At 41.7% G+C, this 72089-nt stretch overlaps 3 protein-coding genes and 1 pseudogene across 4 annotated transcripts in view; all 4 read right to left on the bottom strand.

Annotated features, from left to right (window-relative positions):
• Positions 1 to 13494, bottom strand: part of LOC139370642 (casein kinase II subunit alpha-like) — a 15303-nt gene extending 1809 nt beyond the window's left edge. Inside the window, exons 1-13 of one of the 2 annotated variants that reach the window (XR_011627153.1) lie at positions 13386 to 13481; positions 9248 to 9522; positions 8945 to 9056; positions 8704 to 8805; positions 8561 to 8611; positions 7660 to 7719; positions 7261 to 7344; positions 6888 to 6998; positions 6587 to 6688; positions 6209 to 6309; positions 4276 to 4424; positions 2938 to 3729; positions 1 to 1212 (exon numbers count right to left, since the gene is read on the bottom strand). The exon at positions 1 to 1212 is cut by the window's left edge and continues 1809 nt beyond it. Coding sequence is in view for 1 of the 2 variants with exons in the window: in XM_071110240.1 (XP_070966341.1) it covers positions 1094 to 1212; positions 2938 to 3027; positions 4276 to 4424; positions 6209 to 6309; positions 6587 to 6688; positions 6888 to 6998; positions 7261 to 7344; positions 7660 to 7719; positions 8561 to 8611; positions 8704 to 8805; positions 8945 to 9056; positions 9248 to 9348 (1182 nt within the window). In the remaining variant the exon portion in view is untranslated. Of the gene's footprint in view, positions 1213 to 2937; positions 3730 to 4275; positions 4425 to 6208; positions 6310 to 6586; positions 6689 to 6887; positions 6999 to 7260; positions 7345 to 7659; positions 7720 to 8560; positions 8612 to 8703; positions 8806 to 8944; positions 9057 to 9247; positions 9523 to 13385 lie in introns of both variants that reach the window. The other variant, XM_071110240.1, reaches the window with a different exon arrangement.
• LOC139371735 (small nucleolar RNA SNORA57) lies at positions 8103 to 8247 on the bottom strand (annotated as a pseudogene).
• A 16470-nt stretch (positions 13495 to 29964) lies between the features above and the next one.
• On the bottom strand, positions 29965 to 35501 carry LOC139370641 (transcription factor 15-like). The gene is made up of 2 exons (XM_071110239.1): positions 34826 to 35501; positions 29965 to 32375 (listed from the first exon to the last, which is right to left on the bottom strand). The coding sequence occupies exons 1-2, from the start codon at positions 35321 to 35323 to the stop codon at positions 32310 to 32312; spliced, it is 564 nt and encodes a 187-aa protein (XP_070966340.1). The 5' UTR covers positions 35324 to 35501; the 3' UTR covers positions 29965 to 32309.
• A 14294-nt stretch (positions 35502 to 49795) lies between these two features.
• On the bottom strand, positions 49796 to 53802 carry LOC139369692 (transcriptional repressor scratch 2-like). The gene is made up of 2 exons (XM_071108950.1): positions 53352 to 53802; positions 49796 to 51446 (listed from the first exon to the last, which is right to left on the bottom strand). The coding sequence occupies exons 1-2, from the start codon at positions 53497 to 53499 to the stop codon at positions 50614 to 50616; spliced, it is 981 nt and encodes a 326-aa protein (XP_070965051.1). The 5' UTR covers positions 53500 to 53802; the 3' UTR covers positions 49796 to 50613.
• Positions 53803 to 72089: the final 18287 nt, after the last annotated feature.

Genomic DNA, 72089 nt, shown 5'->3' with positions numbered 1-72089 from the left:
AAACGTATCCCCGAAACAAACTAAATACAAAAAGAAAACCACTCTCCTCAGGTACCAACAGCAGATAAATACCAACACATTTCAAGCCAACTTAACCAGGACTCTGGTGCCTTCATATTCAGTTGTGATCTTATATCTAACACCATCCATATTTTCTCCACATATAACTAACTCTCCCCGAGAAAACAAATAGGTTCAGTCGGTCTCCTCTTTCTCAAGCGATTGAGTGAACATAGTTTCTCACGACTTGAATTAAATGAAGGAACTGCAAAGCAGCACGTTTGAGAGAAACTTTTCAAAATAACAGAACGGATAGTTTTGCCTGGCTTTCGAAGGGATCAAATGACAATACTGCCATCAAACCATTGCCACAGTAAATTAAAACCATCCAGCACACCACGGCATTTCAGTAAAAAAAAATGGAAAACTGTCAGGGAATCCTTACATCAAAAACTAGGTATCCAGTACAGGAGAAAGGCAAGACATACTATTCAGGCTGAAGTGTCATTAGGATACGTTGAGTGAGGCAGCTTCAGTGTTTCAACTCACCACTGGAGCACAGAACAGCACCAAACACTTCCAAATACTATCGGGAAGTCTTTCATAATGGTGGTATAGAGTAGTAGACTGGACTAAATATGGGAATTGCTTAAGGTGTGCTCGCCAGCGCTCGTTTGACAAGGTTGCATTAATAAATTGCAGACTGCTCCTTTTGGTCTAAATGCTAATGTCTCTTTCCTGTTACCTTCCGATGAACTACTTGTCAGTAATGTACAAAAACAAAACGTGTTCGGGGGGAGAAACCCCCATCACCCTTGTATTCGTGACTCATTCTCAGATTGTGGACATAGCCACACACACAGCCATCAAGATTAAATAAATACCTGCATGTGTCGATTACACAGAACATTCATTTCATGTCTGGTTAACTCAAGTTCATTCAAGGAGAAACAAATAAACATTGTTCAGGCGAGATAGCCTTCAGAGGTTGGCATTCCTGGATCTCAGGGCAGTCGGACTGACTGAGTAAGTACAGATGTTGGTGCGTGCCTGCATGAGTGGCACCCATAGGTTTGCTCTCCTGGGGGTGCCATCACTGGGGGGCACTAACGGAGGCAGGCACAGGGGTGCTCAGGGCGTTGGTGGCAGCAGAGAGGACGGGCGAGCCGGTGAGGGTGCCCAGGGCAGTAGCAGCTGGCAAGGCAGATATACCTTGAGAGGAAAAGGGGGGGGGGGGGTATTTAGCTTAACCACCGTACACCTCAGAGATAACCACGGGGTTACTTAGAAAACACTCTCCCAAGGGAGTTCTGATGATGCAGTGAGCTACAGTATAACCAGACCTGCCAACCTGGTCCAACTTTAGACGTGCGTGGCAAATTGGAGATTTGTGTGCTTAGACAAACATTATGGATCACACACTGGTTCAGTTCAGTCCTCTAAAAAGGTATGTACAAAACATAAATAAAAGATTCATACTGATAAGTACAGAACATAAAATAAATATATGTTTTGTGTAATTAGCACAGATTGTATGTTTACTACATGCAGTGTAGAATGGAGTTAATTATCTATAACGTTTTTCTTTGCACACGCCCCCAAGTTTAGTCTCTATAGTAGAGGAACGCTTGTCACCTCTCAAACAGGGCCAGCTCACAAGTATGGGCTTTTTAGACACGGTTCCTAATCAACACTAAAATATAAATAATTTTGAAAAGATAAAAACAAATGATCGTGTCCACACAGACCGCAAATTGGCTACACAAAACTTAAGTAGGCTACCGCAAAGGGAATCTGCCCGCTGTTTGCTAGAAGAGCCCGGTGTTTCAGCCTACGTGAAGGTCCCGATTGTGTTTCTTTGCAGTGCATACATGATTTCAGATTTTCAAACTTGATCAAATCTACTGCAAAGGCATTTTAGAAGCATTGCTTCTATAGCTAATACCGAACGCTCATTCATTATTCACAGAGCAGTCTTCTAAACTCCCAACTCCCATTTAATGCCAAGAAGTTAGATTTCTGTCAGGTTGCGTGATCCTCGTAATGTTACGTGGAAAATACAACTAATGGTACGCAGAATTAAAATGTATATCACACTCGAACAAATGCGACCAGTTATTTTTCGCATATGCACTTAATTTCTTTCACTAGTAAATGCGAGTGAACTGCTGGCACTTTAGAGCCCACTGAATGTCCATCTTGTGTTCGCAAACGTTAGCTTGAAACAATGTGTTTACATTTCCACAACACACAGAGTCGAGAACGGGATTTGTCCATTTGTTTACGTACAGCTGACAGTCGGCGAACTTAGCATCACAACAAACAGGAGGACGTCCAATAATAGCTACGTAAAATAATGATGTATTCATCTCCATGTCCGTTGACACAAACTTCGTACATGTCCGTGTGTTGCAGCTCAAGAATCGGGATGTTAGATTCACTCAGTGGATTTAGTTTTTATTATTGAAATGTAAAAAAATATATATATATTTTTTTTAATCAGGCTGTATTTATTTCTGTGTACTTTTAACTCGGATCTCGTACATGGACAGAGAATTGTGTAGTTGGTAGCAAAATGCATGCATGTTGGCAGGTCTGTATAACCTATGAGTTACATAAGAAAGATGACAAGGGATGCACTGGCATACTGTGAGTTTAGCTCTTAGGAAATGTATTGGATTGAATTACAGTATGTCAATTATGACAATGTGGTAACCCTTGATAGAAGATTGTCCAATTTGTGTGGACCAATATAGCCGCTTAATTCAATCTTAACACAGACCAAGTCGGCTGCTTGATTTGGTTTAATTTCCAAACTTGGCCTCCCGCAGACAAAACATCCTCCTTAACACTGAGTGATGGGAGTCTCGGGGAGTTCAGATGAGGATGCATGGGTGGGAGGGTTAGGATGATTAGGGTGTGTGTGTTTGCACTCACCAGTGACCGTGTTGGCTGTGCTTACAGCTGTATTTCCGCCGGGCGGGTTAGCCGACCCCGGCATGCGACCCTGGTCTTTGACAACGGTATCTTTGTGGACAAAAGAACTCATTAAAAACACTGAACAACCTCTAGTCTCGAGTCCCTAGTCACTGCAAGTAGATGGTCATAAGGAACTGCAGATAACCAGTGAACTGGATCGTGTTCATTACACACAAAATTAAGGAAAGCAGAGTAAACCGAGGCGGCGCTACCTGAACGTTTCCAACATGACACGCTTGTTTTTGTTTGCCGTTGTAAAACGTTTTGCTAGTGTGCCCGAATGAACAAGACCCCGATTAGAACAAACAAAATAATCTTCTTATAGCATGACATACAGCCTACAAATGACAAACTTCCTGCTCCTTCATTACATGAAAATAACATACCTTTTAGCTGCGAGGTGCATTCAACAGAGACATTTGTTTGAGATGCCAAGTAACCACCCCAGTCATAACAAGCCTTTGATTTGTGTCAAAATACATTTGCGGGGCAGAAAAACAGCAGTTAATATTCAGGTAACTGACTAAATCAAGGAAACACCAACAAAGTGTCTTAGAGTGTGGGGCCACCACGAGCCAGAACAGCTTCAATGCTCCTTGGCGTAGATTCTACAAGTGTCTGGAACTCTATTGGTGGGATGTGACACCACTCCTCCACGGAGAAATTCAATCATTTGGTGTTTTGTTGATGGAAAAAGCTGTCTCAGGCACCGCTTCAGAATCTCCCATAAGTGTTCAATTGGGTTGAGATCTGATGACAGCATATGGTTTACATCGTTTTCATGTTCATCAAACCATTCAGTGACCACTGTGGAAGGGGGCATGGCCATGGTAGCCAAAATAATGGCCTGTCCAGCATTTTCACACATGACCCAAAGCATGATAGGATGTTAATTGCTTAATTAACTCAGGAACCACACCCACTTTCAATTTACTTTGTAACCCTCATTTACTTAAGTGTTTCCATTATTTTGTCAGTTACCTGTAGGTCCATTGTTAATTTTACATCATTTTCTATTGAGTTTTAGACATTCAATTGTGCTCTGGAGTTTTCTAAACCAAAATAAAACATTTCCACCCTACTGAGAAAACTAAATCCACCGAGGGCCAAAAAAAAACATCTGCAGTATTTTGCCCACCCCTGCGATAAACCACAGGTCCCTTCCAATCTCATCAATATGGGTCCATGGTCTAATTAACCATACCCCTAACCGTAATTTTTTTTTCACGATATAGACAATTTTGACTTTGCATTTCAGCTAAATGTACTGGCAACTGGATCCCTCCTCGCACTTACAGTAGTAAGGGTGAGCCATGGCCTCGTGGGCGGTCAGCCGGGCCTGATGGTCATAGCGCAGCAGCTTGTCCAGGAAGTCTAGGGCCTCGGGGCTGACCAGGTGCTGGTTCTCACTGTGGACGAAGCGCTCCCACCGCTTACGAGAGTGTCTGGAAGGGGAGAGCAGGTTAGCAGCAGTGCAAAAAAAAAACCAAAAACACCTATGCACAGCAGGGTCTAGATTCAGGTGTTTTTTAAGGCAGGAACAACTAAAATCCCTTTCAAACTAAGACGAAACCCTTTAGCGAGGGGGGGGGGGGCTATTTCCAGCAACAAAGCCTGTACTTTTATTTTTCTCGCCAACCGACCTAGTCATGATTGCTGCAATGTGTTTAAAAGCCTCACCAACCCCTCAGTATAAAAGTCCCCTTTCATCTTACAGTCTTTGGCATGCATTAAATCATGAACATTCTATTGTTGTTGTCCGACATCAAACTTGTTCTTGCCATTATGAAAAATGTTAAACACAAAAATGGCAGTAATGCTGAAGCGGCATTGGCGCACACTACACTGACAGGCATGTATCACATTGTTGCGCACCGAAACTCCAAGTTATCCAATCGTTCTAATACATTTGAAGCGATATCTGCATGTGGTCAACTATATGATCATTTCAACACTGTTTTGACTGGGACAGCATCAATGTCAGGTGTTTGTTTTCGCTGAATCTGTTTGGATATTTGGTTACAATTATGCTGGAGAAATGTTAGCTAGGTTGAGGTGAGTGCTGCTCGTGATCATTTTTAGTCTAGTTGGCTGTATTAGCACTAATCAGAACATGTTGCTAGCAAGTTATGTAGCTTAACACGTTTATTATTTTGCTATTCACTCACACAGTAGCCTACTCCCAACCAAAAGCTTGTGACTTGCCTGATAATCAAGCAATGTGATTTTGATTCACATAATATTTTTGTAAATTTGGTTAATTGGTCCCTGGCTGGGCAAATAAATACGTGGAGGTGGTAGCTCATCTAGTCATCCATCACTGATCAGAAACATTTAGCATGCAACAATGAAGCCTAAAATCAAGTGTAGGCCGATTGTGTCGCTCGATCGGGTACAGGCAACTCCAAAAGCCTGCAGAGGTTATGAAATCTGAACACGAGACTCGCATGTTTTTCAAAATATAGATTGCTATTTATTTTTTTAATCACTCCCTAACAATGCAGAGTGAGGATAGGAAAAAATGAAACCTGGATCAAAAGTGACTTTCAAATTACACAGAGGTTCATTCGGGACCGATTTTCATTTTAGTTACATGATCGGAAAGAGCAGATTAAGGTTTCTCAAGCACATACAAATTCTCAAAAAGGTGTTGGCTTGGGCTCCCTTTAAAAATATCACTTTTTTTTATATGACCACGGTTCAACACGATCCCGTATTTTATTGTTATATTCCATTCTATTCTTACTATAAAATATATGAGTGTTGACGTATCAGGGCAGGGGAATGTGAGTGTGTATTGTCTGCTTTAATCAACAAAATAAACTGGTGATTTAATTTGCATGGTGCTGCCATGTAGCCTATAGGCTGCGCAGACCAGTAGCAATTCCAATCCAAATATACTATTCTTTTAAAAACACATTTTATTCGTCTTAACTAATGAATAATGACCTGCCTAAACTAATTAATTTCTTTGTGATGGTGTATATTCATTGGACTTATTAAAATAGACGCCCCACCCACATCTGCACACTCGTCACCGGCATGCGCACAACGGGTATAAAAAAGTGTATTCAGGCGAGAATATGGAGAAAAAAAAAAGAAAAAAAAAATGGGCCTGCTTGCATTTCTTTTTTACAGGCAACATACCGTAAACCCTATGAGAAAGGAAGTATAAGTTTACAAACCCAGTGTAAAAAAAACACACACTAGTGAAGACAGACAAACGTACCTCCCCAGAATGTCATTGAACCGAGGCTCCAGCTCAATGTTGTACTTGTCGATGTAGTCATACAGGTCTTCCGTTCCCAACACCTTGGCTATTCTTACCAACTACAAAGTCAGAAACAACATCAGGTAATTCATCTCACCTGGGGCGTATCCAGTGATGTGAAACGCTCTGAACGTTGCAGATAGAAATGGAATGAATAGAGCCGACAGGATTCCCTATTGTCCCCAACAGAATCATATCTGTTCTACACAGTCTATTTCTATCTGTTTGTTCTGTAACCTTACACCCTCCTGAACAGGCCCACGGTTATGTTCTTCACTGGTAATGAGTGTGACCTTTGAGACATGGTGGACAAAGTATCGGAGAGAGTGTGTTTACCTGGTCGTAGTTGTCGTGGCCGTGGAAGAAAGGCTCCTTCCTGAAGATCATGCTGGCCAACATGCAGCCCAAGCTCCACATGTCCAGACTGTAGTCATACATCTGGACGAAGACAGTGGGGGGGGAAAAAAAGTGAAGATATTTTGTTTTCACATTGCCCTGTAACTATGGTGGATGAGTAACCAGCACAGCTCAGTATTGTGAAAAGGTTATCTATATGCATATATATGGGATGTACACAACAGCAAATAATATAGGCTGAGCTGGTCACACAATTCATAACAGTAGCAGGAAAACATACCTGATAGTCGACCAGAAGCTCGGGTCCTTTGAAGTAGCGAGAAGCCACTCGGACGTTGTACTCCTGTCCCGGGTGGTAGAACTCAGCCAGACCCCAGTCAATAAGGCGCAACTGGAAGAATACACAAAACAGAGGCAAGTCAATACTGAGAGAAATACAACAGGGTTGTGCTCATTAGGGCACCAAACAGAGTGAAACTGGGAGAGACTACTTGGACTTTGGGGTATTGTATTGAGGATTGTCGTGGTACAATATCCAATTTCTATTTAAACTAACCTACATATTGTAGTCACATTCAATGGATGACAAAGGTCTTGACTAGGGCGAATCAGGTAGTTATTGTGTCTCAGCCGCATTAGTTGTAAACACTCACCTTTCGGTGTTCGTGATCAATCATCACGTTGTGGGGTTTCACATCCCTGTGCATGATTCCCATGCTGTGGCAGTAGTCCAGGGCCTGCGCACAGAGCCAAGAGCCAAAATGGCCGCTGGTTAGCAACGATGAGGCTGGGGATTTACTCAACACAGTAATGCAATAAAGGCAGAAATTACAAAACAGATGTTGTCTACCCGTCTTGGTGCACAAACATGTTGATGGGAAAGAGCTGGTATGTAACCATTGGACAAAGACAAACAAGGGGCCTATACTCTAAGCACCTGAATGTTCTTGTTTTGAGAGGGGGAAATGCTGACTCATGTCTGGCAAAGCCTCTGGGCTTCTTACACAAATTAATGGGATAGTTCACCCAAATTACAACATTACGAGACTAACCTTGAGGATTTCGAACATGTAGAACCGGATGTCATAGTCTGTCAGGGTCTGGTATAATTGCTGCAAGTAAAAACAGACGCAGTGAATCAATACAGTGATTTAACTACACCCCGAACATTACATGCAGATAGATAATGGACCTAGTGGGCCAGTAACCGAAAGGTTTGGTAGATCGAATCCCCGAGCTGACAAGGTAAAAATCTGTCGTTTTGCCCCTGAACAAGGCAGTTAACCCACCGTTCCTAGGCTGTCATTGTAAATGGCCCTAAACTGGTTTGCCTAGTGAAATAAAAAATAAAAATAACACGCGTATAGGTCTTTGCAACCTGAACACATTATCCAATTCAAAGAATTCACATATTCAAATCAAAAGCTATCAACTTGGGCATCTGACTAGTAACATTTAAGTCTATTATTAAGTAATTCAACACCAAAGTTGCTCATAGTGTACCAGCGACTGAGAATAGAACCAGAAGACAAGAAACATCCTGGCACTGAAGACATAGCACTGCACCTTTTTGTGCCTCAACACACACACACACACACACACACAAGACTGGGGAAACAGCATGCATGCCAAGAACAAAGTTTTCACAGGACTTTGTTTCAGAATAGAGATGTTGTACACGGTTAAGAATTAGGGTGGTATTCATTAAGTACCAAACGGAAGAAAACAGACTAAACCGGAGAGGGACTACCTGGGGTGTAATCATTAGTCCAAACAGTTGAAAATTAGAGTTTACTGGATAAATTCAGGTAGTTCCCTCCCCGTTTAGTTTGCTTCCATTTGGATCCTAGTGAATACACCCCAGAACTTGTCCAATAAGAATTTTCCGTTGCAAAACATTTTGCTGCGATGTGCATAAGACTCAGGTGTAAAAAAACAGATGCTCTGGCTTACCTTGAAGTCAGTGTTGTTGACATGTTCAAAGACCAAGGCGGGTGTCCGAGACTGAAAGAAGAGAAAGGGTTGTTGCATCAAAGTCATGCCATGCTATAAAAGAACAACAGCGTTTTCACACCTTTCCCGCCATTCCTACTCACCACTGGGTCTTTGACGATGTCTTTGAGGGAGATGATGTTAGGGCCCCCGCGGAGGTTCTCCAGGATCTTAATTTCACGCTTGATTTTCTTCTTCTTGACGGGCTATGAACACAAATAAAGACCAATTGTATTGATCGTCTGGGTGATTTTAATTCAATATGAATCCAATGCGAGTCTGCATCGAATGGCAATCTATGAATCTATGATCTGAATTATGTTGATTTCTCATCGTGGCCCTTACCTTGAGTATTTTCACCACAACCTTCTCGTTGTTGGTGATGTTGATTGCTTCAAACACTTCACTGTACTTCCCGCGTCCAAGCTTCCGCACCAACTGGAAGTCATCTTGATTTCTGCGGGAATAATTGTTTTGTCAATTACACCATTCAAGGTAATTCAAATTAAACTGCAAATGACAGAAAGGGAGCAGACCTTGATCTGGCCTTGAGATTTAACATGGAATGAAGAGAAATAGTAATTTCAGACTCCTCATAATAGTTTAGCAAGCACCAATGTCGCTGTGACTTGAGAGACTGGTATGTACCCCCATTCCACCACATGGGACTCGTAGTCCCAGTACTCCCTGGGCCGTTGTGTGTTGACATCGGTGTACACACGGGCCCGACTCTGCACGGGTCCTGGCATGTCCAACAGCTTGGCAGAGAAGGGGGAGGGGCCACTTACTGCAGAGAAGGACAAGGAGGGAAGAGGGAGAGGAGGGGAGGTGGGGTGGGGCCTCTTCGTGACAGGACAGGGGGTAAGGGGGGTGGGGGGCTTTGGCTGTAAGCAAGGGAAGCCACCAGGGGAACCTCTGGACAGCTGAGACAACAGGGGGGGAGAGAGGGGACAAAATAAACAATGTCAGTTATATTCGTGGACCTCTATAGCTCAGTTGGTAGTGCATGGCTCTTGCAATGCCAGGATAGTGGGTTTGATTCCTGGGACCACCCATGCGTAAAATGTATGCAAGCATGAATGTAAGTCTCTTTAGATAAAAGCATCTGCTAAATGGCATATATTATTATGATTTATATTATTTGAGACCATCACCAAGGCCAGATCAAATAAGCATAATTTACATGTGCGGGGAAAAAAAAAACTTCCCGAAGAACTGTATTTGATACACTGCCCATTTTGCAGGTTTTCCTACTTACAAAGCATGTCTGTAATTTGTTTTATCATAGGTACACTTCAACTGTGAAAGACGGAATCTAAAACAAAAATCCAGAAAATCACATTGTATGTTTTCTAAGTAATTAATTTGCATTTTATTGCATGACATAAGTATTTGATCACCTACCAACCTGTAAGAATTCCGGCTCTCACAGACCTGTTAGCTTTTCTTTAAGAAGCCTCCTGTTCTCCACTCATTACCTGTATTAACTGCACCTGTTTCAACTCGTTACCTGTATAAATAGCTTCCAACACTCTACTCAGCAAACTGGATGCAGTTTATTACAGTGCCATCCGTTTTGTCACTAAAGCACCTTATACCACCCACCACTGCGACTTGTATGCTCTAGTCGGCTGGCCCTCGCTACATATTCGTCGCCAGACCCACTGGCTCCAGGTCATCTACAAGTCCATGCTAGGTAAAGCTCCGCCTTATCTCAGTTCACTGGTCACGATGGCAACACCCATCCGTAGCACGCGCTCCAGCAGGTGTATCTCACTGATCATCCCTAAAGCCAACACCTCATTTGGCCGCCTTTCGTTCCAGTTCTCTGCTGCCTGTGACTGGAACAAATTTTAAAAATTGCTGAAGTTGGAGACTTATCTCCCTCACCAACTTCAAACATCTGCTATCTGAGCAGCTAACCGAGCGCTGCAGCTGTACATAGTCTATCGGTAAACAGCCCACCCATTTTTACCTACCTCATCCCCATACTGTTTTTATTTATTTACTTTTCTGCTCTTTTGCACACCAATATCTCTACCTGTACATGACCATCTGATCATTTATCACTCCAGTGTTGTTAATCTGCAAAATTGTAATTATTCGCCTACCTCCTCATGCCTTTTGCACACAATGTATATAGACTCCCCTTTTTTTTCTACTGTGTTACTGACTTGTTAATTGTTTACTCCATGTGTAACTCTGTGTTGTCTGTTCACACTGCTATGCTTTATCTTGGCCAGGTCGCAGAGTCAAATGAGAACTTGTTCTCAACTAGCCTACCTGGTTAAATAAAGGTGAAATAAAAAATAAAAAATAATTATTTTACCTTTATTTAACTAGGCAAGTCAGTTAAGAACAAATTCTTATTTTCAATGACGGCCTAGGAACAGTGGGTTAACTGCCTTGTTCAGGGGCAGAATGACAGATTTGTATCTTGTCAGCTCGGGGATTCGGACTTGCAACCTTTCAGTTACTAGTCCAACACTCTAACCACTAGGCTACCTGCCACCCTGCAGGATAATGGACCTATATATTTTTTAATAAGAGCATCTTTGAGAACAAACAATCAACAAAGGAAATGCTGCACAGGAAGAATTAAAAAGTCCAAGAATGATGCATTCAGGAGTATTTTTGTCATGGCATGAATTTGTTATAATGTTTGATCAATTCAGATTGCATAAGTCAAAGCAAAATGTGTAGAATTGCAGGAAATTAGCTTTAAAACTGAAAAATGTTGTCACTGCGGCCAACACGAGACCTCAAATGTTTGGTCACCCGACCGCACCAATGGCCATGCCCAGCACCGATACCCCATTTTTTGTCCAGAAAAAAACTCTGCATCTCTTACATCCATGATCATGAATATGTTTGATGGAATTCCTCATTAACGCTGCAACTTCTTTTTTAACACAAATAATATAGCATTTGGCTTTTTATTCTATTTTTAACTGAAAAAAATCCTTTTGTTGAGCAAAAAGTTCATAATACTCATACAGGCATGTATTGCTAAATTAAGATATCCATCCATATTTCTTGCCAATAGACCAATTTCATCTGCAATATAGTCAGTCAAGCCTTCGCTTATCTTTGCCAGCAATGGACAAACGGTCATAACTGTGGTGCCTGTCATAGATCGTGGTTCCTGTCATAGATATCCTCACTTGAGCCAACTTAACAAAGCAGTCAATGCATTTATGGTTCAACAGTTTTACCCAGAGGCTCCTTTTACCTAGCTTTGAGATATGTGCCTGGTACATGAGCCTACACCTAGCTCTTACACCTCAGATTCGACTAGGTTTTAAGAACTGAAGTACCATCTTCTGGGATAGGCAAGAATATAAGATCTGCAACATTCACTGCACAATACTCTCACTGACTAGTGTTCATAATGTTACAACTTGTCAGCTATGTAGGACAAGGATCTCAGCTAGCTGCAGTAACTTCAATTTGTCCTCATGTCATTACAACAGAGCGCATTTTGTTCTGCCAGGAGCTGGATGTGAACCACCAAACTTCTGCACCATCAACACATGGATCTTAAAGGCAACCGTCATAGCCAACAGAGTAACGCGGGTGTCCACTACTAAGCACTTGACACAGTACCTCACCTAGCCCTGCTAGCTTCACCTAGAGTGTCTCCTTATGTGGGTGCTAGCAAGCCAACAGCATGCTAGGTAGTGCTAGGGATCAAAAGTCAATCCAGTAGGGTCTGGAAGCCATAAATGAGCTTCGATTGGTCAATCGCCCCCTGATATGGCAGAGTATTTGCACAACGTTCCGCTTTCCAACTTTAGTCCCGGCCTGTTCACGCTCCCGTGACAAATCAAATTTGATATTCCATTTAAACTGAATGGCTTGTTTCATCGCCCCCAACAGGCTAGTCTCTCCATGAGCGACAGTTGGCTTTAGATCGCAGGGAAGGTGTGATATCACCAATGTACTCCAGCAACCAGTCGAGTTTCACACCCATCCCATTTGACCCCTTCCTACACCTCCGAACACCAGCAGCCGGGCAGAGCCCAACTGTAGATCCGGGTCACCGCACCATTTGGGTGTGAATGTGAAAAATCGCCTGGAGTACATCACACCTTCCCTGAGGTCTAAAATCAACTGTTGCTCAATAAGTGATGGGGAGAGAACCAGTTACCACAATGTGAGCAACAGTTGCCTTTAGAATTCAGGGACGGTGTGATATTAATAGAGTGTATTCATTTCGCGGATTACGTTGCAAAACGTTAAACGAAAACCTGAGTTTCTATTGGACAAATTCTGTTTGGTTCAGAGTAAACATGCCACATGCGAGTTTCACATGAAGTTACACTAGCTAGTTTAATTGAAAAATGTGGCTATTATTAGTCCCCTTCTGTAATGGATGCAATCTCTTGGGGGAAAGTGGTGTTGCTGCCCTCTGGCTAAAATAGTTAACTAATGCCATGTTTAATAAGAAACGCGTCTCGTTGTATTGAGGAATAACAAAAGTGTGTTAGCCCAGTGCCCCAGATTTCAAGTAGAGCTACGAAAGTTCGCTAACGTTAATTGGCAAAAGTTTGCGAATTGAACGTGTCAGCTGTAAATTGTTATCCAATTGGATAGATACCGGTAGTCTCCCTACTCCACCATCAACCTCTCGCCCCAACTTACATGCGTAACGTTAGTAGGTAGCTAACTAGTCACCGGGTCCCACTGCTGGCTTTGCTAGCTAAATCGGTTAGCATGTCTAACTAACTGCTTATTTCATAAAATAAATTAAACCAGAGGACAAACTTCCATTGTATATAGCTACCTCTTTGATAAAATATGGGATCCAAGTGAAGGCAGGTTCGCTTTCTTTCCTCTCGCCGATGTACTTCTGTATGATTTCTGCTGTCTCAGAGACAATATGGCGGACTACCGCGAAGGGTGTAATTGCAGACAGCATTTCGGGGCGTTTTCTGATAGGGGCGTTTCATGATATCAAGTTCTACCCATTAATGGGTATAAGGCCTTTTCTTTTAAGTGCTTAAAAAAAAATCTATGAATAAATCTGGCCAAGGCTAGCCAGTGTGAGAGAGGGCTTGACAATGCGCTCGGGATGGAAATGGAGAAAACGTTGGAGAAGCAACAGCTGTGCTGGAATGCAAACAATATATGGCCCTCAGTTCTAAAGCCATGGAGGTGGAGGATGAGGGTAGAGGACCTGAATGGTCTGCAGTGGAACTATTGTACATAGGGAGAAGAGAGCTCATGATACTGAAAGCAGTGGCACATCTCGTAAAGAAAGCATAAAGAGGTATGAAGCAAGAGTAATAATGTGTTGGGGTGGAAAATGGTGATGGTGTTTGATGAGGAGTGGAAAGTGGTGATGGTGTTTGACGAGACCACAGGGTGTAAATGAGGCCCTATCTGACTAACCAATGGCTTAGAGAATGATAGGTGAAGTCAAACTAGCCCGGTTGATTGGAAAATATAGATTGCTCATATGTTATGGTAGTCAGACTCAGCAAGGGAAGATTATGCAAATTAAGAGCTTAATGGGAAGAAGATTAAAAGCATGTCTCTGGTGCTAGGTTTAGGGGAGTCATCACTGGGGCCTAAATATCTATGTCCATAGATGATATTAAAGAAAATGTGAAAGGAGGAAGAGTGATTGAAGCCTAAAGTTTGATCAGTAGGAAAGAGCGTCAAAGAAGTGGAAGGGTGTCGGTGCTGCTGAAGTTTGAGAAGGTTTTGTCTGGAAAAGTACAGATAGGATACCTTAGTTTCGATGTCAGAGAATTTGTCCCATTCCCACTGCAGTGTTTTGAATGCCAAATAATGGAATATATAGTTGTTCAGTGTAAAGCACATATGTCAGAGTCAAGGCCCGCGGGCCACATCCGGCCCGCAAGAAGGTTTTTTACGGCCCCTGGGATGATCTTGATTTATTATTAGAACCGGCCCGCAGCAAGCCGGCAGCCCGCAGATCTTTTACACGCACCAATACTACATTTCCCACAATGCAAAGGTGACGCACCGAGCAGTAGGCTGCTTCATTTCAATATTTATTGGCACAGCAGTCGTCAGCATCACAGTAAAATTAACTTTCAGATACCCATCAAAAATGGCAAAACGGAAGGTGGATACTGAGAACCGGGGGTTTCAAACAAGGTGGGAGTCGGAGTATATGTTCACGAAGGTAGCTGGAAAACCTGTGTGTCTTCTGTGTGGAGAAAGTGTGGCGGTACTGAAAGAGTATAATCTGAGACGACATTATGAAACGAAACACGCGGACAAAAACAAGAATATGGACATGGAACAAAGGCTACAAAAGGCAGAGGAATTAAAACGAGGCCTCAAATCTCGACAGGCTCTGTTCAAAAAAGCCAAATCACAAGGCCAGGCTGCTGTCAAGGCCAGTTTTATTTTGGCAGAAGAGATCGCTAAATCAGCCCGGCCATTTACGGAGGGGGATTTCATCAAAAACTGCATGATTAAAGTTTGTGACGAAGTTTGCCCAGAAAAAAGGCAACTCTTTTTAAATGTGAGTCTGAGCAGAAACACCATTGCCGAGAGAGTAGACCAGTTGTCCATCAATCTAAAAGAGCAGCTTGTGAAAAAGGGAAAAGATTTTATTGCATATTCCTTGGCTGTGGATGAGAGCACCGACATTTCTGACATTGCCCAGTTGTCAATTTTCATCCGCGGAGTGGACTCCAACCTAAGCGTGACAGAGGAGTTTTTGGCTTTACGTCCTATGCATGGCACAACTACGGGGCATGATTTGTATGAAGAGGTGTCAAGATGTGTAAATGAGATGGAGCTGCCTTGGGAAAAACTCGTGGGTTTGACAACCGACGGAGCACCTGCGATGTGTGGACACAGGAGCGGACTGGTGGCGAAGATACGGGAAAAGATGCAAGAGGAAAACGCGACAGGTGAGCTGACAGCTTATCATTGTATCATACACCAGGAAGCGTTGTGCGGTAAAGCCTTGAAAATGGAGCATGTAATGAGCATCATCACGCGCACAGTTAACTTTATCAGAGCCAAAGGTTTGAATCACCGCCAGTTCAAGGCATTTCTGACGGAGTTAGAAACGGAGCATGGTGATTTGCCTTATCACACAGAGGTGCGATGGCTAAGCCAGGGAAAGGTGCTTCAAAGATGTTTCGAGCTTCGTGAGGAGATTTGTCTGTTCTTGGACAGCAAAGGGAAAGACACAACACAACTCCGAGACGAAATGTTTCTGTGTGAAATGGCTTTTCTGTGTGACATTACGAGTCATCTGAATGCAATAAACTTGCAGCTGCAGGGTCGGGATCGTGTCATCTCTGATATGTACAGTACAGTGAAGGCATTTAAAACCAAACTGACTCTGTGGGAGACGCAGATGCGGAAAGAAAATTTGAGCCACTTTCCCAGCTGCCAGACCATGAAAGAGAAGCTCTCTACCAGTGCGTTCCCGAGCACACAGTTGGCTGATAAAATAGGTATGCTTGCCGCTGACTTTCGACGCCGATTTGCTGACTTTGAAGCACAAAAAAGCAGGTTGGAACTGCTCGGTAACCCATTTGCTGTTGACGTGGAAAGCTCACCACCAAACCTCCAAATGGAGTTGATTGACCTCCAATGCAATGATGCACTGAGGGCAAAATATGCGGCAGTGGGTGCTGCGGAGTTCGCCCGTTTCCTCCCCGGCACAATGCCCCAGCTGCGCATCCAGGCTGCTCAAACGTTGTCTATGTTTGGCAGCACATACCTGTGTGAACAACTGTTTTCTTTGATGAACCTGAACAAAACATCACACAGAAGTCGACTTACTGCTGAACACCTCCACTCAATTCTGAGGATTTCTTCAGCTCAGAGCCTTACCCCGAACATTGATGAACTTGTGGAAAAGATGGGACACCACCAAGTATCACCCTCAACCTCAAACAAGTGAACATTACTGTGCAATCACATATTTAGAGTTTTTACTCAGTTCAAGTTTAAAAGTTAAAATGTAATATTTGTTTTCACTGCATGTTACTTCTCCTTAAACAAAGTGTTGTTTTTGATTAATAGATTTTTGCACTTTATTTTTTTGTATTTCAATCCAATTATATTTTAAAAATATTTCAGTTGAGTGGATGATAGAAAATTGCTATTATTGTTTTTTCTTTGAAGTAAATTTAGCCCACTTTTGCTAAAATAGAAAATATAGTCTACTGATGGTGCCTTGAATACCGGTTTCTTTCATTTAATGTTCATGTTATGGGGATATTTATATAAAGGAAATTTGTCTTTTGTGTCTGTTGAAAATTAAAGATTACTGACAGAGCCATAAGAAAATATTGCTTTATTTATCTGATCATATTGTAATATATTTGTTAGGTTTTCAGTAGGTTCAATTAGGTTCACTAGACTATATGCGTCATTTAAAAAATTTTCAATGAACATTCGAACAGTCCGGCCCTCGTCTTGTAGCTGATTTTTTTATTTGGCCCTCCGTCCATTTGACTTTGACACCCCTGGTGTAAAGGAAAGAAAAAATGTGCCAAGTGTGGAGGGGAACACGACTATGGTGAATGTGGGAGAAATGGGAAGGTTAAGTGTTGTAAATGTGTGTGTGTGTGTGTGTGGGGGGAGCATTTGGTGGATACCAGGTGCAGAGAGAGGCTCAACGATATACACTGAACAAAACAATAAATGCAACATGTGAAGTGTTGGTCCCATGTTTCATGAGCTGAAATATAAATGTGGCGATCTGTCATTCAGGGCAGGTGGGGCAGAACCCCACCTGTTTTGACTCCCACCTGTTAAGCTTTAAAAAATAAATAATAATAATTAAAGGGTTGGTAATGTTCTCTAGCTGCACCGTGATTGGCTCAGTGTTCTGACACTTCATGGGTACACTACGTCACCACAAAATCTACTGGGAAAGCTCGAAAATTCAAGCCTCTAGAGTTACATTAGAAGTGTCCATCCAATAATGATCAAGGTCATTGTCCACTGATAAAATAACGTCAAATCATGTTATATCTACGGTAGCTTTGATAGGACTGTACATGTCAACATCATACTTTCAAAATCTTAGCTAGCAAGCTAGCAGTCATCATCATCATGAATCAACTTGACTATCTACTGGCAAATCCATTTAAATCCTTGTCATATGAAGAGAAATTATAGATAAAACGTATAGGTGCTCATCGGCCATTGTACATAAACATTACACAACAAGTTGGAAATCGCGAATTCAACAATGCGTGGTTTGGAAGGAATTAGTGGCTAACTGCAAGCATTGCAAAGCAATCACTAGCCTGCTATTCGGTGGAGTGTGTGTGGTCCAAGTCAGGGTTGAAGGGTCTCTTTTCCAAGCTTGGCCATGCTGTCAATCCAGCATGATTTCTGCCGCATTCAAAACAACTGGAAACTCAGAACTGGGAAATCTCAGACTTCAGTGAGTTCAAGACAACTGGAAACTCTGGGAAAAAAACAAGCTCCGACTGGGAAAATACGTTTTGAACGGTCATCAAGTTCGGTGTTCCAAGTCGGGAACTCGGGGCTCTTTCTAGAGCTCCGACCTGTAGATCACTAACGTCATGATTCAACCTAGTTTTTTTCCAAGTTCCCATTTGTCTTTAAATCCAGAGAATGCCAGACTTTGACAAAAGTTGCCCACGAAGGACTGCTGCACCACCTTCCTGTTCAAGCGAGTCCAAAAATGTATTGTATGCTGATGCATAAAGGATGTAATATGCCAGGGAGATGTGTATACTGTAGCTAAGAAAGTAATAGTACGTGTATGTTGTATAGTAAGCTGTTAGTAGCCCATGTGCATGACCCTAATAATTTGGTCCCTTTTCCTCTCATAACTTAGCCTACTGTTCTGACTTGGTGGTGCACATGTAGCCTGTAGCCTGATTTAGAGAAATATCATCATTGAATATTTTAAGAGCTTATATGCCCCTTTTATTTATCCTACGGTTCTGACTTAGTGTACAGGGAGAATACTTAATGAATGGCCCATGTTCTGAATTCTGTCGCTGTACAGTTTAAAAGTGCTGAACAAATAATCAGTGGTGTAAAGTACTTAAGTAAAAAATACTTTAAAGTACTACTTAAGTAGTTTTTTTGGTTATCTTTACTTTATTTTATTGATTTTTTTGACTACTTTTACTTTTATTTCACTACATTCCTAAAGAAAATATTGTACTTTTTACTTCATACATTTTCCCTGACAACCAAAAGTCCTTGTTACATTTTGAATGCTTAGCAGGACAGGAAAATAGTCAAATTCACACACTTATCAAGAGAACACGTGGTCATCCCTACTGCCTCTGGCTTGGCGGACTCACTAAGCACAAATGCATCTTTTGTAAATAATCTCTGAGTGTTGGAGTGTCCCCCTGGCTATCCATAAATTTAAAAAACAAAAAAATGGTGCCATCTGGTTTGCTTAAGATAAGGAATTAAGGGATTTATACTTTTACTTTTGATACTTAAGTATATTTTAGCAACTACATGTACCTTTGATACTTAAGTATATTTAAAACCAAATACTTTGACTTTTACTGAAGTAGTATTTTACTGGCTGACTTTTACTTGACTAACTTTCTATTAAGGTATCTATACTTTTACTCAAGTATGACAATTGGGTACACTTTTCCACCACTGCAAATAATTATTTGACTACGCCCGTCCTAGCTCGCTCATTAATGTCTTCATCTAAATTGCCTCTATCATGACATAAGGCGAGACCCAGATGCAGACACAGGAGGCAGATGGTTTGAGTCTTACAATGTTTATTAATCCAAAAGGAGTAGTCAAGAGAATGGTCGTGGACAGGCAAAAGGTCAAAACCAGATCAGAGTCCAGGAAGTACAGAGTGGCAGACAGGCGGGTACAGAGTCCAGAAATAGGCAAGGGTCATAACCGGGAGGACTAGAAAAAAGAGAATAACAAAAAGCAGGAGAACTGGAAAACCGCTGGTTGACTTAGAAAAACATACAAGACGAACTGGCAGAGAGAGACCGGAAACACAGGGATAAATACACTGGGGAAAATCAGCGACACCTGGAGGGGGTGGAGACAATCACAAGGACAGGTGAAACAGATCAGGGTGTGATAGCCTCTCTTAAGCCATAGTTTGTACATCTCAATTATCAGTAGAAACCACATTTGTTTTAGCAAGTCAGCCATATCAGCAGTTTTTTTTAAAGGTGGTAAATGAGGCTGAATGAACTGTTTCACTGCCAGACAAGGCTCTGCTGATAGCCAGGTGTAGCAGTGGTAAGGTGTTGGGACAGCTTTATATAGGCAGATTGTAGGCAGCATTTGTCACTGTTATAGTGCAATTGATCTATTGTTTAGCGTTGTGATATGTAGTGGCTTTGCTGGCATGCGTCCCCAAAAATGTTTGGGGTTTGCCCCACTAAGATTTACAATGCTGAAATCGTCACTGTTCCATACACACAAAAAGCTTATTTCTCTCAAATGTTGTGCACAAATTTGTTTACATCCTTGTTCGTGACCATTTCTCCTTTGCCAAGATAATCCATCCTCCTGACATGTGTGGCATATCAAGAAGATGATTAAACAGCATAATCATTACACAGGTGCACTTTGTGCTGGGGACAATAGAAGGCCACTTTAAAATATGCAGTTTTGTCATAACACATTGCTACAGATGTCTCAAGTTTTGAGGGAGCGTGCAATTGCTTGTCCACCAGAGCTGTTGCCAGAGAATTTAATATTCTACCATAAACTGCTTCCAACGTCATTTTAGAGAAGTTTGCAGTATGTCCAACCGGCCTCACAACCGCAGACCACCACTCAGCCCACATGAGGAGTAATTTCTGTCTGTAATAAAGCACTTTTGTGGGGCAAAACTTATTCTGATTGGCTGGGCCTGGCTGCCAAGTGGGTGGGCCTATGCCCTCCAAGGCCCACCCATGGTTGCACTCCTGCCCAGTCATGTGAAATTTATAGATTAGGGCCTAATGAATTTATTTCAATTCACTGATTTCCTTCTATGAACTGTAACTCAGTAAAATCTTTGAAATTGTTGCATGTTGCGTTTCATTTTGTTCAGTATAGAATCAGTCATGATGTATCATATGCAGAGGTTGTAAGATAGATTGGTGGAACTACAGTGCGGACTGATGGAGCTTCCATGGCTTTTCCTGTACTAAGTGGACCTGGTGCTTCTGCTGATTCTGGCATGGTTTCGAGACTTGTTCGGGAATCTGGCGATCATGAATGTGCTATGTCAAAGGACCCTGATAGTCAATAAAGTTAACTTCATAGCTTTCATTGGTAAGGTTATCAACATGACTCGGGTTGTGGTAGGCAGAAGTGCCAGGTTGAAGGTGATAGTGGATATGGCAAAACAGTTATTGGGGGTAACAGATGTTACTGTCAATGGTTGTTGACATGTTGAATAATCCTACGGATGGATTGTTTCAGCATGAAAAAGATAAAGTTTAATGGATTGGGGGGCTTGGGAGTTTTTTTGGGGGGGTGGGGGTAGAAGTTAGTAGGGATTTATTTTATTTATTTTCTTTTCTTAGTACTATAGAATTAGGCAGACATTGATCGCACACTCCAGAATAATAGGTGGCAGCATGCACCTTCAAAGTGATATCATAGAAGACAAAAAAGACAAAAGAAAGCTGCAGTCATTAGATTTTGACAATGTCAGTAAGTTCTTCCACATAAGCAACTTCTATGTCTTTGCTACTTCAAAAAACGTGTTCAATTTGACACATCATTATTTATTTAAAGGCGACATAATCTGATAGCTAGATACTGATCGGAGCTCCGGTATCAATCGTTGATAAACAAACAATCCAATTTTACTCTGTGTGGCGGCGGTTTGGCACGGCTGCGCTGTGACTAGGTCAGAGATGGTACGAGATAGTGATGGAGAAGAGTGAAGCAAGTATGGAGCATAGTGGTACAAATCAAAGGGGGAGTAAGAAAGCGGGAGAGAAAGGGAGTAGGGGTTTCAAATCTAATTTTATTAGTCACATGCGCCGAATCCACCTTTCAGTTGAAAAATTCAAGGAGAGCCGCACACTAGGAGCTCAGATGCAATAATTTAATAACCTAATATCCAATGTTTCGACTGCTTGTCTGGTTATTAGGTTATTACTCCGCTAGCCAGCACCTCTCCTAAATAGGTGTGTGTTTCTTCCGCCTCTAGAGTAGACCTTACAATGGAATGCTTACTTTAAAAAATGTGTATAACAATAAGAAATAAAAGTAACAAGTAATTAAAGAGCAGCAGTAAAATAACAATATTGAGACTATATACAGGGTCTACTGGTACAGAGTCAATGTGCAGGGGCACCGATTAGTTGAGGTAATATGTACATGTAGGTAGAGTTATTAAAGTGACTATGCATAGATGATAACAACAGAGAGTAGCAGCGGTGTGTAATTTGATTAGATGTTCAGGAGTCTTATGGCCTGGGGGTAAAAGCTGTTTAGAAGCCTCTTGTACGTAGACTTGGCACTCTGGTATCGCTTGCCGTGCGGTAGTAGAGAGAACAGTCTATGACTAGGGTGGCTGGAGTCTTTGACCATTTTTAGGGCCTTCCTCTGACACAGCCTGGTATAGAGGTCCTGGATGGCAGGAAGCTTGGCCCCAGTAATTTACTGGGCCGTTCGCACTACCCTCTGTAGTGCCTTGCGGTCGGAGGCCGAGCAGTTGCCATACCAGGCAGTGATGCAACCATGCTCTCGATGGTGCAGCTGTAGAACTTTTTGAGGATCTGAGGACTCATGCCAAATCTTTTCAGTCTCCTGAGGGGGAATAGGTTTTGTCGTGTCCTCTTCACGACTGTCTTGGTGTGCTTGGACCATGTTAGTGTGTTGGTGATGTGGACACCAAGGAATTTGAAGCTGTCAACCTGCTCCACTGCAGCCACATCGATGAGGATGGAGGCGTGCTCGGTCCTCTTTTTCCTGTTGTCCACAATCATCTCCTTTGCCTTGATCACATTGAGGGAGAGGTTGTTGTCCTTGCAGTCACACGGTCAGGTTTCTGACCTCCCTACATACTGACTTTTCATCTGATATACAACACAAGAGTCAATCTCTCCCTACTAGTATCTGGATGAAAAGGAACCACACACACGCCACTCCATTTTGTCCTGCCTACATCGCTATTTGTGTATAAGGTATTTTGCTACACAATTCACATGGACTGAATTCAACAGTAAGGCCTAGTTTTTTCTTAGATTCCTCGCACAGGGCTCCAATATGTCATGATGTAAAAGCCTTGGTTTCATGCATGTTAACATTAGAAGCCTCCTCCCTAAGTTTGTTTTATTCACTGCTTTAGCACACTCTGCCAACCCGGATGTCCTAGCCGTGTCTGAATCCTGGCTTAGGAAGACCACAAAAAAAACTGAAATTTCCATCTCTAACTATAACATTTTCCGACAAGATAGAACTGCAAAAGGGGGTGGTGTTGCAATCTACTGCAGAGATAACCTGCAGAGTTCTGTCTTACTATCCAGGTCTGTACCCAAACAATTCAAGCTTCTATTTAAAAAAATCCACCTTTCCAGAAACAAGTCTCTCACCGTTTCCGCTTGCTATAGACCACCCTCTGCCCCCAGCTGTTTCCTGGACACCATATATGAATTGATTGCCCCCCATCTATCTTCAGAGATCGTGCCGCTAGGTGACCTAAACTGGGACATGCTTAACACCCCGGCCATCCTACAATCTAAGCTTGATGCCCTCAATCTCACACAAATGACCAATGAACCCACCAGGTACAACCCCAAATCCGTAAAAACGGGCACCCTCATAGATATCATCCTGATCAACTTGCCCTCCAAATACACCTCTGATGTTTTCAACCAAGATCTCAGCGATCACTGCCTCATTGCCTGCATCCGTAATGGGTCTGCGGTCAAACGACTACCCCTCATCCCTGTCAAACGCTCCCTAAAACACTTCAGCGAGCAGGCCTTTCTAATCGACCTGGCCCGGGTATCCTGGAAGGATATTGACCTCATCCCGTCAGTAGAGGATGCCTGGGTATTCTTTAAAAGTGCCTTCATCACCATTTTAAATAAGCATGCCCCATTCAAAAAATGTAGAACTAAGAACAGATATATCCCTTGGTTCTCTCCAGACCTGCTGCCATTGACAGGCACAAAAACACCCTGTGGCGTTCTGCATTAGCATTGAATAGCCCCCGTGATATGCAACTTTTCAGGGAAGTTAGGAATCAATATACACTGGCAGTTAGGAAAGCAAAGGCTAGCTTTTTCAAGCAGAAATTTGCATCCTGTAGAACAAACTCCAAAACGTTCTGGGACACTGTAAAGTCCATTGAGAATAAGAGCCCCTCCTCCCAGCTGCCCACTGCACTGAGGCTAGGAAACACGGTCACCACCTATAAATCCACGATAATTGAGAATTTCAATAAGCATTTTTCTATGGCTGGCCATGCTTTCCACCTGGCTACCCCTACCCCGATTAACAGCCCTTCACTCCCCACAACAACTCGCCCAAGCCTCCCCATTTCTCCTGCACCCAAATCCAGATAGCTGATGTTCTGAAAGAGCTGCAAAATCTGGACCCCTACAAATCAGCTGGGCTAGACAATCTGGACCCTCTCTTTCTAAAATGATCTGCCGAAATTGTTGCAACCCCTATCACTAGCCTGTTCAACCTCTCTTTCGTATCGTCTGAAATTCCCAAAGATTGGAAAGCTGCCGATGTCATCCCCCTCTTCAAAGGGGGAGACACTCTAGACCCAAACTGCTACAGACCTACAGTATATCTATCCTACCCTGCCTTTCCAAGGTCTTCGAAAGCCAAGTTAACAAACAGATCACCGACCATTTCAAATCCAACCGTACCGTACCTTCTCTGTTATGCAATCTGGTTTCAGAGCTGGTCATGGGTGCACCTCAGCCACGCTCAAGGTCCTAAACGATATCATAACTGCCATCGATAAGAGACATTACTGTTACTGTGTAGCCGTATTCATCGACCTTGCCAAGGCTTTCGACTCTGTCAATCACCACATTCTTATCGGCAGACTCAACAGCCTTGGTTCACCAACTACTTATCTGACAGAGTTCAGTGTGTCAAATCAGAGGGCCTCTGGCAGTCTCTATGGGTACTGATCACCCCCAAAGCCAATTCTTCCTTTTGCCGCCTTTCCTTCCAGTTCTCTGCTGCCAAGTACGTCTCTCTGTTTTTAAGGTTTATAACTGTTTGTATGTATTACATTCCTCTGACCCAGATTCTATTGTTGCACTTTGATTAGATAAACTTAAGAGACACCATAGTGCAGGTAATAACGTCATCATCGGAAAAAGGAACAACATTGATAGACTATTTGTCTCTCATGCTCTCTTCCCCTACTTCTCCTTCATAGACTTCCTCTCTCTGTGAGGAGAGGATAATACTGATACAGGCACAAACTGAAGCGTCTGTGTCAACTGAAAGACTGAAAGATTGAAATACAGTTTGACTGAAGCAATAAAGTTGGCTGAGACTGTGGGTGTCCTGAAAAGCGTATTATGTATTATTTATTATTATGAATGTGTTTGCTGTTTGTTTCTGATGACACTGGAGGTCTGTGCATGAGTGCTAATAATGTATCGTGCCAGGTAGGTGAGTGTATTTTCCTGCTACCTGTGTCCGCACGAATCTCAGTACTAACTACCCATAACTAGTGCTTATAACTAGTGTTTTATTTACAGTAGAAATGTGTGGTGCTGTGGAGGGTAAACGTAGTTCACGCACCTTTTTATTTAGCAATTTTGTTTAAAAAATGCATTGAAATTATAGGGAGAGTTACTTTATTCACAAAGTCCTACGGGGTGACGCCAATAAATTAAAGGAAAAAAAGTGTTGTCTTGGACAGTATGAGACAGGTAACATTATAATAATACACAAGTAAGATAATTGCTTTTTTGTCTAGGTTTTGTGAAAATACTGTGAATCTTATCCAAAATGTAATAGACACTTGGTTATCGTCATTAAACAAGGAAATATGAATATGATTATTGATTTAAAGACAGAAGTAAGACAGAAGTATCTAAATAACAAATACAAATGTTCTTGTCTATTTTGGCATAATTAAACCTTTCTATATATATATATATATATATATATATATATATATATATATATATATATATATATATATATATATATAAACATTCATTGTACTTTCTATATATATATATATATATATATATATATATATATATAAACATTCATTGTAATGTCATACCAGAGGCCAAATACAAGGTACTAATGCATTATATGGTTCATTTAAATAGGATATGAACAAAAAAATGTAAGATGGCCACATAACATTTTGAACTGATTAGACATAGTTTATTGTAACTATGTTTTGACTATCATTTTGGAGGAAATTATTTTTTCACTTTTGTTTTGGCCACATGGCAACTACCCAGATACGGTTGAAGTCGGAAGTTTACATACACTTAGGTTGGAGTCATTAAAACTCGGTTTTAACCATTCCACAAATTTCTTGTTAACAAACTATAGTTTTGGCAAGTCGGTTAGGACATCTACTTTGTGCATGACACAAGTCATTTTTCCAACAACTGTTTACAGACAGATTATTTCACTTATAATTCACTGTATCACAATTCCAGTGGGTCAGAAGTTTACATACACTAAATTAACTCTGGCTTTAAACAGCTTGGAAAATTCCAGAAAATGATGTCATGGCTTTAGAAGCTTCTGATAGGCTAATTGACATCAGTTGAGTCAATTGGAGGTGTACCTGTGGATGTATTTCAAGGCCTACCTTCATACTCAGTGCCTCTTTGCTTGACATCATGGGAAAATCAAAAGAAATCAGCCAAGAAATCAGCAAAAAAATTGAAGACCTCCACAAGTCTCGCAAATGGGCCTCCCAAATGGACAATGACCCCAAGCATACTTCCAAAGTTGTGGCAAAATGGCTTAAGGACAACAAAGTCAAGGTATTGGAGTGGCCATCACAAAGCCCTGACCTCAACCCTATAGAACATTTGTATGCAGAACTGAAAAAGCGTGTGCGAGCAAGGAGGCCTACAAATCTGACTCAGTTACACCAGCTCTGTCAGGAGAAATGGGCCAAAATTCACCCAACTTATTGTGGGAAGCTTGTGGAAGGCTACTCAAAACGTTTGACCCAAGTTAAACAGTTCAAAGGCAATGCTACCAAATAGTAATTGAGTGTATGTAAACTTCTGACCCACTGGGAATGTGATGAAAGAAATAAAAGCTGAAATAAGTCACTCCCTCTACTATTATTCTGACATTTCACATTCTTAAAATAAAGTGCTGATCCTAACGGACCTAAGACAGGGGATTTTTACTAGGATTAAATGTCAGGAATTGTGAAAAACTGAGTTTAAATGTATTTGGCTAAGGTGTATGTAAACTTCCGACTTCAACTGTATTTTAAGAGGCATCTGGACTTCTAACAGACAACAGTCAAATGTTAATTAATTTAAAGAGAAATGAATAAAAGCATAAAACAAATACACCCCACTCCATATATATTTTTCAACCCAAGGGGGCGATATGTAACTGTGTAACTGCATCTGTGAAAGTTCTCACTGTGAGTTACAGAAAGGCTATAGTACGCCTACTGAAATGGTTAGGCTAGACTGGATCCATATGAAATGTCACCCAGGCCTTGCAGATGTTTCAGATATGCATCTAGGGGTTTGACTGGATACGGTAAAATGACAATTTTTACAAACAACAAACAGAAAGTATCCCAGATTATGTGTTTTTTTATTATAGGGAGGAGCTCCTCTCTATCCAATGTAGGTAGCCTAACGTTTACATGTCGGTCCCAGAGGTTATGGGTCAGTGTGCTTCTGTTAGTGAGGCTATTCATTGCGCTCTGTGGGTCCTTGATTGAGGATATCCTCCTAACAATTGCTCCTGGTTTCGAAATGAAATATGGGCCACCTTTTAAGTTTCAGACATCTAGTCGTCTACACTCAGTTCGCCAGAAGAGTTTCCAATCTACTGTAAAAACAAAAATAAAATGCACACACTCACAAACATTGGAGAAAGGTGTGAAAGTGTCAGCCGTCTTGAGTGAAAACAAAATAGACTTAGACCGCAACTTACATATTGAGAACTCATTCCTTTAAGTCATTTAGATCATCTCATGTCGAAATTAGGATATCGAGAAAATAGTTGGTCATTGAGGGTATGGCAAGTAGTTTAATACATTTCTAGAGTGGGTGATTTACATACTGTAAGCTTTTGCCTCAACAAGCACAGAGTTACACATTTGTGGTGATGAAACCATTAAATAGGTACAAGTAATGTTTACAAGAGAGAGAGAGAGCGAGAGAATGCTAAACAAGACAAGCATTCCATGCCCTGAGTTATTAATTTAACTTACAGAGGACTCATAGGATTGTGTTTATGGTCGATGGACGTCAAGGCCGTATCCATAAAGCTCCTAAAAGTGCTGATCTAGGATATATATATATATATGATCTAGGATATATATATATTATATATCATAATGAATAAGATGACATGGACAGAGAGGACCTGATCCTAGATCTGCAGTGCTACTCTGAGAGTGTTTTGAGCATACAGTTTCTGATATTATACAAGCACTTGACCCCCAGTGACCCCATGCTCCTGCTCAAAACAATAATGAACTATTACGCCCTGATGGATGGTTACTAAGGATGGAAGCCTCTTTCCTCCTGAAGGGCTGCTTGCGCACTCATATTGTTTTATTATTTTGATGGGAGAAATCGGGCTCGAAATTAGCCGCCTTTTCACCTCAGCATTAAGGACCCCGCCCAGCGGCAGGAGCGGGAGCCAGGGAAACACAGCAATCAAGGCCCGGCCCTGGCCCCAGCAGACTGACATTGTCTCTAGGCTAATGTCTCAGGGCATTCCTTCACTTCCTCCCTTTGCGTACTGTAGGGAAACAATAGCCCCCAGTGTGTCCACCGGGTGGAGAGTGTGTCAACAGTATCGCTCCTACAGTACACGCACACCCACGCTGGCGCACACACACACCCACCCATGCAGGCACGCGCACACACACACACACACACACACAGACACACACACACACACACTGTTTCCCTCCCTTTGTCTGGCTCTGGTTAGGCCCGCTTGGCTGGATTCAGTTGCTCCCCACACTCCCATCCCTCTTCCACGGAAAAGAAGGATCATGACATCATAAAAAATCAGAAGCATTGTATCCAAGGCCCTGTCTCATGAAAGGGCTGCAGTGCGTGTCTGAAGGTGATTAGCTCTTCTGACATGCAGGTTGGACAGGAAGCTTTAGGTTGAACGGGGGGGGATTGTGGATTGTGTGAGATAAGGCACAAAAAGGGTTTGTTTTGGTCGAAGCATGGTGGAGGGAACTGTATCACAATATTAGCCCTATTTGTTCCATGGTTCCCTCAGCAAATGTCTAGCATGTGGCTGGACAGGAATTGAGTAAGTGCTGCACGGGGACTCCTTTGACAAGACAATTTACTTTAAAGTGTATATCTTCCTTTTATTCCGTCTCAACTCAATGGCAGTCAAATGTTCGGTTCTCAACAACATACATACAGGCTGTTGCTGTAAATTCTCTCAGTCAACTTAATAATAAAGGTAAGTAACAACAGCATCCTCCATACCAGGCGGTGTTACAGTAGCCTGCAGGTTGTTGTACTGTAACAGTGTAACACATTTTCTCTCATAACCTTACCAGCTGTTAGGGACTTTGTGAAACAGTACATTCCTCTGGACTATAATACATGATGGAATGCCAGGCTTTCCCACCCATGAATTAAAATTAGAAGCTGGACATCTGGACCCCAGCTCTGCAGGCTGATGTCAGGACTGGCACTGACCCAGGTCCTGCTGGCCCCACTTTTGCCGGGTCGGCTGTTCCTGCTTTTCCTTCCTGTTCCTCCGTGACATCTTCCTGCCTCGTAGGCCTCTGGGAGCCATTTGAAGGGGCCCCAGTGGGCCCCAAGACCCAGAGTTACAGAATAAGCTCAGTCAAACAGCAGTTTCTAATTAGTCCCGTTTTGACAGTGTTTTGAAATGTTTAATATTCTTTAAAGCATTTGCTTTAGTCTGCCTGGAGTGCCAGGTGGACGGGGTTTGCACCTTTGCGACTATTCTATTGATTAATTTGCGCCAGGCAAGCTCAATCAAGCCCAGTTAAAGTATGTCAAATGATTTTGAATAGTTTTTGAACCCAGGTCTGTTGGACAGCAGGTGGAGAAGGGACTGGGGGTGCTTTTTATGCAAGTGGACAATTAATTGTACATTATTGATGGGTTGTGGCTGTAACTACAACAATGACACTTTGTAACACTTGCCATTTACAGTAACGTAGTAATTGTGGAGACATGACAACATTCCAAATCTGGTAATGGGAGCTGTGATATTGTAGCCTGATTGCCAGTCTGTTTAGCTAGCATTCCACTCCACGGTACATAACATGGAGTACAAGGAGTGGAATGTTGCTTAACAGACAGACAACCAGGCTACTGATATTCTTTTATTGGCCTTATATTATCAGAGTTGAGGTAACCAACCACTCAAACAATGTCACAGCATGTGTGTTAAGAGGAAAATGCATCATATAAGACTATTTGAAATTACAAGTTGGCTTTATGACAGAGGACTTAAAGAAATGACTAAATCTCATCTTACACAGGTTTAGAGGTGCTTAACAAAACAATAACTCACCTCTTATAAACTCTCTTTCTCTCTCTCTCTCACTGACACACTCAGACATACAAAGGCATGCACACACACACACACGCACCCACACACATACACACAGCTCTCTGACCCCTCCATACCTCTCCAGCTCCGGAGAGTTGTGATTTACGCCATTAACATATCAGCAGCTGTGTTTTGCTCAACACAGGCTGCTAGGTGATATTAGGTGTGACTAATTAATAGCACATGTGCATTAAAACCAGCAAGATTTACTCAAACACACCAGTGTTAAAGCCCTGCAGCTTACTGCTTCCTGGGATCCTCTGCAGCTGTTGAAATACAGCTTCAATAAGCCAAAACCATTGAATGGTTTATACTCTAAGTGCACTTTACTGCAGACTTGCGAATTGCTAGACATGGATCTGAAACTCAAACACTGAATTTGTTCAATTGGTAACACTTTACTTTAAGCCAACAGAGACCATGCATTATGTGATAATCATTGTAAACCTTGTCTTGAAAATGCATGACTGACCCCTTTATAATGTATTTTAATCATCTCATAATGAGTTTGAGTCAGTGGAAATGTTGATACATATATAGTAGTGCTGAGCAATTAAAACAACATATTTTCCGGTTCTTAAACAAATAATTGACCGACGTTGGTTCAATTTAAACTTGTGCGGCGCAGACACGGAGACAGAAGAGAGAACGCGCGATCGAGAGGGAAGTGAAGCAGTTGCTTCATGAGCCTGAAAATGCATGATCTAAGCGATTGATAGTTATTCAGCAGTCATAAAAGTATGCCTTATTTACTTTGAAGAACTACTAAAATCGTGATTTTGTCAGATTGCAGAGGCAGCTGCTCAATAGAGATAAGATGATGACTGAAATAATAAAGGCATCAAATAAAACAATTATTTTATGAAATTCATCTGAATAAATGATGGTCAATTAAGTGATAAGCAGTAATGGGCAGTCACAACCATCCAAAGACTTGTATTAAATGTGTTATTCTGTGTTACAGCATTCAACCCACATAATGCATAGTGCATTTAATGTAACACTTAATATTAGAAACTGAAATCGAAAACCATGATTAAAAAAAATGTTATAATCGATCTGAAACTGAACCAACCTAAAAAATAACTCATAGATACATGACATTTTTAAGCCTTATTATAAGACATTAATAGAGGCTCCTATATGTGTTTACAGAAACAGGTTATAAAGCATTAACTAAAGTGCAGGATTTAACTAAAGTGTTACCAATTGTTCAACTCACTACCTTCGGCTTATACCATCTTTTCCTGATATTGGGCATCGGTCCAGCAATGTGCCATACGTTTTGATAGTTTCCATGAGTAATCATTAGTCTTGACAAAAGATCTACCGACACTATTCATGTTGCCTTTCCTGTTTTCCCTTTAACTTTTTAGAGCAAATTCAGAGCGTGATGTTTCAGAGTGATTCATGTTTTTCCTCACACACTGACATGTCCTATCCTTATTAGGCTCAAAAGGCCTTTGGTTGGCCAATCTCAGAAATTTTGGAAAGGCCCTATCTCGCGCACTTCCTTAGCAAAGATTCCTTAGCATTGCTGAAGGATAATGTAAACTGTATTGGAAATTCCCAGACATACTTTATCTTTAAAAAAATCTGTTTGTTGGTAGACATTTTGTAAGTTATATCAAAATAACACCACAATATTGTTGGTATTGAGGGGCTGAAATAAAGACTAGGGACAACTATGTAAAAATAGAATTTTAAAGCAAAATTCAAAATGATGTTGAAAAGGCAACCAAATAAAGTGTAATTTATGACAATGTTCCTCCAAAATCACATGTTCCATAACCAGCATTGCGGCAGAGAGGAGTAGCCTTTTCTCACACAAACAAATTCCTGAAACGCGTCTTTTTGACAGTCTTTTCCCAAAGTTGGAGGGCATTCTAGCCTATGTGTCGGTATATGTACAGTGGGTGTGTTAGCTAGAGTTTTTTTCCCTGAGGTGCTGACTTGAATTCAACAATCCTTGAAGTCTGAGAGCCGTCTATTTTCGGCTCATTCGTAGTGCACTGGCTCCACGCATTTTCAGACAACCCCGACCATCTTTCCCCTGCAAAAACAAATATCATGTTAGGCCAAAAAGTTGCAATAACATCAGAATTGATTTCTGTACTGAAAATTCTGTGGTTGGAAACATCTGCGACCAAAACATGAATACTACATGCATATTTGTCTTTGGCTTAAGAAGAGCCTATAAAAAATGATTTGATGAAACATTGAATTTGGCCTTACTGCTATTAGCCCATAGAAATGCATTGAATAACATGGAAAAACAGATATTCAAAAAACAATTCTAAAGGAAGTTTGTTTTGAAGTGTTTGGACTTTATCTGAGCAATACAGTATAAGAAAGATGAGGAAACTCCCCTCCAAAAATGTTTAACACATATTTAACCACTTTTTTTAGACAAAAAATGACTTCTATGACATTGACTGACCAGGTGAATCCAGGTGAAAGCTATGATCCCTTATTGATGTCACTTGATAAATCCACTTCAATCAGGGTAGATAAAGGGGAGGAGACAGGTTGAAGAAGGATTTTTAACCACTGAGACTGTGTATGTGTAATTGATATCAACAACCCCTCGGCCCCTCCTCAGTTTTTCATTTAAAGGATATCTTAGCAAACTGAAAATGAAATGAATAAATACATGACGTCCCAAACGGGATAATTTGCCATTCGGTTGTTTTCTCTCAAGAAGATGTTTGACAGATTGAAGCTGAACTGATGGATACCTATTATGAAGAATCTTCATGTGACCTGGCAAGAAAGTATTTTGTTATCGTCCTAGTAATGTTTTTATGCCATATTATCATTGTGACATTAACTATGTTTGACATTTATTTCTTTGGATATACTGGAATAACTAGACTACAAACCTAATACTAATTTTAAGTGGCCAATCAAAACAAGTCTAGGGTTAATTAAACATGATACTATTAGTAGAGGATATTGAATGCAACAAAAGTAGACTATAATTAAGCAATAATTCCTGAGGGGGTGTGGTATATTGCCAATATACCATGGCTAAGAGCTGTTCTTAGGCATGACGCAACAAGGAGTGCTAGGAAACAGCCCTTAGCCGTGGTATATTGGCCATATATCACAAACCTCTAAGGTGCCTTATTGCTATTATAAACTGGTTACCAATGTAATCATAACAGTAAAAAATACATGTTTTGTCATACCCATGGTATACGGTCTGATATACCACGGCTTTCAGCCAATCAAAATTCGGGGCTCAAACCACCCAGTTTATAATAACATATATATATTTTTTAAAGGAGATCCCTTTGACCATGTTGAAGTTATGAATTACACTTTGGATGGTGTATCATTACACCTAGTCACTACAAAGATATAGCTGTCCTTCCTAACTCAGTTGCCGGTGAGGATGGAAACCCCTCTGGGATTTTACCATGAGGCCAATGGTGACTTTAAAACAGTTACAGAGTTTAATGGCTGTGATAGGAGAAAACTGAGGATACAACAACATTGTAGTTACTCCACAATACTAACATAAATGTCAGAGTCAAAAGAAGGAGGCCTGTACAGAATAAAATATTCTAAAACATGCACCCTGTTTGCAATAAGGTCACTAAAGTAAAACTGCAAAACATTTGGCAAAGAAATCAACTTTATGTCCTGAATACAAAGTACTATGTCTGGGGCAAATTTCAACACAACACATCACTGAGTACCACTCTTCATATTTTCAAGCATGTTGGTGGCTGTATCATGTTATGTATGCTTGTCATCAGCAAGGACTTGGTATTTTTTTTTAGGATAAAAAGCAATGGAATAGAGCTAAGCACAGGCAAAATCCTAGAGGAAAACCTGGTTCAGTCTGCTTTCCAATAGACACTGGAAGACAAATTAATATTTCAGCAGGACAATAACCTAAAACACATTCACTGGAGTTTCTTACCAAGACGAAATTGAATGTTCCTGAGTGGCCTAGTTACAGTTTTTACTTAAATTGGCATGAAAAATCTATGGCAAGACTTGAAAATGGCTGTCTAGCAATGATCGACAACCAACTTGACAGATCATGAATCATTTTAAAAAGAATAATGTGCAAATATTGTACAATCCAGATGTGCAAAGCTCTAAAATACTTACCCAGAAGACAGCTATAATCGCTGCCAAATGTGATTCTAACATTGACTGAGTCAATACTGAGTGAATACTTATTTAAATGAGATATTTTTGTATTTCATTTTTTAATAAGATTGTAAACATTTCGAAAAACATGTGTTCACTTTGTCATTATGGGGTATTGTATGTAGATGGGTGAGAATAGTTTGTTTGTGTAATCCATTTTGAATTCAGGCTGTAATACAACAAACTGGAATACGTTAAGGGGTATGAAGACTTTCTGAAGGCACTGTACACTACTAGGCTGTCAAGGGTGCCATGCTGCCTGTCTAGTCTACTATGTAAAATAGTATAAATATCTTTGGAATTCATACTTGACATTGCACTGTCATGCACGCTTACCCCTTTTCGCTGGTTGCTCAAGCAAAAGGTACAGATAGTTCTGGGTTGCTTCCTCTCTCCATGTCCTTGCGCGCGGTACACTGCACTCAGGCACGGCTGCCCATCCTCACGCCCGTCACCAAGCACCAGAACGTTGGCCAAGTGTGAGATGTAGCTGGACGCCAACCGGAGCGTTTCAATTTTGGAGAGCTTTCTGTCCACTGGCTCCGTCGGTATGAGTGTCCGGAGCGCGGTGAATGCGGTGTTGACGCTCTGGGTCCGGTCTCGCTCCCTGGCGTTGGCCGTGTTGCGCTGTTTGACCACAACAACCCCACCGACTCCCACCATGCGGGAAAGCTGCCGACAAGTCTTATCTGAAGAGGCACAGCATTCATAGCTCTGGTCAGAGCTGCCGTCGCTCTCGCTGCGGTTCTCCTCATCGTCCGAGATCATGTTGAGATCAGGAGGGTAGGAGGAGAAGGGGTGAGTTGCCACCGGCCGAAGCATTGTAAAAGCCATTATAAACTAAAGTATAACCCAATTACAATGAATTTAGTATTCCTTAGATAATAAGCCTACAGTTTAATATGTGCTCATGGACAGCCGTTGAGGTCAGAACTTGCATAGGAATACCCCCTCGAATAGGAAAAAAGTGTTTTGACATATCCTCATAGTTTGGTGTTGCCGGATGGTTAACAGTGAGTGCTTGAGTAAGCTCTTATAGCCAGCCCACTGTAGCTCAGCAGAAGGGGATGGGTTGTTTGGGACATGGAAACCAATCTGTCCAAAAGGACCAATTAAACTACAGTCCAACAGGGACCATAGCCCTCCAAAATTATATTATAGACTATAAACAACTTGAATTATTTTAATAGGGCAGTATCATTTTAATAAATTGAAGCATTATTTGCATGATATGGTGAAGCCAAGTACCTTAACTCCTCCATGGAGTTGAGCGCAGACTAGAGTTTAAAAAAAAATTAACCTCAGACTCCTCGGAGTCGATATGCTTTGACTCTTCAAACATGTAAGTTCTTAAACCCTTACCGTGTACATATGTTTGTCCTCTGTTGCTGTGTGCCTGTCTTTGTTTGCTGAAATCCATACTTTTTAATAAAACAACCACCGACTTTTCCTTGTTGAGATTCAATTGGCACATGCACCTTCTTGCTGAGCTGCCATCTTGATCAGCAGCAATGAGGAAACAGTCTGTGTCTGTATTTGGTTCACGTTTTATTAAAAAGGTTTAAAAATGAACATGTTTTAAGTATTGACGCCTAGTGACTCAAAGGAGTCAGAGGTTCATTAAAAAAAACTCTAGTCTGTGATAAACTCTGTGGAGGAGTTGAAGAACTTGGCTAGATAATAATTTATTTAATCCCCATTTGTATTTGTATTTATTAGGGATCCCCTGGCAGCAGCTACTCTTCCTGGGATCCAAACACATTAAGGCACTTACATTACACATAAAACAAAAGATAAAACAGTACATCATATAACATTGTTACATCATCTGCAACACAAAATGTATGATACCACCATACAACAATATTACAATGTACGTGTGTAGAGTGCGTGTGCTAGTGCATGTGTGCGTATGCGTGTGTCTGCACCTGTGTGTCTCTTCACAGTCCCCACTGTTCCTTAAGGTGTATTTTGATCTGTTTTTTTTTCAATCAGATTCTACTGCTTGCATCGGTTACCTGATGTGGAATAGAGTTCCAAGTAGTTGTGGCTCTATGTAGTACTATGCGCCTCCCATAGTCTGTTCTTGATTTGGGGATTATGAAGAGATCTCTGGTGTCATGACTTGTGGGGTATGCATGAGTGTCCGAGCTGTGTGCTGGTAGGTTAAACAGACAGCTCAGTGCATTCAGCTTGTCAACACTTCTTACAAAAACAAGTAATGATGAAGTCAATCTCTCCTCCACTTTGAGCCATGAGAGATTGACATGCATATCATTAATGTTAGCTCTCCGTGTACATTTAAGGGCCAGCCGTGCTGCCCTGTTCTGAGCCAATTGTAATTTTCCGAAGTCAATCTTTGTGGCACCTGACCACACGACTGAACAGTATTCCAGGTGCGACCAAACTAGGGCCTGTAGGACCTGCTTTGTTGATAGTATTGTTAAGAAGGCAGAGTAGCGCTTTATTATGGGCAGACTTCTCCCCATCTTAGCTACTATCAACATGTTTTGACCATGACAGTTTACAGTCCAGGGTTACTCCAAGCAGTTTAGTCACCTCAACTTGCTCAATTTCCACATTGTTCAATACAAGATTTAGTTGAGTTTAAGGTTTTAGTGAATGATTTGTCCCAAATACAATGCTTTTAGTTTTCAAAATATTTAAGGCTTACTTATTCCTTGCCACCCATTCTGAAACTAACTGCAGCTCTTTGTTAAGTGTTGCAGTCATTTCTGTCGCTGTAGTAGCTGACATGTAAAGTGTTGAGTCATCCGCATACATAGACACACTGGCTTAACTCGTTAGTAAAGATTGAAAAAAGATTTTAAAAAACAAGGGGCCTAGACAGTTGCCCTGGGAAAATCCTGATTCTACCTGGATTATGTTGGAGAGGCTTCCATTAAACAGTGTTTGATACTGGAGGCTGCTATTGCCAATTTATTATGTACTACAATTACATCATATATCTTTACCAGCATTGTACTTATTTAAATAGGCCTATTGCCATTTTTGTATATACAAAAGATTACATTCGTGTGATTATGCATAGGAATGTGAAGCGTGAAACTCTTACCACATACTATAAAGTGAGATTAAAAACGTAATGATGTTCTGTTGTTTGTGCAGCACATGAAAAGCTGCTGCAATGCAAAACAACTAAAACCACAGCTCTGACGGCCTATTAGAGTTCCTTATCATGTAATCCAATTAAAGTACACCTACAGAGAAACATTTTATAGGTGTTGTCTATGCTCCTCTCAGAGATAATAACACTTGACTTAAACCATCAAAGTATGATGCTTTATAACTTGTTGAAAGATTTCTAACCTTAATAATATCGTATAACAAGGCTTATGATATGTTACGTCTTTCTATGTTTGGTATTTTCAACTGTTACAGTCTAAAGCCCCTGTGACAGATCCTGTCCTCAGAGGCCAATCTAACAGTGGCGCAACGGTGAGCCCTGGTTAGTTTGTATAATGGGTTAAGTGAGCTGGGTAAATAAACAGGCAGCAGATGCTGGAGGGGATCAAGCCCTCCACTTTCTCTAAATACGTCCCAAATGGCACCCTATTCCCTGTATAGTGCACTACTTGTGATGGGCCTTGGTCATTTGGGATGCAATCACTGACTGTGGAAAAGCAAATGGCTTCCAGATTTGCTGGTGTGTGACATCAAAGGGCCTCTTTGGCCTGTTTTTACAATCACAACCTCTGACACATCAAGCCACCAGCAGGCCCTGCTGGCTCTGGTCCTAACTCAGCTGCACCAACAATGGCGACCTGCAGAAGACCCGGTCTCCGCTTGTAAACCGTGACACAGCAAGATTATTTTTACTGCTCCTCAGCCGCGACCAACTCGACCCCTTGCTCACTTTCCCCAACCTCACAGTTTGGAACCGTAAATACTTTGGCCCCCCGCACCAAGGAATGCCTTTAAAAACCTGTTGAGGCGATTAACTAAGTGATATTGAGTTTGCAGTCACGGTGTGTCGTACTCTATGGCAAGACACATCATTCACCCGAGTTTCGTCACAATCAGGGGAATGGTGTCTGACATATCGAGTGTGACTAACGTACGTACAGTTGATGACTATAGCCCCCCCCCCCCCCCCTTGGACCAATCAGTGTAATTTTGTAATCTCAATCACTCAAGTTTCATAACAAATGTGCCAGTGGTGTCTGAGATATCACATGGGTTAGCCAGACTCATGTCCCTGAGCATGTGTGCCAAATTTCATCACTCTGAGTCAAACAGATCAAGAAATATAAACATGTGCCCGTTATAGTGCCACCATGTGGTCAATATGAATGTTCTTGCATATGTTAAGTCTTCAGTGTTTGCAATATGTGTATGAAATTTCATTACAATATGAATACCCTTGACTGATTTCTATGCATTTGTGTGCCAGACCACGCCCATGTGAATGTTTATTGGTCAATAATGGCCATGTTGTTTTAGGTACTAGTCTGGAAAGTATTGCGTTGCGAGACCTTAGTCCATAGATGCCACATATCAAGTTTCGTGCAGATCGGTAGCGTTTTTAAAATGCTTTTCACAAAATTCGAAATGGTGAGAAGTCCATCATGTTGGACCTTATGTGACCTGAGACAAATGTGTTACTTGTGATGAGAGGAACCTATGTACCAAATCTTATGACTTTTGATCAAACGGGGTTAAGTGCGTGACCTCTCAAAATGTACATTTTCAATCGCTTGCCACCATCTGGCCAATCAGTTTTGTAAATGCTGAATCTCTATGGCAGGACGCATCATTCACCCAAGTTTCACCAAATCGTCCCAGTGCGGTCTGAGATATCATCTGAGATATCACGTGTGACGAACTAACGTACTAACGGACAGAGACAGATCCACAGTCCCCTCCCCAATTTCATCGTGGGGGACAATGAAAAATTAGAGACATGTTTTAAGTAATGTCTGCTGCATAAGCAGGCAGCTGAACAGTGTATCACAACAGGCCTGATAAACTTCCCTTTTAGGACAATTCACCATCGCCTCCCCCACACCTCCAGTCCATTTTCTTTCTTGGACAACTCCTGCGCTGTCTTGAGTGATGACACGGTGACCACATTGCGAGTCAGCCCCAATATTGTGTTAATGCCAGCAGTGCGGCCATGATGGCCTGCTGGGTTAGATACTCTCTGTGGTCAGACGTGTTGACTCATGGACGCAGCTGCACAGGGGAGTGCAGAGGCCCAGACTCAGACCCAGAGCAGTTTTAGCCTGGTCCCGGATCTGTTTGTGCTATCTTGTCAACTCCTGTGGTTATGAAACCAAAGGAGTTGTCAAGACAGCACAAACCATTCTGGAACTAGGCTAGAGTAGCTACTCCACATCTCCTGGAATATTGGGGCATACAATTCATTTTAATATTGACAATACATTCAACATGGGGTTTTTCTGTGGAAAAATGTATGCATATGTTAGGATATGAGAAGTCAGGAATAACATTTCAGGTGCCCGTATTGCTGATTTAAAGTGACTGCCTTAAGAAGTGGGTAATGCTACAAACATCCCTTCGATTTTGGGGAGGAAAAGCATGATTAAGGCATTTCGTCCTGAAACACATCCGTTGTCATTATTGTTATATAACTTGTTAATTATAAGAACAAAACATATTTTATTCTACTTCAATTTCCCTTTTCCTTTTGTACAGTATATCCAGTTTGTTTCTCAATTCATGCAACTTGGCAGGGCTGTGAAGTAGCAACAGAAGCCTATACTTTTTTTTACCCTCAAAAGATGAGCCTAGGCCTCAGATCTAACTCTCCCTCCTCTCTTTTTCCTTCTTTCTTTCTTTCTTTCTTTCTTTCTTTCTTTCTTTCTTTCTTTCTTTCTTTCTTTCTTTCTTTCTTTCTTTCTTTCTTTCTTTCTTTCTTTCTTTCTTCCTTCCCTCCCAAAGATACTGGTCGGCTTACACAGCTTTCTACATGTTGAGTTATCAGGTGGGACTGCTAGTTAAATTCAGCATTAAATACTATACTTCAGTAGCCTGACTATACTCCAATGTATTTTCACTTTATTTGAGGATTACTTGAAAAAAGTTTTTTTGAGTCTGTAGAGCCATAAATAACCCATATGTCAGCATAAATTACATGTTACTACAATGGTATATGTCAACATTCTGACATACTTCTAATGAGATCTGGTCTGGTTTGTGATAAGACTTACACTGAGTGTACAAAACATTAGGAACACCTTCCTACTGTTGAGTTGCAACCCCATTTGCTCTCAGAACAGCCTTAAATCAGGAACTATAGCGTTTCACAGGGATGTTGGCCCATGTTGACTCCAATGCTTCCCACAGTTGGATGTCCTTTGGGTGGTGCACCATTCTTGATAGACACAGGAAACTGTTGAGCGTGAAAAACCCAGCAGCGTTGCAGTTTTTCACACTCAAACCAGTGCACCTAGCACCTACTACCATATACCATTCAAAGGCACTTAAACATTTTATCCAATCCAATGTATCAATTGTCTAAAGACTTAAAAATCCTTCTTTAACCGGTCTCCTCCCCATCATCAATACTGATTGAAGTGGATTTAACAGGTGACATCAATCACCTCGATTCATCTGGTCAGTCTATGTCATGGAAAGAGCAGGTGTTCCTCATGTTTTGTACACTTCCTATATAATAATAACAATGTATTGTATTTTGTTACATTGTTAGTTTAAATAAAATGTAAATCAATGTTTCAAATGCTTCGTAAATAACAGGTGTAGAATAACAGTGAAATGCTTACGTACGGGTTCTTTTTCAACAATGCAGAGTTAAAGATAAAACAGACAAAATAAATAAATAGTGACACAAGGAATAAATACACAATGAATAACGAATAACAATGATGAGTAAAAATAACATGGCTATATACAGGGAGTACCAATACAGAGTGCATGGGTACGAGATAATTGAGGTAGCTAAGTACATATAGGTAAGGTGACTAGGCAACAGGATAGATATTAGACTGTAGCTGCAGCAGGTAGACATTTGATTAGCTATTTAGCAGTTGCAGCCTTGTTTAGCTGTCTTATGGCTTGTGGGTAGAAGCTGTTCAGGGTCCTATTGGTAACAGACTTAGTGCACTGGTACCGCTTGCTGTGCGGTAGCAGAGAGAACAGTCTATGGCTTGGGTGGCTGGAGTCTTTGACCATTTTTTGGAACTTGGATGGCATGGAGGTCCTGGATGACAGGGAGCTTGTCCCCAGTGATGTACTGGGCCATACTCACCACCCTCCGTAGCACCTTGTGGTTGGGTGCCTTGCAGTTGCCATACCAAGAGGTGATGCACCCAGTCAAGATGCTCTCAATGGTACAGCTGTAGAACCTTTGGAGGATCTGAGGGCCCATGCCAAGTCTTTTCAGCCTCTTGAAGGGGAAGAGGCGCTGTCATGCCCTCTTAATAATTGTGTGGGTGTGTGTGGACCATGTTAATTCCTTAGTGATGGGGACACTGAAGAACTTGAAGATCTCGACCATCGATGTGGATGGGGCTGTAGTGGAGTGGGTTGAGAGCTTCAAGTTAAAAGCATTTCATTGTTATAGATGTGAGTACTAAGGGGCTATAGTCATTTAGGCAAGTTACAGTACCTTGGCGTTCTTGGGCACGGGGACTATGGTTGTCTACTTGAAACAAGTTGGTATTATAGACCAGATCATGGATAGGTTTAAAATGTCAGCGAAGACACTTGCCAGCTAGTCAGCTCTTGCTCTGAATACACACCCTGTTATTCCGTCTAGCCCGCGGTCTTGCAAATGTTAACCTGTTTAAATGTCTCACTCACATTGACTATGGAGAGCGAGATCAGCTGGTGCTCTCATGCATGGCTAAGGGATGCTTGCCTCGAAGCATGGTTGGTGTATGGTCACTATGGGGACGAAGTTGTCGATGCACTTATTAATGAAGCCGGTGACTGATGTGGTAAACTCCTCAATGTTATCGGATGAATCCCGGGACATATCTTTTTAAAATATTTTTTTTCCAAGATGGCGTAGCAGTGCAGACGTGGTTTGTCATCCTCTTGTTTACTTTTTGTATTTTTTGTATTTTTTTGTATATATTCCAATTAATTTTTAAATCTCTTTTTCCATTTTTTAAATTAAATATACCTTCTGGTAACCTGCCTCACTAAATGTGACACAGATCTGCTATTTATTTTAGACTTTATAGCCAAAACTTTCATCAGAACCTAGCCAGCTAATTAGCTACTGCTAGTTGTTAGCCACTGCTAGCGGTGTCACGCCCTGACCTTAGAGAGACATTTTATTTCTCTATTTGGTTAGGTCAGGGTGTGATGTGGGGTGGGCATTCTATGTTCTATGTTTTGTATTTCTTTGTTTTGGCCGGGTATGGTTCTCAATCAGGGACAGCTGTCTATCGTTGTCTCTGATTGGGAACCATACTTAGGCAGACCTTTTTCCCACCTGTCTTTGTGGGTAGTTAACTTTGTTTGAGGCATCATAGCCCTGTAAGCTTCATGGTTGTTGTTCATTTTGTTGGCGTCATTCCAAAATAACAAGGAAAATGTACGCTCACAACGCTGCACTTTGGTCTACTTCCAACAACACCCGTGACAAGCGGCCTTTACTCTCTGCTCAGGCACCAGCCATTTTTTAGCCTGGATAATACCTGCCAGCCTCGGACTGTTTTTCTCCACTACAACGCCGGATTCCTACCGTAAACCCTGGACCATTGATCATCACAGCTAGCTAGCTGCCACTGAGCGACCCAGCCCGAAGCTAGCCCTGAGCCAGGCGCATCTCCCAGCTAGCAAACGAAATAACCACAACTACAATACCTCTTTCGCCATCTGGCCTGGTCCCTTCGTCGACACGGCGCCCCGCCGTACTACCAGACGTAATTCCATCAGCTGTGCCTTCAACCGGCCGTTGCCGCATAGCTGACTAATCACTTAGCACTATTGTAAGCAGGAAGCAGGAGGATAGAGTTATGGTCTGATTTGCCAAAGGCAGGGTGATGGAGGGCTTTGTATCTAGAGTTGGATCTAGAGTTTTGTCACCTCTAGTTGCACATGTGACATGCTTGTAAAAATTACAGGCCACGAGAAACGCCACCTCTGAATGTGCATTTTCTTGTTTGCTTATGGCCTTATACAGTTAGTTGAATACGTTCTTAGTGCCAGCATCAGTTTGTGGTGGTAAATAGACAGCTGCGAAAGATACAGATGAAAACTCTCTTGGTAGATTGTATGGTTTGCAGCTTATCATGAGGTATTCTAACTCAGGCGTGCAAAACCGAGAGACTTCCTGAACATTAGAGATTTTGCATCAGCTGTTGTTAACAAAGAGACACACCCTCCTCCCTTCATCTTATCCGAGTCCGCCATCCGGTCTTGACGATGCATAGAAAAACCAACAAGATATATCCAGTTCCTCGTTCAGCCACGACTCTGAGAAATGAAGGATATCAGCTCCCATTTATAGGATTGTTTCGAATGGAGCTCATCCAGTTTGTTCTTAAGTGATTGCACGTTTGTCCAATAGAACAGAGGGCATTGTCGGTCTATTTGCTTGCTGACTTAGTCTCGTCATGGTACCGGGTCGCCTGCCTCTCTTTCGTCACCACTTCCTCTTTCTAGTCCCGGGGATTAGGGCCTGGTCCAGAGTAAGCTGAACGTCCAGAGATGACGACTCGTTGAAGTAGAAATTGTTGTCCAAATCGAAGTTCTAAATGGCAAACGTTATCTATACTCTTTTATAGGTGACAGTTTCTGAGGTTACACTTTCATGGCCACATAATGACATGGGGACATTTTGGTGGTATTTTTGCTGGGACTGACGGATATCCAAACAGAGGAGCCTTGTCTCTTTCAGACAGTTTAAATGTCACCCTCTTGATCACAACAGGATGTCTTCTCACACGCGACAATTATTTGGAGAAGCCAACTAACAGGCCTTAATGGTCGCCCGGCCGTTCCTGCGGTTCCTCTGAGCAGCAATATACAGCTTTCTCTCGGGTCGTTAGGGACCTTGGGACCCTTGTCTCAACTCTAACGTGTTCACGGGCCAGCGAGTTTATCAGGCCAGAGAATCTACAAGAACCTCCTCTTTTATGATCCTATGATTTGATAAGATTTGATAAAGGTAGGCTATAAAAGGCCCTTCTGCTTTATCCCTCTGATGACCCTACATGCTCTTGATTTGGGGGCGGTTGAATCCTCCGTCGTGATTGGCTGAGGAAAGACTTGGAGTGGGGATACCACGGATTGACTTTTTTGTTCATGTTTTTTTTATGTAAAGTGTGTGGGGTTCAGCTGTTTTTAATGGCTACATCCTTTTCACGGACTGTGGTTCAGACAAGCGTGTGTGTGTGTATGTGTTTGGGTGTGTGTACGGACCGCATTGTGTCTCAAAATAGTCAGCTGGAGTGCACTGAGAGTCTGAAACAGATAGCTGGACTTTCCCATGGGGGGGCCAGTGGCTGGGGGCCGAGAAGGGAGGTCTCAGGGCCCCGTCTGGGACAGAGTGGGGGAAAGGGGCCTGGTTCTCACGACACCTGACCCAGTCCACATCCTGTCCTCAGCCCCACAGTGTGGTGTGGTCAGGGAGCCGAGCTGGGCCAGTGGAGAGCCTCTGACCCAAAGGAGATCTGGGTGGCTCTCTGGCTGGACCTAAGGGCTGGACCTAAAGACAGCATGCACAAGCATAGAGGGGGGAAACACATTGATCTCACACCCTATTCAAGAGCAGCATTGGGGGTTTTCCCTTTCATGTTTGTGTTCTGATTTCTCAGGATAGACACATCTACTTTGAGCACTCCTTATAATGTACTGTATCCTTTTGTATTATACTAAGTACCGAATGGTTGTACAAACCTTGTGTTTAGTTGATGGATCCTGTTTCATAAAAGTTGTAGCCCCCTCTACTGGCCAGGGGAAGAGTACTGTTAGAGTAAATCATTTTGATGGTTGTCTGCTATTAGTGTCCCCCCAGGATGAAATTGGATACAGTGGCAAGAAAAAGTATGCGAACACTTTTGAATTACCTGGATTCCTGCATAAATTGGTCATAACATTTCATCTGATCTTCATCTAACTCACAACAATACACAAACACAGTGTGCTTACACTAATAACACACAAATTATTGTATTTTGCTAAATTGAATAGATCATTTAAACATTCACAGTGTAGGGTGGAAAAAGTATGTGAATCCCTAGGCTAATGACTTCTCCAAAAGCTAATTAGAGTCAGGAGTCAGCTAACCTGGAGTCCAATCAATGAGACGAGATTGGAGATGTTGGTTAGAGCTGCCCTGCCCTAATTGGAGTTTGCTATTCACAAGAAGCATTGCCTGATGTGAACCATGCCTCGAACAAAAGAGATCTCAGAAGACCTAAGATTAAGAATTGTTCACTTGCAGGTTACAAGGTTACAAAAGTATCTCTAAAAGCCTTGATGTTCATCAGTCCACGGTAAGACAATTTGTCTATTAATGGAGAAAGTTCAGCACTGTTGCTATTCTCCTTACTAGTGGTCATCCTACAAAGATGACTGCAAGAGCACAGTGTAGAATGCTCAATGTTAAGAAGAATGTCAGCTAAAGAGTTAAAGAAATCTCTGGAACATGCTAACATCTCTTTTGACGAGGCTACGATACATAAAACACTAAACAAGAATGGTGTTCATGGGAGGACACCACGGAAGAAGCCACTGCTGTCCAAAAAAACCCATTGCTGCATGTCTTTAGTTTACAAAAGAGCACCTGGATGTTCCACAGCGCTACTTTCAAAATATTCTGTGAACAGATGAAACTAAAGTTGAGTTGTTTGGAAGAAACACACAACACTATGTGTGGAGAACAAAAGGCACAGCCCACCAACATCAAAACCTCATCCCAACTGTAAAGTACGGTGGAGGGAGCATCATGGTTTGGGGCTGCTTTTTTATTTTATCCTTAATTTAACTAGACAAGTCAGTTAAGAACAAATTCGTATTTACAATGACGGCCTACCCCGGGCCAATTGTGCGCCGCCTATGAAAGGGACTCTCAATCATGATCAGATGTGATGCAGCCTGGATTTGAATTAGGGACTGCAGTGACCCCTTTTGCACTGAGATGCAGTGCCTTAGACTGCTGTGCCACTCAAGAGCTAACATTTGCTGCCTCAGGGCCTGGACAGCTTGCTATCATCGACGGAAAAATGAATTCCCAAGTTTATCAAGACATTTTGCAGAAGAATTTAAGGCTATCTGTCCGCCAATTGAAGCTCAACAGAAGTTGGGTGATGCAACACGTCAACAACCCAAAACACAGAAGTAAATCAACAACAGAATGGCTTCAACAGAAGAAAATATGCCTTCTTGAGTGGCACAGTCAGAGTCCTGACTTCAACCTGATTGAGATGCTGTGGCATGACCTCGAGAGCGGTTCACACCAGACATCCCAAGAATATTGCTGAACTGAAACAGTTTTGTATAAAGAAATGGTCCAAGATTCCTCCTGACCGTTGTGCAGGTCTGATCCGCAACTACAGAAAACATTTGGTTGAGGTTATTGCTGCCAAAGGAGGGTCAACCAGTTATTAAATTCAAGGGTTCACATACTTTTCCCACCCTGCATTGTGAATGTTTATATGGTGTGTTCAATAAAGACATAAAACGTATAATTGTTTGTGTATTATTAGTTTAAGCAGAAAGTGTTTGTCCATTGTCGTGACTTAGATGATCAGATCAAATTTGATGACCAATTTATGGATCCGTCTCTGTCCGTTCGTATATCTAAGACACCAATGGCCCAATTTTGAAAAAACTTAGATGTATGATGCATCTTACCATAGAGATACATATTTATAAAATTACATTGATTGGCCCAAGAGGGGCCCTATAGTAATCAACTGAAATTCGAAACTTTGAACAAACATGTCTCCTGTCCCCTTTGAGCTTGAATTGTTGTTACTAATTGGCCTGGGAGACTACATGTTTACTGTTGCCTTATTTGTCAGTTTATTTAACACAAAGTTGTTAGGTAAAGCAACTATGATTCAAGTAAGATATATTCTGAATTTATTCATACTTTTTGTTTCCTTGATGGTTTATGTGTCGAATAATGTTACCTCGAGTGTAGTGGAGGCTCCTCAGAGGAGGGAGGTGTGAACCATCCTCCTAAGTGAATTTCATAAAAATAATGAAACAATAGAAAAAAAGTATCCTTTTTAGATAAAACTATACAAAATATATTCATGTCACCAAATAATCGATTAAAACACACCGTTTTGAAATGCAGGTCCACAGTAGCCTCAACAGCACTCTGTAGGGTAGTGTCCTCCTCTGTCTACATTGACTTCAATACAAAACCTAGGAGGCTCATGGTTCCCACCCCCTTCCATAGACTTACACAGAAATTATGGCAACTTCTGGAGGATGTCCTCCAACCGATCAGAGATCTTGCAGCATGAACTGACATGTTGTCCACCCAATGAAAGGATCAGAGAATGAATCTAGTACTAAAGCATAAGCTACAGCTACCTACGGTAGCACTGCAGTGCATAAAATGTGATGAGTAGTTGACTCAAAAAGTGAGAAAGATAATAGTTCAACAGTTTTGAACAAAATCATTCCTTTAAAATGAAGGAGAAGTAAGAGAAAAGTTGAGAGAGTTAGCTATATTTAGGACAGATTTTTTTAGGACAGATTTTCACCGGTGTAATGTCCATTGCTCGTGTTTCTTAGCCCAAGCGAGTCTCTTCTTTTTATTGGTGCCCTTTAGTAGTTATTTCTTTGCAGCAATTCGACCATGAATGCCTGATTCACGCAGTCTCCTCTGAACAGTTGATGTTGCGATGTCTCTGTTACTTGAACTCTGTGAAGCATTTATTTGGGCTGCAATTTCTGAGGCTGGTAACTCTAATGAACTTATACTCTGTAGCAGAGGTAACTCTGTGTCTTCCTTTCCTGAGGCGGTCTTCATGAGAGCCAGGTTCATCATAGCGCTTGATGGTTTTTGCGACTGCACTTGAAGAAACTTGAAATTGTCTGCATTGACTGACCTTCATGTTTTAATGTAATGATTGCCTGTTGTTTCTCTTTGCTTATTTGAGCTGTTCTTGCCATAATATGGACTTGGTCTTTTATCAAATAGGGCTATCATCTGTATACTACCCCTACCTTGTCACAACACAACTGATTGGCTCAAACGCATTCAGAAGGAAAGAAATTCTACAAATTAATATTTCACAAGGAACACCTGTTAATTGAAATGCATTCCAGGTGACTAGCTCATGAAGCTGGTTAAGAGAATGGCAAGAGTGTGCAAAGCTGTCATCAAGGCAAAGGGTGGCTACTTTGAAGAATCTCAAATCTCAAATATATTTTGTTTTGATGTCTTCACTATTATTCTACAATGTAAAAAATAGTAAAGATTAAGAAACTCTGGAATGAGTAGGTGTATATAAACTTTTGACTGGTACTCTATACAATGAGCAAATGATCATACTGTTTGTATGTGATTGGTATGAAAGCGAACTGTGTTTGCATTTGATCAGGGGCGTATTCATTCCCCCGATTCTGTTCAAAAACGTTTCTTAAACGGATGCAAACGTAACGAAATGGGAATAAACATCCCTGAATTTGTCCAACTCTTATTTGCAACTGTTGGAGTTATGATTACGCCCTAAATCAGCTAGATGCTGGCAAGAGTGTGCAAGGCGGTATTGAATATGTCACTGTCTGTCACCTTGATTACTCAAATTTCTCTCGACCTGCGTTGTAAACTAATAGGCTAGGTTGTACCAACCTCATGATGGGTATAGGGAAATTTTGACTATCGTGTAGTAGCCCAAAAACAATCAATGTTACATTGAGCTGGGTGAATGGAATATGAATGACAGTCATCCAATATGCTGTAATAGAAACAAAGCCATGCTCATAAAAAAATGATCATCCTCCCTCATCTTAAACGGCACCAGCCACCACTGCTCGAGTGATCATGTGTGTTGATGATGTGTGAGTTGATGATAGTTGACGCCTTGAAAATGGCAACTTAGTGAAAATATCATATTTTAATTATTGATATGACTTGGTAATTGAAAAGTTCATAGCTTTTCCGATTACATACAAAGTTTAGTACAATTCAAATTCAACAACTTTACATAGGGCAAATAATGAATGGGACCAATCCTTCATAATAATGGTGTAACAAATTAACTGGATTCTCATGTCTAAGTATTACAATGTAGCTTACACTTATAGCCTGTGCATAGATTCAAAAACAAAAGGCCATATTGAGCATTTCCTATGTAGAACATGAATACATCAACAATGTTGTGAATGAGACCAGATATAGGGCTACTTTATCTCAGAAATATATTACAGCATTTTATAAGATGTTCAATTCATGAATCAAATCAAATAAATACATATATAATGAATTAACAACCTAGTTAACCAATACATTTATCATTTGATAAATAAATACATAAATACATAAAATTAATAAATACACAAATGTTTATCGTGGAAATGTTGCAGGGAAATTAAGAGCTAATTGGCATATTAAAAAATAATGGAATGTAAATTATTGCAAATAAATGAATACGAATCCATAAAACAATTATAGAATAAAAAATATTAACATTTTAATGTTATTCAGTCATCATCGTCAGTTATCTTCTATGTTCTTGAACAACCCTCATTTTCATTATTATTGCTCTCTATCAAAAAGCAGGAAGAGAAAGACGAGTGGTGAGGAGTGCAGTCTTTGACCAGGGTTGTGTTCATTAGGCACCAAATGGAAGAAAACAGACTGAAACAAGGCAAGGGACTATCTGGATAAGTTCAATAATAAAAAAGTTTAACCTTCATTTTAGTTTTCAGTTGCGATGTGTTTTAAAAAATGTCTGTTACATGCCCTAATGTTTCCCAACTCCAGTCCTCGAGTATTCCTAACAGATTCAACTTGTCAACTAATCATCAAGCCCTTGATGAGTTGAATGAGGTGTATTTTTCTGGGAATACAATAAAAATGTGTACTGGAGTTGGGAAACACTGGCCGAATGAACACAACATTGGTCTCTCTTGTAAAGGAGATATTATCTCAGTGAAACAGACCTGGGTAAATAAGCTGATATCGTGTAAATCTCTGATTAGTCCTCGGGACAGCAGTCCTCTTCGTCTCCGGAGCCCTTGAAGCAGGCCGACTCGTAATGCTTGATCAGGTAGGACTTCAGTGCAAAGCTCTTGCCGCAGCGCTTGCAATCATAGTGCTTGAAGGCCGAGTGCGTCTGCATGTGGGCACGCAGGTTGGAGCGGTCCGCAAACGCTTTGCCGCAGTGGGCACAGGCGAACGGCTTCTCGCCCGTGTGCGAGCGCATGTGACCCTGCAGCAGCCACGGTCGGCTAAACGCCTTGCCGCACACTCCACACTCATGCCGCAGGTCGTGGGTGAGCATGTGCATGGCCAGCGCCGGCATGGACACGTAGGCCTTATGGCACGTGGGGCACTTCCTGGCCTGCTGGCCTTCCAGGCTGCGGTGTGTCTGCTTGTGACGGCTCAGGTTGGACGAGGTGGCGTAGGTCTTGCTGCATTCGCTGCACGTGTGGCGCCCCGGTCCCTTAGACTTTCCGGGCTTTCCTTTGGCAGCCTTGGACCCTGTGGATCCTGTGGAGCCCACTTCTGCAATGCTGTTTCTCTCCTCACCTTTGGTTTTTGTTTTCCTGTGGTTGGCCCTTCTCCGAGAGCGGCCGTCAGAGATGAGGAAGGCGTCCACTGTGTAGCTGCTGCTGTCCGACTCGGTGGTCATGCCTGAGCAGGGGCTGTCGGGCTGCTCCATGTCATGGTCGGAGTAGTCCTCCCCCCCGCTGCCCCCTGTGCTCCCTGGGGAGTACAGGGGCCCCGCGGAGAGCCCGGTCTGCCTCCTCAAGCCAGGGTCCTTTGTGCTCTGGCATATTGAGGGGATGACGTAATCCTGGATGTAGCCTGTAGAAGGTTTGGAAGAGGAAGATTTTGAATAAATAAGTGCATTTTTGGCAACAATTGTGGCATTTCAAATGTATAGCCTTTATACAGATTTTTAGCAAAATGCATTTCACAAGATATGTTTTTTTTGGTCTATGATTCTATGGTTTTATGATTCCAGCACTCTTTCTGATTCCAGTTGAAAGCATTTTCTATTTTTATTGTTGAGCCATTGAGTGAAAGACGGCTGATCAGAGTCTTCCATGCATTGCGGATCAATATGAAACTGTATACAGGAAACCATTTGCAAGTGCTTGGTTCAGCAAGCTTTGCGAATTAAATATGAATGACTCTACAGTGCACAGTCTTGCACCGATCAATACTCATCCGGCTCAAAACAAGTTATGCACCCCAAATGGCACCCTATTCCCTATATAGTGCACTGCTTTTGAACAGGGCCCATAGGGCTCTGGTCAAAACTAGTGCACTATGTAGGTAATAGGGTGCCATTTGGGACACATACAAGGACTATCATTACTAGCTATCAAAAAGACCCTCACATACTAAATGCAAGTTCTATGCACTGACATGGACACAACAGTCATAAAATTAAACACACTTCTCCACAACTGATACACCTGTCGCCATCCCATCCCATGCCACCATATCTAAATCTGTTATCGTAGCGGGGGCCAAAACAAAAATGAATGTCTCAGTAGAGAAATCCCACAAAGCGCTAAATCATTTTAATCAGATCATTCTCCATCTGTGGTGTGTTGAAAGTGCCTGTGAGTATGGTAATGGGTAGATTGAATGACAGGTGCAGTGTGATTTGGGGATGGGAATGGAGAGGGGAAGGCAAAGGGGGGTTATAGGCTGATCTTTACAGCAGTGCACAATATATTATGCTCCCCCTTGCAACACAAAGGGAACCAGACAGCTGGCATCCTAATTCTGGGAACAAATGATCCGGCGAGCCAAAGCTCTGTGGTTATGATGGACATTCCACTAACAACACACCACACATTTCTATGGAAGTGTTTTTCCCTGAAATCATAGCATCAATTGACAAAACCTCATATACATCTAAGGTTGATTGCACTCCCCTCTCATTTTTTGTATCAATGATAAACTAAGGATGTTACAAAGCATGTTGCCCTTTTCCATTTAAGTTTATATTTTCTAATGAATACATTTTATTTTACCCATTTAACATTGAGTTTTGTCGGTTTATCAGAAAATAAACTGTATTTTGTCAATGGATTTTGGAGAAAGAAAGAGAGAGGTTTGAATTGCTACAATTTGACCTCCCTGTGGGTATCTCAGATCAGATGAGATGAAGGGATGAAGAGCTAGAGGACTGGAGGGGGTGGGGGTGATAACAGGTAAAGCCTCAAGGGCAACAGCACCAGCTAAGGACAAACCAGTCGCATGTGGATATCTGCTTTCTGGTGGTGGTGGAGAGGTTATAGACCTCACAAAGGCTTGGATGGGATTTCGAGCCTAATGCACGCATCCATGTGTACCATTATGCATGTACACAATAGTATTAAAGCCAAAGCCTGTTGTGTGATCTGCTCTGTATTAAACTGATTGGTCCAGAGTGACCTGAATACTCTTTAGCGTCACTGGAGGCATGGGGCGGACTGGGGTGGGGAGGGTTGGCCGGTGGAGGGATTAAATAGCAACATCACAGGCTTAAGGAAAAACATGTATCATGGGGTTGGTCCATTTATAAAACAAATTTAACAAGTATGTTTTTCATTCCATTTCTTAACAAATACACTATTGAATTTTTCTTGAAAACCCACAACTCTAAACTATATACAACAAGCACATTAACAATAAGCACATTAACAATAAAAATTTGTTTTTTACTACATGTTTGCAATGTGTAGACAGAAAAGTTAAGTCATCTCAACTCACCATTTTCACTCAAACGGACCGCCAAGTTGGTGGCGGACTCGGTGATGGCACGTGTGAGCGTGTACGATCCGTCCGAGTGATGCTGATGATTGGAGGAGGAGGAGTAATCGTGGACCTTCAGTTGCTTCACCAAAAAGGAACGTGGCATTTTCTTGACGGGCTGGTCCTAATGCCACATATGAATAAAAAAACAACGCAGGAAAAAGCCAAAGACCTGCACGCTACTTCAGGACAGCCCTTTAGAAAAGGCCCCAAGTCAAAGAAAGCCAAAATGGAGGTGAATGACGCAAATGGATGCTCTGAGATTTCCCTCACTACTAAAACTCCCAGGCCTGAATAGTCTGAATAGCGTCAGTCTGAATGCCAGAAAGAATGGAAACCGGAAGAACGGAAGAGAAAGTGCTAGGAAAAAGTGAAAGCCAAAGGAGAAAGTAAAGACAGAGGAAGAAAGACAGTGGAGATAGAAAGATAGAGACCGTGTGAGAGAGAGGAGATGGCTAGACTAGCTGAGCTCAGCACTAGCGCAGGCTTTTATATGGGGCACGAACCCCCAAAGATCAGGTGGTGCCTTTGGAAAAGGGAGCCTACTTAGCATTAATCCATCAAACATCCCCGGGGACACACATCAAATTACCACGAGCCGTCTGTGCATCCCCGTACGAGCACCTACACACACGCACATACACACACACACGAGCGCACACACTGCAGCCAACCCCAGTCAACTCCCCCTCCTCTCACCCCGTCTCTTTCACCCCTTCATCGCTCCACACACAGAGAGAGAGCAGACAATAGCACCGCTGAAGCATGTGGGTGACACTACACACAACATCTTGTCCCCTATTGTCTTCCAATGAAGTAGCTAACAGTTTATTGCTGACTGCCCCCCCAAAAAACTGTTATGTGCCTCTTCCTCCCCACCTTCTGATATTTTAATCTTCAAAGGCTAAATGCTGATTAAAATAATTTAATTTCATAATTATAATCTTCTTTGATAATGTATTTATCATGATTATATAAGTGGGGATATGGATTTTAACAAATGGCAATATCCAGTGCCTTCAGAAAGTATTCACACCCCATGTTGTTGTGTTGCAGCTTGAATTTATATGGATTAAGATGATATTTTTTGTCACTGGCCTACACACAATACCCCATCATGTCAAAGTAGAATTATATTTTTTTATTTATTTTTTATTTATTTTTTACAAATGAATTAAAAATGAAAAGCTGAAATGTCTTGAGTCAATAAGTATTCAATCTTTTTGTTATGGCAAGCCTAAATAAGTCCAGGAGTAAACATTTGCTTAACAAGTCGCATAATAAATTGCATGGACTCACTCTGTGTGCAATAATAGTGTCACGATCGTCAAAATAACATTCGGAGCAAGGCGCAGTGTGATATGGGTTCCACATCTTTTATATTGTGAAACGCACAAAACAATAAAATAAAATAGAAACGTGAAGATAAGTAGTGCTCACAGGCAACTACTCATAAAACAAGATCCCACAAAAAAATACAGTGGGGAAATAGCTGCCTAAATATCATCCCCAATCAGAGACAACGCTAAACAGCTGCCTCTGATTGGGAACCATACCAAGCCAACATATAAATAAAACAACCTAAATTGCCCACCCTAGCCACACCCTGACCTAACCAAAATAGAGAATAAAAAGGCTCTCTATGGTCAGGGCGTGACAAATAGTGTTTAACATGATTTATGAATGACTACATCATCTCTGTACCCCACACATACAATTATCTGGAAGGTCCCACAGTCGAGCAGTGAATTTCAAACACAGATTCAACCACAAGGAAGGGCACCTATTGGTAGATGGGTAAAAAAACAAAACAAACATTGAATATCCCTTTGAGCATAATGAAGTTATTAATTACACTTTGGATGGTGTATCAATACCTCAAGTCACTACAAAGATACAGGCGTCCTTCCTAACAGTTGCCGGTGAGGAAGGAAACTGCTCAGGGATTTCACCTTGAGGCCAATGGTGACTTTCAAAGAGTTACAAAGTTTAATACAACATTGTATTGTACAACAACATTGTAGTTTCTCCACAATACTAACCTAATTGACAGGGAGAAAAGAAGGAAGGAAGCCTGTACAGAATAAAAATATGCATCCTGTTTGCAACAAGGCACTAGTAAATCAAGTAAATCTGTAAATCACAAGTAAATCTGCTAAAAGAAATGTGGCAAAGCAATTCACTTTATGTCCTGTATACAAAGTGTTATATTTGAGGCAAATCCAATACAACACATTACTAAGTACCACTCTCCATATGTTCAAGCATAGTGGTGGCTGCATCATGTTATCGGTACGCTTGTAATCATTAAATTAGTTTTTCAGGATAAAAAAGAAAAGCAATGGCAAAATCCTAGAGGATAACCTGGTTCAGTCGGCTTTCCACCAGACAATGGGAGATGAATTCACCTTTCAGCAGGACAATAACCTAAAACACAATCCCAAATCTACATGGGAGTTGCTTACCACGAAGACAGTGAATATTCCTGAGATGCCGAGTTACAGTTTTGACTTACAGTGCCTTGCGAAAGTATTCGGCCCCCTTGAACTTTGCGACCTTTTGCCACATTTCAGGCTTCAAACATAAAGATATAAAACTGTATTTTTTTGTGAAGAATCAACAACAAGTGGGACACAATCATGAAGTGGAACGACATTTATTGGATATTTCAAACTTTTTTAACAAATCAAAAACTGAAAAATTGGGCGTGCAAAATTATTCAGCCCCCTTAAGTTAATACTTTGTAGCGCCACCTTTTGCTGCGATTACAGCTGTAAGTCGCTTGGGGTATGTCTCTATCAGTTTTGCACATTGAGAGACTGACATTTTTTCCCATCCCTCCTTGCAAAACAGCTCGAGCTCAGTGAGGTTGGATGGAGAGCATTTGTGAACAGCAGTTTTCAGTTCTTTCCACAGATTCTCGATTGGATTCAGGTCTGGACTTTGACTTGGCCATTCTAACACCTGGATATGTTTATTTTTGAACCATTCCATTGTAGATTTTGCTTTATGTTTTGGATCATTGTCTTGTTGGAAGACAAATCTCCGTCCCAGTCTCAGGTCTTTTGCAGACTCCATCAGGTTTTCTTCCAGAATGGTCCTGTATTTGGCTCCATCCATCTTCCCATCAATTTTAACCATCTTCCCTGTCTCTGCTGAAGAAAAGCAGGCCCAAACCATGATGCTGCCACCACCATGTTTGACAGTGGGGATGGTGTGTTCAGCTGTGTTGCTTTTACGCCAAACATAACGTTTTGCATTGTTGCCAAAAAGTTCAATTTTGGTTTCATCTGACCAGAGCACCTTCTTCCACATGGTTGGTGTGTCTCCCAGGTGGCTTGTGGCAAACTTTAAACGACACTTTTTATGGATATCTTTAAGAAATGGCTTTCTTCTTGCCACTCTTCCATAAAGGCCAGATTTGTGCAATATACGACTGATTGTTGTCCTATGGACAGAGTCTCCCACCTCAGCTGTAGATCTCTGCAGTTCATCCAGAGTGATCATGGGCCTCTTGGCTGCATCTCTGATCAGTCTTCTCCTTGTATGAGCTGAAAGTTTAGAGGGACGGCCAGGTCTTGGTAGATTTGCAGTGGTCTGATACTCCTTCCATTTCAATATTATCGCTTGCACAGTGCTCCTTGGGATGTTTAAAGCTTGGGAAATCTTTTTGTATCCAAATCCGGCTTTAAACTTCTTCACAACAGTATCTCGGACCTGCCTGGTGTGTTCCTTGTTCTTCATGATGCTCTCTGCGCTTTTAACGGACCTCTGAGACTATCACAGTGCAGGTGCATTTATACAGAGACTTGATTACACACAGGTGGATTGTATTTATCATCATTAGTCATTTAGGTCAACATTGGATCATTCAGAGATCCTGACTGAACTTCTGGAGAGAGTTTGCTGCACTGAAAGTAAAGGGGCTGAATAATTTTGCACGCCCAATTTTTCAGTTTTTGATTTGTTAAAAAAGTTTGAAATATCCAATAAATGTCATTCCACTTCATGATTGTGTCCCACTTGTTGTTGATTCTTCACAAAAAAATACAGTTTTATATCTTTATGTTTGAAGCCTGAAATGTGGCAAAAGGTCGCAAAGTTCAAGGGGGCCGAATACTTTCGCAAGGCACTGTAAATCTTCTTAAAAATCTATGGCAAAAGCTGAAAATGGTTGTCTAGAATTTATGAGCAACCAATTTGACAAAGCTTGAAGAATTTTGAAAAGAATAATGGGCAAATGTTGCACAATCCAGTTGTGGGAAACACTTACAGACTTACCCAGAAAGACACAGCTTTTATCACTGCCAATGGTGATAAAGTATTGACTCAGGGTTGAGAATACTTATGTAAATTACATTTCTGTATTTAATTTTCAATAAATGTGCAAACATTTCTAAAACATCTTTTCACTTTGTCATCATGAGGTATTGTGTGTAGATCGGTGGGGATAAATATATATTTCATCCTTTTGAATTCAGGCTGTAACACAACAAAATGTGCAATAAGTCAAGGGGTATAAATACTTTCTGAAGACAGATGCTTTAAAATGTGATTGTAGCTTTCACCCATACAGATTGATTTAGATGTAAAGAATGGAGGGTGTCATATTGCAATGTGTATCCTTTGAGCATAAACCACCTCTGAATATTCTACATTGGTAATGCTTTAGCTATGTTGTTTACATAAATTTTTCATTCACATACTTGACAGAGATACTGCCATCAGTGCCGCCACAACAGCTGCTATTTTTCACTCTCATTTCTTATTGTAGGTTTCTGGCAGTTTTATGTCCACATAAGAATCTATTATCCTCCACGTCAACCTCAATGGTCCCCGTAGTGACTTCCGGCCTGGCGGCTGTGACCGGTTGACTCCTGTGTGAACGGAGGGGTGACGGGGAATCATGGATACGTGGCTTGAAATGTCTCTGGATGGATTTTTGAAAATACACAAACAGTGTACAAAAAAAAGGAAAAATATGCATTTTATATACCAGTCAAAAGTTTGGGCACACCTACTCATTCAAGAGTTTTTCTTTGTTTGTACTATTTTCTACATTGTAGAATAATAGTGAAGACATCAAAACTATGAAATAACACCTTTTGAATCATGTACTAACCAAAGAAAGTGTTAAACAAATCAAAATATATGTTATATTTGAGATTCTTCAAAGTAGCCACCTTAAGTAGCCTTGATGACAGCTTTGGACACTCTTTGTATTCTCTCAACCAGCTTCATGTGCTAGCCACCTGGAATATATTTCAATTAATAGGTATACCTTATTAAAAGTAAATTTGTGGAATTTATTTCCTTTTCAATGCATTTGATCCAATCAGTTGTGTTGTGACAAGGTAGGGATGGTATACAGAAGGCAGCCCTATTTGGTAAAAGACCAAGTCCATATTATGGCAAGAACAGCTCAAATAAACAAAGAGAAAAATAGTACAAATAAAGAAAAACCCTTGAATGAGTAGGTGTGTCCACTTTTGACTGGTACTGTATATATATATATATATATATATATATAGCCAATATGCCTTATTTTGTTTTATTTCCCTTAGGGGAAAAACAAGACTATTTTCATAGAAGGCACAAGTTAATTGTAGAAAATGTGCAACCCTGCGAATCGGTGAAGATATACACAAAATACAACATTGCACATGTTTGGTTTTCACATTTGTGTGTTTTTCCTCTATACACATAATTGATTAATCTTGTGTGCGACTGTGCCCCATTTGACTAGCTTACTGCATAGTAAATAGGGCCATAGAGTGTGTAACGGGAGAGTGGCTATTGGGGTCTGTTTTAGTAGCGATAAGTGAGATAATTTGTGCTAATCGCATCCAGTCATTAGTGGAGGACCCTCTGCAAAACAAATCCTGGTCCTTTTCACTAAGAATGTCTTTTCAGCACTTCGCTAAAGTCGCTTTCTTCACCACCTGACAATGAGACAGCTGCAAGCCAATGAATGAGCCTGATTGTCTTTTCCATTTAATCAGCAGTTACCAGTGAGAGAATCGGAGAAAAGAGAAGAATGAACTTGCTTTCACTTTCACTACACTTGTTCCCTTACTACACTTGTTCCACTCATTTCTGAGTATGTGCTGACTTGAAAATGGAGAATAAAAAAATATATTTTAGTTTGGTCATACACTTAACGCATACAAACATTTTGTTGACTTCAGCTCTATGTCTGCTGGGAGAGACAATTCTAGGGGATTCTGTACAGGACAAACACATGGCAAAACCTCAACTTTTTTATTTTACCTTTATTTAACTAGGCAAGTCAATTAAGAACAAATTCTTATTTTCAATGATGGCCTAGGAACAGTGGGTTAACTGCCTGTTCAGGGGCAGAATGACAGATTTGTACCTTGTCAGCTCGGGGATTTGAACTTGCAACCTTCCGGTTACTAGTACAACACTCTAACCACTAGGCTACCCTGCCGCTCCAAACTTTAGTTAGAATTTCTGTTTGGAGAAACAATACTACAATGTCCACAGGGATTCTGCATAGGACAAGCGCATGACAAAACCCATGCTTGAAAAGTAACTTGAAAAGGCAATCCACCCTCATCCCACCCAAAGATATTAAAGCAAGGAGGTCTGATGAGAAGTTACGGAAGAGGATGAGAAAAAACTTCTATACATCGGGTGTTGTCATGGGGGGGGGTTGGAGTGGGACTGGGACTGGGGGCTGCCGGGGCCAAAAGGGGGTTGTACAACTACATTTTAACCTAGTCGAGCCTCAATCCTGATAAAAAAGATTCTGTCCTTCTCTCTCCTCTCCATTTTGGGGGTCATCAATCAAACCTGTCATTCCCTCTGTCCCACCGGTCTCTCTCCAAGGCATCCGCCCGTTGTCGTGGCGTGAGGAAAACCGGCTCTCCGGGAAACTGGGAGGCCCACGCTACAGATGCTGCCGAAAATGAAAAGTGCAGAAGAAGAGAGAAGGAGGTGCATTATAATGAGAAAGCTGTGACATGATGCCAGATCTGGATGGATGGTAGAGCAGTACAGACAGAAAATAGGAGAAACACAGGAGTACTGTACTACATGAGACATTCATTTCAATAGTACTTGTGATTTTTTTGTTTTCTTATTGAACAAAAATGATACAAAACAGGTACAAAATACAGGGTATTCAAAACATTTTCCCTCATCAATCTACTCACACTTCCCCATAATGACAAAGCAAAACGGTTATCTATAATGTTTTACAATTGTATATATTATCAGTTGAAGTCAGAAGTTTGCATACACGTTAGCCAAATACATTTAAACTGTTTTTCACAATTCCTGACATTTAATCCTAGTAAAAATTCCCTGTCTTAGATCAGTTAGGATCACCACATTATTTTAAGAATGTGAAATGCCAGAACACTCCCAGTGGGTCATAAGTTTACATACACTCAGTTATTATTTGGTAGCATTGCCTTTAAATTGTTTAACTTGGGTCAAATGTTTAGTGTAGCCTTCCACAAGCTTCCCACAATAAGTTGGGTGAATTTTGGCCCATTCCTCCTGACAGAGCTGGTGTAACTGAGTCAGGTTTGTAGGCCTTCTTGCTCGCACTCTTTTTCAGTTCTGCCCACACATTTTTTATAGGATTGAGTTCAGGGCTTTGTGATGGCCACTCCAATACCTTGACTTTGTTGTCCTTAAGCCATTTTGCCACAACTTTGGAAGTATGCTTGGGGTCATTGTCCATTTGGAAGACCCAATTGCGACCAAACTTCCTGACTGATGTCTTGAGATGTTGCTTCAATATATCCACATTCTTTTCCTGCCTCGTGATGCCATCTATTTTGTGAAGTGATCCAGTCCCTCCTGCAGCAAAGCACCCCCATGTTTGATGCTGCCACCACCGTGCATCACGGTTGGGATGGTGTTCTTCGTCTTGCAAGTCTCCCACTTTTCCTCCAAACATAACAATGTTCATTATGGCCAAATAATGATATTTTTGTTTCATCAGACCAGAGGACATTTCTCCAAAAAGTATGATCTTTGTCCCCATGTTCAGTTGCAAACCGTAGTCTGGCTTTTTGGAACAGTGGTTTCTTCCTTGCTGAGCGGCATTTCAGTTTATGTCGATATAGGACTTGTTTTACTGTGGATATAGATACTTTAGTACCTGTTTCCTCCAGCAACTTCACAAGGTCCTTTGCTGTTGTTCTGGTATTGATTTGTACTTTCCTCACCAAAGTACATTCATCTCAAGGAGACAGAACGCGTCTCCTTCCTGAACTGTATGACGGCTGCGTGGTCCCATGGTGTTTATACTTGCGTACTATTGTTTTTGCAGAAGAACGTGGTACCTTCAGGTGTTTGGAAATTGTTCCCAAGGATGAACCAGACTTGTGGAGGTCTACAATCTTTTTTCTGAGGTCTTGGCTGATTTCTTTTGATTTTCCCATGATGTCAAGCAAAGAGGCACTGCGTTTGAAGGTAGGCCTTGAAATACATCCACAGGTACACCTCCAATTGACTTAAATGATGTCAATTTGCCTATCAGAAGCTTCTAAAGCCATGACATAATTTTCTGGAATTTTCCAAGCTGTTTAAAGGCACAGTCAACTTACTGTACATAAACTTCTGACCCACTGGAATTGTGATACAGTGAATTATAAGTGAAATAATCTGTCTATAAACAATTGTTGGAAAAATTACTTGTGTTATGCACAAAGTAGATGTCCTAACCGACTTCCAAAATTATAGTTTGTTAACAAGAAATTTGTGGAGTGGTTGACAAGTTTTAATGACTCCAACCTAAGTGTATGTAAACTTCTGACTTCAACTGTATATACAGTACCAGTCAAAGGTTTGGACACACCTACTCATTCCATAATTGTTCTTTATTTTATTATTTTCTACATTGTAGAACAATAGCGAATACATCAAAACTATGAAATAGCACATATGGAATGTGTGAAAGAAATCAAAATATATTTTATATTTGAGATTCTTCAAAGTAACTACTACCCTTTGCCTGTATGACAGCTGTGCACAATCTTGGCATTCTCTCAACCAGCTTCTCATGAGGTAGTCACCTCAAATGCATTTCAATTAACAGTTGTGCCTTGTTAAATGTTAATTTGTGGAATTTCTTTCCTTATTAATGCGTTTGAGCCAATCAGTTGTGTTGTGACAAGGTAGGGGTGGTATACAGAAGATAGCCCTATTTGGTAAAACACAAGAACAGCTCAAATAAGCAAAGAGAAACGACATTCCATCATTACTTTAAGACAAGAAGGTCAGTCAATCCAGAACATTTCAAGAACTTTGAAAGTTTCTTCAAGTGCAGTCGCAAAAACCATCAAACATTATTATGAAACTGGCTCTCATGAGGAATTCCACAGGAAAGGAAGACCCAGAGCCTCAGAAATTGCAGCCCAAATAAATGCTTCAGAGTTCAAGTAACAGACACATCTCAACATCAACTGTTCAGAGAAGACACAACTGTTAGCAGTTGATGTCATTCTTCAATAATACAGACCACAAAGCAAATCAGGGAGAGGAAAATAGGTTTATTCAAAAAGAGCAAATCATGCAGGGAGGTAGATGGTAGATGTTCATGCTCCCCTGTGCTCAGTGATTCTCCCCTGTGATTCTCTCCACAGAACAAATGGACAGCATGCAGTTTTATAACCCAGCCCTAGCCTGTGGTTGACCAATTAGAATTCCTTGCAATAAAACTGGGCCAATGGCCAAATAACAAGTATCCTATTTCAGATTCGACGTATAAACAATTTGGACCAATGAGAACTTGCCATGTAGCTATGAGTCCCGGACTGAAATTCGCTGACCCATTGATATTAAAGAAAAAACACTATTTCCATTGATCGTTAATTCTAGTCCTGTAACGGTTTTCCTGTGGTGAAGTAGAAGCGGACCAAAATGCAGCGTGGTGGTTATTCATGTTCTTTAATTTATAAAGACACTATACATGAAATAACTAACAAAACAATAAATGTGCGAAAACCTAAACAGCCCTATCTGGTGCAAAACACAGAGACAGGAACAATCACCCACAAACACACAGTGAAACCCAGGCTACCTAAGTATGATTCTCAATCAGAGACAACTAATGACACCTGCCTCTGATTGAGAACCATACTAGGCCGAAACATAGAAATACCCCAAAACATAGAAAAACAAACATAGACTGCCCACCCAACTCACGCCCTGACCATATTAAATAAATACAAAACAAAGGAAATAAAGGTCAGAACGTGACAAGTCCTCTCGTCCTCTGCATTGTGTATTTATCTTCGACATATCCTTACAACACCAATAATAAGAAGAGACTTGCTTGGGCGAAGAATCAGTAGCAATGGACATTAGACCGGTGGAAATCTGTCCTTTGGTGTGATTTTTGGTTCCAACCACCGTCTTTGTGAACGGATGATCTCAACATTGATGGTATCCATCATGAAGCATGGAGAAGGTGTGATGGTGTGGGGGTGCTTTGCTGGTGACACTGTCGTGATTTATTTAGAATTCAAGGCACACTTAACCAGCATGTCTACCACAGCATTCTGCAGCGATACGCCATCCCATCTGGTTTGCTCTTAGTGGGACTATCATTTGTATTTTTAGCAGGACAATGACCGTATACATCTCCAGGCTGTGTAGGCGCTATTTAACCAGTAAGGAGAGTGATGGAGTGTTGCATCAGATGACCTGGCCTCCACAATCCCCGGACCTCAACCCAATTGAGATGGTTTGGGATGAGTTGGACCGCAGAGTGAAAGAAAACCAGCAAACAAGTGCTCAGCAAATGTGGGAACTCCTTCAAGACCTTTGGAAAAGCATTCCAGGTGAAGCTGGTTGAGAGAATGACAAGAGTGTGCAAAGCTGTCATCAAGGCAAAGGTTGTCTACTTTGAAGAATCTAAAATATAAAACACTTTTTTGGTTATTCCATGATTCTATATGTGTTATTTCATTGTGTTGATGTCTTCACTATTATTCTACAATGTAGAAAATAGTAAAAATAAAGAAAAATCCTTGAATGAGTAGGTGTGTACAAACTTTTGATTAGTACTGTATATAACAATTTCCAGGTACAATAGTCATTTACAACATTAACACTGTCTACACTGTATTTCTGATCAATTTGATGTTATTTTAATGGACTAAAAATTTCAAGAGACCACAAACTTTTGACCGGTAGTGTACTGTGGGGCGACGTCATTGATGCACTTATTGATGAAGCCAATGACTGATGTGGTGTGCTCCTCAATGCCATCGGAGGAATCCCGGAACATATTCCAGTCTGTGCTAGCAAAACAGTCCTGTAGCTTAGCATTTGCTTCATATGACCACGTTTTATTGATTGAGTCACTGGTGCTTCCTGCTTTAATTTTTTCTTGTGAGCAGGAATCAGGAGAATAGAATTATGATCAGATTGCCAAATGGAGGGCGAGGGAGAGCTATGTTTGCCTCTATGTGTATGGAGTAAAGGTGGTCCAGAGTTTTTTTCCCTCTGGTTGTACATTTAACATGCTGATAGAAATTTGGTAAGACTAGGAGCTCCGCGTCTGGGTGAGCGTTTTCCTGTTTGCTTATGGAGGAATACAGCTCATTCAGTGCGGTCTTAGTGCCAGCATCAGTCTGTGGTGGTATGTAGAAAAAATACAGATGAAAACTCTCTAGGTAGATAGTGTGGTCTACAGCTTATCAAGGGTTTCTCTACCTCAGGCGAGCAAAACCTTGAGACTTCCTTAGATATCGTGCACCAGCTGTTGTTTACAAAAATACGTCTTACCAGACGCCGCTGTTCTGTCCTGCCGATACAGCGTATAACCAGCCAGCTGTATGTTGATAATGTTGTTGGTCAGCCACGACTCCGTGAAGCATACGATATTACAGTTTTGAATTTGGTAGTGCATCAAGGACGTCATCCCCACAGTGGGGACTGTACGTACAGTGGCTTGCGAAACTATTCACCCCCCGTGGCATTTTTCCTATTTTGTTGCCTTACAACCTGGAATTAAAATAGATTTTGGGGGGTTGTATAATTTGATTTACACAACATGCCTACCCCTTTGAATTTGCAAAATAATTTTTATTGTGAAACAAACAAAAAAACAAAGCAAAAAAACAGAAAGCTTGAGTGTGCATAACTATTCACCGACCGGAGTCAATACTTTGTAGAGCCACCTTTTGCAGCAATTACATCTGCAAGTCTTTTTGGGTATGTCTCTATAAGCTTGGCACATCTAGCCACTGGGATTTTTGCCCATTCTTCAAGGCAAAACTGCTCCAGCTCCTTCAAATTGGATAGGTTCCGCTGGTCATACCACAGATTCTCAGTTGGATTGAAGTCTGGGTTTGACTAGGCCATTCCAAGACATTTAAATGTTTCCCCTTAAACCACCCGAGTGTTGCTTTAGCAGTATGCTTAGGGTCATTGTCCTGCTGGAAGGTGATCCTCTGTCCCAGTCTCAAATCTCTTGAAGACTGAAACAGGTTCCCCTCAAGAATTTCCCTGTATTTAGCGCCATCCATCATTCCTTCAATTCTGACCACTTTCCCATTCCCTGCCGATGAAAAACATACCCACAGAATGAAGATGCCACCACCATGCTTTACTGTGGGGATGGTATTCTCGGGGTGATGAGAGGTGTTGGGTTTGCGCCAGACATAGCGTTTTCCTTGATGGCCAAAAAGCACATTTTTAGTCTCATCTATTTTTAGTCTCATCTAGAGTACCTTCTTCCATGTTTGGGGAGTCTCCCACTTGCCTCATGTTGAACACCAAACGTGTTTGCTTGTTTTTTTCTTTAAGCAATGGCTTTTTTCTGCCCGCTCTTCCGTAAAGCCCAGCTCTGTGGAGTGTACAGCTTAAAGTGGTCCTATGGACAGATACTCCAATCTCCGCTGTGGAGGTTTGCAGCTCCTTCAGGGTTATCTTTGGTCTCTTTGTTGCCTCTCTGATTAATGCCCTCCTTGCCTGGTCTGTGAGTTTGGTGGGTGGCCCTCTCTTGGCAGGTTTGTTGTGGTGCCACATTCTTTCCATTTTTTAATAATGGATTTAATGGTGCTCCGTGGGATGTTCATAGTTTAGAATATTTTTTTATAACCCAACCCTGATCTGTACTTCTCCACAACTTTGTCTTCTCCATAACTTTGTCCCTGATCTGTTTGGAGAGCTCCTTGGTCTTCATGGTGCCGCTTGCTTGGTGGTGCTCCATGCTTAGTGGTGTTGCAGACTCTGGGGCCTTTCAGAACAGGTGTATATATACTGAGATCATGTGACAGATCATGTGACACTTATATTGCACAAAGGTGGTCTTTATTTAACTAATTATGTGACTCCTGAAGGTATTTGAGCGTATTTAGGGGCTTCATAGCAAAGGGGGTGAATACAAATGCACGCACCACTTTTTAATTTTGGGATTTTTTTTAAAACAAGTTATTTTTTTCATTTCACTTCACCAATTTGGACTATTTTGTGTGTGTCCATTTGATGAAATCCAAATAAAAATCCATTTAAATTACAGGTTGTAATGCAACAAAATAGGAAAGATGCCAACGGGGGTTGATTACATCTGCAAGGCACAGTCCATATCCTAACCAGAAGCCATGGATTACAGGCAACATTTGCACTGAGCTAAAGGGTAGAGCTGCCTCTTTCAAGGTGTAGGACTCTAATCCGGAAGTTTATTAGAAATCCTGCTATGCCCTCCGACGAACCATCAACCAGGCAAAGCACCAATACAGGACTGAGATTGAATTGTACTACACCGACTCCGACGCTCGTCGGATGTGGCAGGGCCTGCAAACTATTACAGACTACAAAGGGAAGCACAGCCGCGAGCTAAATCACTTCTATGCTCGCTTCGAGGGCAAGCAACACTGAGGCATGCATGAGAGCATCAGCTGTTCTGAACAACTGTGTGATCACTCTCTACACAGTTGATGTGAGCAAGACCTTTAAACATGTCAACATTCCCAAGGCCGCTGGGCCAGACAGATTACCAGGACGTGTGCTGACCAACTGGCAGGTGTCTTCACTGACATTGTCCCTGATTGACATTGTCCCTGTCCCTGATTGAGTCTGTAATACCAGCATGCTTCAAGCAGACCACCATAGTTCCTGTGCCCAAGAGCACTAAGGTAACCTGCCTAAATGACCACAGACCTGTAGCACTCATGTCCGTAGCCATGAAGTGCTTTGAAAGGCTGGTAATGGCTCACATTAACACCATTATCCCAGAAGCCCTAGACCTACTCCAATTTGCATACTGCTCAAACAGATCAACAGATGATGCCATCTCTATTGCACTCCACACTGCCCTTTCCAACCTGGACAAAATAAACACCTACGTGGGAATGCTATTCATTGACTACAGCTCAGCGTTCAACATCATAGTGCCCTCAAAGCTCATCACTAAGCTACTAAGTACCCTGGGCCTAAACACCTCGCTCTGCAACTGGATCCTGGACTTCCTGACAGGCCGCCCCCCAGGTGGTGAAGGTAGGTAGTGTTAGTGTTCAAAAACTGGAGAGTTGAGACCAAATCACGGACGCTGGACAGAGTGGATTTCAGTTGTAACAAAAGACAGTTTTAATGAGTCAGAGATATCTTGTCCCGCAGTTTTACGTGCACGGACCTAGTTCACATAACTCGGCAAGGAGCCAGGTGAAAAAGAGACCTTATACTACGGTTACATTCATTTTTATACATAGAATAAAGTAGGTGGAGTCTTGTCGTTTCGGTCTTCTTGACTGGTCGGAGGGTTGGAGGCGGGCCTTGCTCTAGCCAGAGCGGGCCCCATTGGTGCACAGCAAAAGTTCTTTGCTCTTGGGACCGGCCAGTTAGAGGGAGATGAGATGTGTGTTTATATAAGGAAGAGGGGGTCAGTCTTATGGCTGGGTGTATGTGTTCTTACGACGGAATGTCTTTGTTTATATGAGCTATGTGTATGAATATTTATATAACAAATCCCCCTCTTCACATCTATTAGACGTGAAAACTATAGCAGAAAGGTGGCGGTTGCAATCGTGGGTATACATAAGGTGGTGCTCCTAACCTTGTCTGGTTTGCATGGTGGGTCTGTAGGTGTAGTGCTACGTTTGGGACGGGAGTGATTGGAGGGAGTGATATCAGGAAAAGAGTTAGGGACATGTGTAGGGGTTGGTGTACGTGATGTGGCAGGGTGAAATAGTTGTTCAATTAACCATGTGAAAGTCCTAGGGTTACTCCAAATATCAGTAGGAATATCACAAATAAGGGACCAGATATCCCCAGCCTCACCCAGAGAGGGAGAAATTTCCCTCTAACTGGGCGAGGTTCCCTTCTCAGGGGAGGCGGAGTTTGATCCTGCATCACCTGAGGAAGGAGTGTCTTCATTTGGAATCGAATTTAGGCCGCTCAAATCAGCTCTGACTTCAGTCAGTGTTCTAGAAGGAATTGGGGCTGGGGTGCAATGTGTAAGGCGGTGCCAAGGTGTGCCTGATTTACCTTTGACCTGGACTGAGTGTGAAGTAACCTCCTTCACTTCGTACGGTCCAGTCCACCTGGGTTCCAGCCACTTTCTCTTGTGGACTGTAACCCTCACCCCGTCACCAACCTTTACCTTCAGTAGTGGCGTGTCCCCCGGCAGCTCCCCCTCCTGGACCTTGTGAACCTGGGTAGAGAGTGCTGCAGAGAGAACCGTCAGTTTTTTCACATAATTAGACATTACAATTTGTTGTACATCAAGGGCGGGCATATGACCTCCCTCCCTTGGTGGACCATGCATGACTCTACCAGTCATTATCCCATGAGGCACATACTTTAGCTATCTTAGCTTTTGCTTTTGGTTTGACGTTCCACCAGATTTTGGGATTGGGGCCTGTACACAGATCCAAATCTGTGGGTTATGCCAAATCTTTCTTCCACCTGTCTCAGGTGTTTGTTAAATGTAAGCCATTTGTCAAATTTGATTTGTCTTGGGATGCCATACCTGGGTATTAGTTTGGTTTGTAGCCACTCAAAGACTGACCTAGCATCCTCCCCTTTTGTTAGTATTGCCTCTACCCATTTGGAGAACCTATCTACTATGACTAGGAGATAGAGTTTGCCTTTAGATAAATTTTCGGGGCCCATGTCGGTGTAGTCTATACTAATATCCTGAAAACATGCATTAGGTATTAAGTATGAGCCCATTGGTGTTCGATATGGTTTCTTTGGGTTGTGTCTGTCACAACCATTGCATTCGTCACAAAATAAATCATCGTCATAAAATAAGTCAGTCATATTTTTTATGTGAGGGTGCCACCAGATGTGCGAGGCCTTTTTGGAGGGTCTTTAGTTTGCCTTCGTGTGTGGGGCCATGTGTTTCTCATAAAAGTTCTGGGTCCATCAGTGTGGCCTGCTTCATGGGCATGGGCTGAGTCTGTATAGATATTCAGTCTTTCCTTTTCCTCTGATGAGGACCTGCGTCAATCCGATGATTTCAGCTAATTTGGCCGATGCTGGTTGAGGGATGATGGCTGATTGAAGGGTGACATCACGAGGTGAGCTGTTTTTTCAATAGCTTTTGCTACTGCAGCAACGTATCTGGAGCATGTTGACTGTCCTACCTCAATGTGGTCAAGTTTGAAGAGTAGTACATCAAGACCCTTCTCTCCCCCTCTTGTTTCTGGAATAGGACGGATGAGGTGAATCCTTCCCTTTCAGAAACATCCAAATGGAACTTGTTCTTGTAGTCAGGTGCAGTCAGAGCTGCTGCCGCTGATAGATCTGTTTTCAGGAGTGCTATGGCTGTTGATGCTTCAGCCGTCCAGGCCAGGGGTGCATGGAGGTTCCTTGATCGTAGGATGACCGGTGCTGCCACCCCCTCTGGGCCACACCCAATGGTACAACACCTGATAGGTGGGGTCAGGTGCATCATGTCTTCGTCCCAGTCTGCAGTGTAGAGGCAGTCATCAGTTTCTGTTGCATTGAGTGTGCAATGGATCTCAGCTTGGGGAGTCTTATATGGGTGCAGAGTGTAGATTTGAGCTTTCAGTTGGTTGAACTTAAACTGGATGTGAGGGGTGGCAGGCCCTGTGGGTAGGCATTTTAGCCAGTACACTTCTTGGGCTTCAGACAGTGTGGTCATCGGCAGGAGTGGCATCCTCATCATTCTTACTGGGTGATCAGGTGTTGAAGTGGGAGGGTTGGTTGTAATCTTGCTGCTCCTGCTGCATGTGTCTAGGAGAGGGTCCTCTTCCTGGTGCCCCTCCACGTCCTCTTCCTCTTTCTCTCCATTGCTGTTGCTGCGGGGAGAGTGGTTTCGTGCAATATCTGGCATAGTGACCGGGAATTCCGCAGTTATACCACTGGTAGTTTCCCCCTCTGTATGGTCCAGTGTAGGGGCCTCGTTGAGCCCGTTGCCGTTGCAGGATATACCGCTGTGGGGGAGGGTAATGGGGTGGTGGGGCTGCCTGCTGTTGGATCATCTGAGAGACAGTCTGTGCCACGATCTGAGTGTTATCTGGCTGCTCCCCTTGGTCTTGAGTTTCTACTGCAATCATTTGTTTGGGCGTGATGGCTGCAGACATTTTATCTAAGTCGTCTGATAATGTGTATAATGCGTTATTTAGGTATATTCAATCCTTACTATGTGGTGTTTATTTCTATCGTTGTATGCTTAGCCCGTACTGCTGTACTGGCTGTGGCTTATCTCTTCCACCCTCACCCTCGCATACAAAGGGGGTTATCAGTATGTGACGCCCGCCACGTGTGTTTCTCCGGTATTTTATTTGAATTTGTTCAGCGATTCGTTTAGGTATTTTCTAGAAATGATTCGGCGATTTCCTTTTGGAACAATATATCAGTGAATATATGCGGTTCTATAACAATTTTCAGAGTAATTCTAGCTCTTTAGGAAATATAGATAGAATTTCTAGACAACTAAGAGTTGTTCAGTGAATTATTTAAATACTTTCTGTAAACAATTCAGTAAATTCCTTTATGAACTTATATCAGTAAATTCGAGCGATTCTATAGCAATTGTCAGAATAATTCTATATCTTTAGGAAATATGGATAGAATAGAAAAACCCAAAAATCAGTGTGTAGCTTTTAGCGTCTGTCAAACAAAGTCTGTACTAAGCTCGGCGGCTTATTTAAATACTTTCTAGAAACAATTCAGTAAGTTCCTTTATGAACTTATATCAGTAAATTCCAGCGATTCTATAGCAATTGTCAGAATAATTTTAAACTTTAGGCAATATCAACAGGAATGAAAAAAAACGAAAATCAGTATTCCAGCCCGGCTGCTGTCAATCAAAGTTGCACGGCCATTCGATACTAAGGTGGCTTTGTCTATCAGCACGTGTGCCTAATAGCCCAGTTACGTATCCCAACCTACTCCGCGACAAACGTTTCTTTCAATTTAATTTCCCCCATCTCCAAATCATGGAATGTCAACTCTGGTTCATATTATGTTTATTGTTTGATGTGCAATAGCCACCTCATTCCCGATCTCTGTCTTGTGGAACGCCAAACTTACATATCCTGTATCTACTCGACTACACCTCTTACAAAACCTATTAAATAATACACAGCTTTTTTAATAGGGCATTTTTCATGCAGATTCATTCAATCCAACCACACCTCCACAAGACCTATTCGATGTTATATGTATCAACAGGAGATTTTACTTGCAGATCCGGTTCATCCATAATTCAACTATAACCACACCTCCACAATACCT

This window comes from Oncorhynchus clarkii, chromosome 17, assembly GCF_045791955.1.
Source record: "Oncorhynchus clarkii lewisi isolate Uvic-CL-2024 chromosome 17, UVic_Ocla_1.0, whole genome shotgun sequence".
Classification (NCBI taxonomy): domain Eukaryota; kingdom Metazoa; phylum Chordata; class Actinopteri; order Salmoniformes; family Salmonidae; genus Oncorhynchus; species Oncorhynchus clarkii.
This window is presented reverse-complemented; position numbering and strand designations above follow the sequence as displayed.

Bases quoted from the DNA above. Each gene is read 5' to 3' on its own strand.
- LOC139370641 (XM_071110239.1), bottom strand. From the start codon at position 35,323: ATGGCTTTTACAATGCTTCGGCCGGTGGCAACTCACCCCTTCTCCTCC. The intron at 32,376-34,825 runs GTAAGCGTGCAT...TTGTTTTTGCAG, and splicing joins TGAGCAACCAGCGAAAAGGG to GGGAAAGATGGTCGGGGTTG.
- LOC139369692 (XM_071108950.1), bottom strand. From the start codon at position 53,499: ATGCCACGTTCCTTTTTGGTGAAGCAACTGAAGGTCCACGATTACTCC. The intron at 51,447-53,351 runs GTGAGTTGAGAT...AACCTTCTACAG, and splicing joins GGTCCGTTTGAGTGAAAATG to GCTACATCCAGGATTACGTC.